Source organism: Phalacrocorax carbo, chromosome 2 (genome assembly GCF_963921805.1).
Source record: "Phalacrocorax carbo chromosome 2, bPhaCar2.1, whole genome shotgun sequence".
In the NCBI taxonomy this organism is placed as follows: Eukaryota; Metazoa; Chordata; class Aves; order Suliformes; family Phalacrocoracidae; genus Phalacrocorax; species Phalacrocorax carbo.
The window spans coordinates 105,694,331-105,749,279 of record NC_087514.1 but is presented as its reverse complement, the minus strand read 5'-3'; the positions used below and the strand labels follow the sequence as shown (position 1 = coordinate 105,749,279).

Here is a 54,949-nt window from a genome sequence, read left to right as displayed (position 1 = left end):
AATTTTCCTCCTAGTAGCTGGAACAGTGCTGTGTTTTGGATTTAGTATGAGAATAATGTTGATAACACACTGATGTTTTACTTGCTGCTGAGCAGTGCTCACACTAGTCAGGGACTTTTCTAGCCTCCCATGGTCTGCCAAGTGCACAAGAACCCAGGAAGGGAGGGGGCACAGCCAAGACAGCTGATCCAAACTGGACAAAGGGATATGCCATACCATGTGACATCATGCGCAGTATATTGACTGAGGGGAATTGGCTGGGGGGAGCAATTGCTGTTTGGGGATGGGCTGGGCATTGGTTTGCAGGTGGCAAGCAATTGTACCATGCATCACTTGCTTTGTACGTTACTACTACTATTTTACTTTATTGTATTTCATTTACTAAACTGTTCTTATCTCAGGCCACGAGTTTTCTGTCTTCTACTCTTCTGATTGTCCCCTGATCCCAGCAGGGGGGAGTGAGTGAGCAGCTGTGTGGTGCTGAGTTGCGGGCTGCTGTTAAACCATGATGCCAGGCCACCCAGAAAAGGCTGGGCAACCAAAAGTGTTTTCAGAAAAGAGCTCTGTGTCAGAGCAGGCACCTCATGCAGACAGGCTCTGTTTGCCCAGGGCTATTTCAGCTTAGTGCATGTTGTGCAGGGGTTTATGCTGAGACTGGAATAGTTCCAGGAAGTACAAAGTGAGGGAAAATCTCACTTTACCTGTCCCTGTCTGCGTGCGGCATGCTTGTTTCCTGCAGGAGACTTGATCTTTTGCCTCTATGGTGTTCTTGGTTCCTTGCAGTCCTTGAAAAGTGCAGCATTTGCAGAGGCAGTTTTCTAGTGCTGTCCTCTTCGGTTCCTTGGGATTGTCTGGTATGTGTTTGTCACACTGCATGTTCCCTAGACCAGCTAAATTGTCTTTATTTCATTTGATTTTGAAATACTTTTGGGATTCTGCTCACAGTCTTAATGCTGTCTTTCGATAGTCACTATTGTTATGTTCTTCTGTGATGAAATGGAATAGTGCAGGAGTTTTTAGTAGTTAAGAAAGGATCTCAGGAGTGGAAACTAACACCTGAGAATTTTAGAATATTCAAGATAATAAATAATGCTTAGGCCAGATAGGAGAGTATTAGCAATGAATGCCTCATTAACAAGAACCTCCTAAAAGAATACAGATCAGTAGAACTTCAAGGGCTGACAGTGGAAACATCCTGCTACAAAGAAGGTTATGACAATAAGGGAAGGCCACAGATCAGTCAGCAGTGATAAAAGATAGCACCTTGGCCCAGAAGGCACTGAAAAACTGGACGATTGACAAAGTACAGTAACTGGGGGAAAGGTAATTCCAGCAGCGGTAGATTGTGACCACCAACTCAACTGAGGGACAAAGGACTACCACCCCACACTCTTTTTGAGCATGTGCAGTGATTTAAAATCACACTGTGGCTTTAAAACTAAGCGGAAAAGGTACAGACCAATGGAAGAAGGGGATGCTCAGTCAGGTCAATGATTATGTATTAGATAGGTGTGGTGTGTTAACTCTCATGTACAAGTGTCAAAATGAACTCCAGTAGGTGTGCTTGATTTGTGGAAATATTGCACCTTGCACCCTGCACCCAATAAAGTAATGCCTGCTCTTTAATTTGCCCAGTGTTAAGGAGTTTTATTCCCGGTTTTCAGTGATGTTATGAAGAAAATTAAAGAACAAAAGAAACAACCTTGGGTCTACATACTGACAGAAAGATCAGTAGTTTCTGGAGAGGTTATTCTCTGGCTGTGTTGCTGCCAGGCCCTGTGCACTTTGCAGAAATCAGCTGAAGATTTTCCTAGAGAAACCATTCCAGTACAGCAGGGCTTGGCAGAATCAGTCCCGATTCAAATCTTCAACCAATAACTCAGCACTTCAGTTTGATATACGCTGTATTTTTCAAAGTAGTTTTTCCCAGATAAAAGTCATCCTAACAAGATGATAGTTCACTGTCAAATCTCTTATACAATGTCTGTGAATATGTTACAACCTTGTCTTTTGTGAGTTCCCCTTTCTGTTGGCTGCTGCTGTCGAATTGTTCTGAGAGGCATCATGGGGCCTATTGGTCCCCAGGGACACAGAAATGGTTCTTTATCACTCCAGGCGCTACTTTAATTGGTAGGCTCCTGGCTGAGGGTATGGCTACACTGGAGAATGGGGGATCACTGATAGGTTGTCGTGGTTTAACCCCATCCAGCAACTAAGCATCATGCAGCCGCTCGCCGACTCCCCACCACGGTGGGAAGGGGGAGAGAATTGGAACAGTAAAAGTGAGAAAACTCATGGGTTGAGATAAAGACAGTCTAATAAGTAAGGCAAAAGCTGTGTGCACAAGCAAAGCAAAACAAGGAATTCATTCACTACTTCCCATGGTCAGGCAGGTGTTCAGCCATCTCCAGGAAAGCAGGGCTCCATCATGCATAATGGTTACTTGGGAAGACAAATGCCATAACTCCAAATGTCCCCCCTTCCTCCTCCTTCTCAGCTTTATATGCCGAGCATGATGTCATATGGTATGGAATATCCCTTTGGTCAGTTGGGGTCAGCTGTCCCAGCCGTGTCCCCTCCCAGCTCTTGTGCACCCCCAGCCTGCTCACTGGGGTGGGGTGAGAAACAGAAAAGGCCTTGGCTCTGTGTAAGCACTGTTCAGCAGTAACTAAAATATCCCTGTGTCTTATCAACACAATTTTCAGCACAAATACAAAGTACAGCCTCACTCTAGCTACTATGAACAAAATTAACTCTATCCCAGCCAAACCCAGCACATAGGTGTAGCAGGAAAATGGGAGGTGAAGTGGGAAAGTAGCAAGTGCAAAGGAGGAAAAAAATTAGAGGGGTGATTTGGAAATTCTTGATAAATCAGGGATGAATAAGGAGGAACTAGGTAGTCAGCCCACTGATGTTTTACTTGCCCACAGTGCAAGAATACTTAGGAAGAACTGTAACAGCAACAATTTTATAGTCTTCATCTTGAGAGATAACTGGTAGATCACCTACTAGGTTAACCCCCTTCCTGCATTAACCTTTATTCACATTTAACATCTTGATTTCTTTCAGGGTCTCAAGTTCCAATTTAAGTCAAGTCGAGGTATTCAAAGCTAACTGTTCCTTTCTCTCATTTCCTTGCCTAACAATTCTTTTTACTCTACATTCCACTGTCATTTCTGCTAGTGGTGTATCCCAACATTTCGCACAGCAGTCCCCACCATCTGACAGCCAGTGAATGCAACGCTATGACCTTTGGTGATATTTCTTTGTTATGTCAGCTCTTACAAGAGTAAACATAACTTTGGGAACTAAATAGTTTCCAAGTTCTCGGCAGATACTACTTCCTTTTTTATATAAACACTCTACAAAGCCTTCTACTTTTTATTTTCAGAATCCAATTATGGCACTCCAGTGCTCAAAGCTGTTGCTTGAGATCAGGGTGACTTCTCAACAGGGCACACTGAGATGGCGTTAAATGGCCTGGGCTTTTCTACACTACTACAAGTACACGTTTTTTTTTCAGACCTTTTAGATTAATTCATTTTTAACAGAAATGAGTTATAAATACGTGCAAAACGGTCATGGTTTAGTCTTGCCTGCTTGTCAATCCTGTCTACCTCCTCTGTGCTCTACCAGATGGATGGCAACAGAGCATTTCTTTTGGGATGGTGAGCATTTCCCCTCTGGAGTGCTTACAGTGGGAGGATGATGTAGGCTGTTTCCCTAACTCTACCATCTTAGCTCTTAGCCACCAAGCTTAGAAATATTCTTAAAGCAGCCAAGCCTGAAGTTCTGATGGCTTCACAAAAAGGTGAATAGAATGAGATGTTTTTCCAACCCTGTTACCAGTCAGAGGGATAGAAGTTAATAGTGCAAAACTTTGTTTTAGATTTGCCTAGTTAGTTAGGCTGTGGATCTTCATTGCATTTGACAGTGGAACTTCTTCAGCATTTCTTAAGAGCTTCTAAGAAACTAATCTGCTGAATCATATTATCTATATTTGTCATCCATTTAGAAACAGCTATTTGATGCTTAAGCACTGTGGTAGAGCATACATACTATACATACCTAATTAAAAGGCCTAGGTAACCAGGGAAGAGACATGATACAAGAATTTGTATGACTGTACTTTTAAAAATTTGGTTAGGCAATGTATTGGAAGCAGGCAAAAGAACATGTATGTTCAGGTAATATCTACACTCTGTTCATGCTTCATATTCCAATGAGTCATTTATATGCAGACAATTGCAAAATAAGAAATAAGTCAAGCATTATGAACTTGCTATTACATTAAAACCAGGTAGGAAAATAAATGGAAAGTACCTCAGTAATGTGGCATTTCTAGTGAATTTTCAAATGTTTCATTTCCATTTGAAGGTTAGCCCCTCTTCTCAGACCATTCATTGCTCTCATTTTTTGATGTTACTTATATAGGTCTTTTCTAGATGGATAGCACAAACTCTGATCAGTCATTTCCTCTCTGGATTAATCTTTTTTTTTTTCCCTTTTTTTTTTTTTCCTGGGAAGGGGCAATTCCCAATGAGGTCAAATAACCACAACCTGTGTTTTTGTGTTTCAAAAGCAATGATTTTACATGTTTTCCTCTAACCTTAACACTAACCCTAACCCCTGTTCTTCAGCCAAACCCTAACCCTCCTAACCCTAATCCCTAACACAAACTCAAACCATAAAAGAGAACATAGAATCATAGAATGATCTGGACTGGAAGAGACTTTTAAAGATCATCTAGTCCAACCCCCCCTGCCATGGGCAGGGACATCTTTCACTAGGTCAGGTCCTCAAAGCCTCATCCAACCTGACCTTGAAAACTCCTAATGACAGGCCATCCACAACTTTTCTGGGCAACCTGTTCCAGTGTCTCACCACCCTTATCACAAAGAATTCTTCCTTCTATCCATTCTATATCTACCCTCTTTCAGTTTAAAACTGTTGCCCCTTGACCTGTCACTACAGGTCCTAGCAAAAAGTTTCTCTTCATCTTTCTTATAAACCTCCTTTATATACTGAAATGCAGCAAAAAGGTGTCCCTGGAGCCTTCTCTTCTCCAGGCTAACCAATGCCAACTGTCTCAGCCTTTCTTCGTAGGAGAGGTGCTCCAGCCCTCTGACCATTTTCATTGCACTCCTCTGGACCTGCTCTAACAGGTCCGTGTCTTTCCTGTGCTGAGGGCTCCAGAGCTGGGCACAGCACTCCAGGTGGGGTCTCACCAGAGCAGAGGGGGACCTCCCTTGACCTGCTGGCCACACTTCTTTTTATGTAGCCCAGGATGTGACTGGATTTTTGGGCTGCAAGCGCACATTGCCAGCTCATATGCAATTTGTCACCCACCAGAATCCCTGAGTCCTTCCCCACAGGTCTGCGCTCAATCTAGTCATTCCCCAGTGTGTGTTGATGTTGGGGATAGCCCACACCCCAGCACAGGACCTTGCAGTTTGCCTTGTTGAACTTCATAAGGTTCACACGGGCCCACCTCTTCAGCTGGTCAAGGTCCCTCTGGAGGCATCTCCTCCCTCTAGTGAATCAGCTGCATTGCTCAGCTTGGTGTCATCTGCAAACATGCTGAGGCTACTCAATCCCACTGCCTATGTCACTGATGAAGATATTAAATAGTATTGGTCCCAGTACAGACCCATGTGGGACACCACTCATTACTGGTTGCCACTTGGACATTGAGCCTTTTACTACAGCTCTTTGGACTACGTCATCCAGCCAGTTCCTTCTTCATCTAACAGTCCATCTGTCCAACCCATACGTCATCAGTTTAGTGGCAAGAACGTTGTGGAGGCCCATATCAAATGCCTTACAGAAGTCAAGGTAGATGACATCTGTAGTTCCTCTCTCTATTGATGCACAAATTTGCCTTTGGTGAAGCCATGTTGGCTGTTTCTAATCACCTCCCTGTCTTCCATATGTTTCAATTTGTCTTCCAGGAAGATCTGCTCCTTCATTTTACCAGGCATAGAAGTGAGGCTGACTAGTTGGTAGTTCTCAGGGTCCTCCTTTTCACCCTTTTTAATAATAGGGGTGATGTTTCCCTCTTCCCCGTCACTGGGGGCTTCACCTGACTGCTATAACTTTTCAAATATCATGGAAAGTGGTTTGGCAACTACATCAGCTGATTCCCTCAGGACCATGAGATGTATCTCATCAGGTCCCATGGACTTATTTATGTTCAGGTTCCTGAGGTAGTCTTGAACATGATCTTCTCAGCCTTGAGAAAAGGAGGCTTAGAGGGGATCTCATTACCATGTACCAGTAATTAAGGGGTAGCTACAAAGAAGATGCAGACTCCCTTTTTACACGGAGTCACATGGAGAGGACAAGGTGGAACGGACACAAGTTGCTCTTGGGGAGATTCCGATTGGACACCAGAGGAAAATTTTTCACAGTGAGAACAGTCAACCATTGGAATAATCTCCCCAGGCAAGTGGTTGACTCGGCCACGTTGGACACCTTCAAGAGTCATCTGTACAGGGTCCTGGGCCATCTTGTCTAGACTGTGTTCTTCCTAGAAAGGTTGGACTAGATGATCCCTGAGATCCCTTCCAACCTGGGATTCTGTGATTCTGTGATTCTCCTATGATGGGAAGGACATCAATCCCCCAGTCCCTGCTTTGAAGTTCAGGGGCTTGAGAGATGTCAGAAGAGGGATTACCACTGAGAAATGAGGCAAAAAAAATGTTGAGTACCTCAGGCTTCTCCATGTTGGTTGTCACCAGCTCTCCTGTTTATTTACCAGGGTGGGTACATTTTCTTTAATCTTCCTTTTCTGGCCAACATACCTGTAAGAGTGCTCATTATTCTTCGCACCCCTTGCCAAATTCAGCTCCAACTGTGTCTTAGCTTTCCTGATCCCATCCTTACACATCCAGGCAGTGTCCCTGTATATTCCCGAGGATACATGTCCTGGTTCAACTGCCTGGGCATTTCCTTCTTACACTTTTGTTTGACCAGGGGGTCCATACTCAGCCATGCTGGTCTCCAGCTTTGCTTGGCTGATTTCTTACAAGGGGGAATTAAGAGCTCTTGTGCTTTAAGAAAAACATCCTTTAAAAATGCCAGCTTTGTCCAGGAAGGCAGTTTCCCAGGGCGTCCCATCCAATAATTCCTTAAATGACTGAAAGTTTGCTTTCCTAAAATTCAGGGTTGTGACGCTACTCTTCACTTGGCCCATATCCCTCAAGATTGTGAGTTCCACCAGGGCATGATCACTGCATCCCAGGCTGCCACCAGTTTCGACATCTCTAATTAGTTCTTCTGCATTGGTGAGCAACAGGTCCAGTAATGCTTCTCCTCTGGTTGGGCTGTCTATCACCTGCATTAAGAAATTATCCTCAACATACTCAGTTTAAGGCACTACTTTCATTCTTGTCTGGCTTTTGTGCTTAAAAGTTGAGAAAACCCCCTCACATATTTCTAGGCCATCTGAAATAGGCTATATCTGTATGCTTTCTCACCTCAACCTGCTTCCTCCTCATTGATTTCCAGCTAAAGTTTGAAAGTTGGAAAGATTTAAGTTCATGTTACAAAATACTCTTCCAACTCTGTCCATGGGGGCTGGAGAGGTGGTCTTGGGTCCTGATGCACAGTAGCAGAGTTTCTTCCTGAACGAGTGTTTCAGGTATACTGCATTACCCGCAAAGTGTCCAGAGCATCTACTGAGTTTTAGGACTCAGTAGAGAATGCTTCACTGGTGATTAGTCTGCTCAGATTGCACTGTTGTTTTCTGTGACCCTTTTTGGCACTCACAATCTGCTTGTTCCAGACACTTCTGGACATGTTCATACCTCTTGATGACTAACTGGTTGTTTGCACAGTTCAGCTAACTCTTTTCCTGAACACATTTCTTGTTGTTTGAGACAAGAGATTGGTTACATTTTACCTACTTCCTCTAAAGCAAAGTCATTAAAGGTCACAGCCTTATGCTAACAGCTATGCTAACTAGGCTTAACTCATGCTAGCTGCTACACAATGTGATAGAGAAAAAATCTGTCATAAGACCTAAAGAAATGAAACTTTACAAATGTTCAAAGATTTTTTTTCTTTAAAATCACAGGCTGTTTAGTTTTTACTACTTCTATTACCCTTCAGGATATAAAAAATGTAGACATAGACTGTGTGATTTTTGTTAATGTTCAGATCCTATAGCATCCCAAGATGATATTCATGACACTCATCTGCCACTCAAGTTATTGAGCCCACCACAGACAAGTCAACAAGTCAACAGCCTTGTTGTGACTGGCTTTGTAATGAAAGAAACGGGCATAAAGGCCAAGGGTAGGTAGGTTGAACATTAGATGACTTGTCTGGAAAATGTAGTGATATAACTTGGTCAGTGTGATTACAAATATTTGATAATATTCTTAGAAATTTACATTTTTTCCTGCAGCTTTAGTGGTACAACTAGACTTACACAGAGATGGTACCTAGTCTGTCAATGCCTTATTTGTATCTGTATCAAAAAACGGCTTGAGATTTTTTTCAAATATATTAGATGTGGCAAAAATAATGGTTGTGAATAGAATGAAGCCTGTATGTGTGTTTCTTTGAAAGACAGACCTCTTTTTATTATTATTATTAAATACTGCTCAATTAGCTTTTTGCTTTGTAAAACAAATGTGGCTGCAGAAGATACAGCCCTGATGGACTCAAATGCCACACATCCAGATAGGTTTGCTGCATCTTTCATACTTCCATCACACTTTGCAGTTCAACACACTTTCCATCTTTCACACGCATAGTTGCAGACTGCTTTTAGTGAAATGCTTGCTATATGAAGGTCAAGTGGGATTTGTGGAAGGAAGGTTGATCTTATCCCTTTAAAGTTGTGACATCCTGATACATATGATCGCAAAAGGTTTAACAGAACCACATTGCTTGCCTTTTCTGCCTTTGACTATTTATCATAATGAATGATTTATACATCCATATGAAATCACAAGTTCTATGTTTTTCTGCCGATATAAATATGGTACACTCATTCAGGGAAGAAGGCATTCACGCTGCTTAACTGTAGGAATCTGACTTAGGTTGCTTGATGGAGAGGCAAAGAAAGTGAAAGAAAAATCTGAGAATGTCAGCCCTGAGAATGAGCGGTACACTGGAAGGGTGAGCATAACACCACAGAGAAGGGACAGATACTAGGAAGGGCTCTTTGTGTAACAACTTTAACTGTACCGATGAGGCGTTTCCACATTAATTTGAACTAAAAGTGAGTATTACTGTAACTGATCTATTATGCTAACTAAACTAACAGTTCCATACACATGCCCATACAGTTAGTTGCATATGTATCGCCTTTGTCCCAACAAGAATTTAAGAGAAAGGAGAACAGAGAGCTTTAACTCACCAGTCATTCCCACTGCAGCTCCCACAAGCAGGCAACCATTTGGCTGAAAAGTCTGTGAGATCTGATCCCAGCCTGCTGAAGCTCAGCTCTGAACATGTCTGTATCACTGGACTGAGGAGGTGGTAAGATAGCTTTAAGCTTTTTTTTGCCATTACGGAAAAATACAGTATTTTTTACATAAATGAGTTGAAGCTGACCACTGCTTTTATCTAGATGTTAAGGTTAATCAGTGTTTCCAATCTGAAATTGGACACTGAATGGAACACACCCATCTCATACACTTTGTTGCAAAGTTATTAGTGAAAACCCCTATGTTAAGTGGTGCTTTGAGCAAGAAATTGGTAAGTACAATATAAGCCTACACAGGCCATGAACCAATGCTTAGATTCCCATGCAGTCTTTAACGCATTTTTAATGTGTTAAATGGTTAATGGATCCATTGTGATGCATAACAAATTTAAAAAATGGATAGTAATTTAAATATGGAAAAACATTAGAACTGGAAAAGAAATAAAGAATAAAAGACAACCTGCAGTTTCTTATTGATGAAGTAAAAGAACTTTAAGCTTTATTTTCTATTATCTTCTACACAAAACTGAAATTGAAGTAGTTTTGAATATATGGACAATCACATGAAACTGTTTTGAGTTAAATAATTTTACCTAAAACAAGTTATGTGTGTTTTATTACAATAATATTACCTTCAGAATCCTCAGGGAGGCAGTGCTTGCTCCTCTTTGTACTTTCACAGCTACATCGTTCCCATTCATTTTCAATTCAGGGACCTTGTCTATATGCTGCCTACATGCTGTTTTACTTTTAGGTTTTAATATCAGGTGAATCACATAAAACCTCTGATGGGAAATCCTGCCAGCTTGCAGAGAAAACCTGCCAAATCAGAAAATAATATGCCAGATCTACAAACAGGCTGATAGCCTAAGAGGCATCTGTCTCCATATTTGTGCTCATGTTTGCTAGAAAGAAGGGGTATATGGAGGTCCAAAGAGACTAAGAACCTTATTAACATATGTAGGGTCTTGTCTTCAGGCAGAGATCTGCTGTTGGGTCAATATTCCAGCAGTCTAATGAAGCTGCCTACTAATATCACGCTACCGTTGAAGGAATGAACAATTCCAAAATCTCAGAAGAGCCCTAATCGAACACTATGTGTTTGTCCATAGCATGTTGAGATTTAAAAAAAAACCCAAAACCAGGGCAAACAGGTTATTGCCTGTATAGAGAATCCACCATCAACAGCTATCTGGAGCCAGGCTTATGGCTATATGTTAAGCCCAAGGAGACAGGTTGTGCCAAGTGCTGAGCTGTTTCTTACCTGATGCTTAAACCACGTCAGAATTTATTCTGTCCAAGCCAAAGAATGCCAACAAAATCCAGGTTTTATTTAGAAAGCCCAGGTCATTTCCAGCAGCAAACATTTAGACATCTCCAGGGTGATCTGGCAGCTCAAGGAATTTGAGCCATCTAAGACTAAAATTAAAAAAAATAAAAAACCAGTCCATTTGCATAAATATCTCCCTTATTTTCTTTCTAACTCCAATGAAATACCTATTTGCTTTATTAAGCTCCAGAATGGTTTTTAAAAAAATTAAATTTAAAAAGTGCAAAAAGTAATTTCATAAAGTTGCACTGAGTGCAATAGATGGACTCAGAACACCCAAAAGCATTAACATTTCATGGATCTATAAAATATTGAACAATTAAACAAGGTTCCAAAGTTTGGAGATGGAGAACTCAGCCTGCTTGGTCCAATAACAGTGTAATTACAAAGCCTGTCTCTGAAGAAACCCTTTCTCATCTGACAGTCTTTTGATAGCAGTCTCTAACTTTTCTTAAAGAGAAAAGCTAGGTAGGATGGGAAGAATGTGAAGCTGTACGGTGATACTCCAAACTGATTTAACCACCTAATTTCAGCTCCTTGAAAAGAAATCTTCAGGTTCTCTGGCTGGTTTACATCCATTCATGCAATTTCATCAGTTAAAACTGAGGGCAGAGCACGTAATTTCATCAGTCATTTCAAACTGGAAAACTTGTGACTGCTTTTGCCTTTTTGAAGTGTCTGTTTCAGCAATTATTTTTGTTCAAAACAGGCAGGTGAAAGCAGATGCTAGGAAAGACAATACATCAGTTTTAGAGGGTTTGATAAAATAACTACAGCTTAATTTTAAACAATCCAGAGTCCAGACCTATCTCTTTTATGAAGACAAACCAAGAACTAATTCACACCAGAAAAGATTTGCTACTATACCTACACAGGCAGAATCATCCCAGAAAATACCCTGATGGTGTAACAGGCCAACAAAAAAGAGTAGCACAGCTAAAGTTGCTACTTTTTGTAGAAACAGTGTAAAAAAAGGTATATATGTCCAAAATCAGTATTCCAGCAAGGTGTGACTGTATGACTGAACACACAGTGGGATACTTCTGCCAATACAGCATGCTAGGATACAGACAGGCAGAAAAGTACTTTAAGTATACAGGCAGCTATAAAGTGAAATAAGTAAATGTAATTTTTCCTAGAATAACTTATTCCAGCATCCTGTTCATCTACACACACAGAGACATAAACTGCTCTCCAATATTTATAACAGGTTTCTTTTCCTGGAGTAAATACGTGTCTGTCAGGGATTTTTTAAATACCTGATAATACAGCTATGAAGTCAGAAGCCTGGAGTACAGAGTTGTCCTAATAAAAAAACTATTGCACGTATTTACTGTCTCCAATATTTGGAGAGGGGGAAGTGCTAGAGCTGAGTATTTTGAACTGAGATCAATTCTGATGGCTAGCATTTTGTCTCAAAGGGTGCCACATTGCTGACATTAATTTCTTAGCAGCTGAGGTGCCTTTCAATGTCTTAGTTTAGGAATATGAGAAGGGATGGAGGAAGTGGAAACCTGAACATCCTCTGATACAGTTTGGGATAGGCTACATGGGCAATGCTTGTGTGAGAACACAAGAAAGCAAAAATCTGCAAATGATGATAGAAATCTGAAAACCTGTTTTAATGGACTAAGTATTTTACACAAAATAGGTTTTTAGCATTTGGAACAGATATCTGGATGAGAAATTCACTTATGTAATTTCTGATTAAGGAGAATTATACAGATAAAAGTTTTCCATATGGTGAAAATCGCTATACTTTCTGCACCTATTTATGGACATTGACAGCTCTTTAAATACTGTAATTTGACAGTGTGTGTGGGAGGTACAAGTATTATTTTTATATGAGTGATTAGTATTTAACAGAAGCAGAAGATTTTTCATGTAAATGGCTTTGTGAGTTTTTTGGGTTTTGGTGTGTGTTTTGTGGGGTTTTTTTTTTGTTTCCAAATAAGTATAGCTGTAGATTTTTGGTCTTGGAAAGCTCTGATTTTTCCCCTGTGAATTTCATGTACTTCAAATGTCAGTGTTCTATAAAAATTCTCAAGGTAACAGTATCATCTGTTTGCTGTGAAGATTTTTGGGTTAGAATGTTTTTGCACTGAAACATCTAGGATCCTTTTCTCGCATTCTTTGTTTTCTTTCATTTAATCTATTTCCCATTAATTTTCTTTACCAGATTTATTATCAATACTTTCATTGTCAGCTTTGCTTACTTTTGTCCTTCCACTGCAGATATTCTGTGCTTATTTTAATGCAAGAGAGATAAGTAAAGGCTATACATAAAATCCCCATAGCCCTCACAATCACCAAAATGCCCAGTGACCCAGACATCAGACAGCTTCAACCTGAGACAAATTAATTTCTATGAATCCTTATTGGAAGCCTTCACAACAGACATATATGTAGCAGTGCCTGTTGTGCACAGGTGTACCAAATCTACTAGACATTTTTCAGGGACCTAGTTGGCTGTGTTAAATTCTCTTACGTCAATTTGATGTCCAGAATGCTAGCGGCCATATCTGCAACTGAAATCAATGCACACTCTGCTCTGCATGGTTTCACTTCAGAGGAAAGAACCTCTCAGAGGGCTAGGAGGCTGCATTGGTAGTCAGGCTCTGAAGAGGCACAAAAATCACAATGCATACAAACACCAGCTCTTTGCAGCAGAGCTGACCATGCCAGCAGCACTGGCAGCAGAAACGAAGAGAGAGTTGAATGCCCCAGACTACAGTACTAGCAAAAAGCTGGAAGTGGCTAAGGGCCAAGGCAGCACCAAAGACAGAACAACACTAATGCAACCAAAGCCACCACATCACTGGTGCTGGCAGAAATCAGTCTCACAAGGTTTCACCTCAGGTGTGGCTGGAAGGAACAGTTGTCAGCAGTGATTTTCTTGGTGCTGAAGGATGGCACGAATAGGCATCAGTCTGTAGCAATCACCACAGCCTCCAGAGACGCCATGTGTTGGAATCCAGAAAAAGCAGGTAAGAAGGCTAGATGGCTCGTAAGGCACTTCTCATGTGGTCTTTCTTAAGCTAGTAGCTTTCAAAAATACCAAGGGCAAGGCAGAATGATGTGGCACAGATAAAATGACCCAGCCTCTGGGATCTGAGAACTTAATCCTTCTGGCATGAAGCCCCAAAACTTGGAAGCTGCTATGCTTCATCTGTGATGTAGAAGAGCAGTGGAATTTCTCAGGCACATTGCTCTAAGCTGCGACAATACAAATATGTCTGGAATGAAAGTCGTATGATGAAAGATGACTAGCACAAGTGGTACAGAAAGATGCTTCTAAAATCAAAATATAATCAAAAGGAGTGAGACAAAGTATTGCAGTTCACTGAGGAAACAAGAACTGAAGGTTCGGTATACGTGTTACCCCTTATGTCATACACACAGCATAAAGAACATGACGGCAGACTAACTCTGGTGGCAGAACTGAAGAACTTGCTTCTATAGATAAGCAATAGAGTGTAAAACAATTTGATCAGAAACAAAATATTTATACAATATTTTTCATAAAATGTGTAGGTACACAAAATATACAATTTATATTTTATAAAACACATGGTTTTGCTATAAATTTTGAACTGTCAGTACCAGCTATTCCAACCCACAATTTTACATTTCCAGTGCATATTTAGAAACATTAGTGAATTGATTTTACTTCTTAAGTGACATTATCACAGAGTCTACAATAGGAGGCATAAGATATAAGATAGGTTCTTATAAAATTCCATTCATACCAAAAACAGCCAGCAGGGTTTACTTACATCTGAAGTAGATGTAAAAACAAACTGGCAAGGCAGAATAAACTAAAACTTGGTTATAAATTAAATTTAAAGTATGATGCTACAGGCATTGATAAAACATGCAACACCAAAAGCAGCATGTGTCCTTGCCTGCTAAAGACAGCAGTGCCTAATCAAGCAGAACTGCAGGAAGGGGATGACTTTTCTTTCTTTAATGAGCAACTCGGCATGCTGCAGAACAGAACTTCCAGGCAACACGGGATCTGTCAACAAGAGCTGAGAGCCTGCAGCTCATGCAGCAACTCAGAAACTGTTGAGAGGACCAAGAAACAGAACTTGGTCCTCATGTGCCAAAAAACTTTAGAAGAACGAGAAGAAATTGTAAAGTGCTTGCTGCAACTGAAAGATGCTGAACTGACTGAAGACAAGCCTGAAAGCATAGATGTGCCTGCAAGGACACAACATGTAGGAGAAAGAATTAGGTGTAAACTGTATGTTGTCCAATTCACTCTGAGTTAAAGGTTTTGTTATCCAAGCTCACAGCTGGCTTCAGCAGACTAAAAGCCTTTTGACCTTTTTATAATCAAAAGAAAAAGGAAAAAACACTAACACCACCTCAAAGCTCTGTCAGAGTCCGAGTCCCACTACAAATGAGAGTCTGGTTTAGCAAAGCTCACCCCTTCATATGGTTATAATCAGGGGGTGAAAAACGGAAGTTTTCAACTGATTTTTAAAACTATGCCCCGAGGCATACCAGGAAATTCTGGAGAGATGCAATATACCTTCTTTCCAGTGGTGAGAACTGCAGTGTTACGGGCGGTTCATTCAGTGAAATTACCTCATAGGAATTTCCTCCTGCCCCCACAAAGTAGTACTTATATAAGCTATAAACAACAGTTCATTCTGTGCTATTTAAAAAGACCAACAAGAACATAATGGTGTTTGCTTCTTTTATTATGAAAGATACAAAACCACAGAGTGTAGTGAAGCTATCATTAGAAACATGAAACATGAGTTTTGAACCAACTTTCTATTTACATATGCATAATTCCCCAAGTGGAACAATATAAAATGTGAGACACATTATCAGAATATACCATATATACAAGTTCAGAGATTTAGTATCTCTGTTACTCTATACATGATTGTTACCCAAAAAGTCAATTCCTACCTGTCTTACACAAGTATTTTAAATTAAGTTTATGAGACTACTCAAGCAAAATAAAGCAGAACCTGGGCAAAGTTCTGCTATCTGAACAGTTACTTTATAAATATAGTACAAAATAATAGAGCCAGGTTTTCAACCAGGCTCAATCTTCTGTTGTGTCAAATGTGCCCATGCTCTACATTGATGGAAATAAAATAATGGGAACTATTACTGATTTGTATTGATGTCAGAGCAGAAATATCTCAAGAGTCAAAGATGCATTGGTTTTCAGATCACTGATCAATTATTGGGAAAAGCAAGTCTTTTTATTTATTTTTTTAAAACTCTTCCATCAAACAGAAAAACCCAATAAAATACTTGAGCTTGCTTTGTGTGATCAGACATTGTTAAAAAAAAAATAAATAAAAAAGGACACACCACTTTGTATTGTTTTTAACTGGAACCAACTACTGCTTAGTAAAATAAGGCACTTCTTCCTTTAGATCAGTCCACTTCCCTAGATTTTAGTTTACCTCCATTTTACACAGAGAAGTGATTTCATCTATACCACTTGTGACAGCAAAAGGGATGTTGTTAGGAACTGTTGCTCTCCAAGCATGGATGGCCTCAACAATACCTTCCGGATTGCTTGAACCCAAGTCAAACAGTGAATATACGGCTGCCAGCTGCACACCCCAGGGAACGCCTGAAAAAAGTTAACACAAATCAGCTTATAGAAACTTTGATACGCAATAACAGTTTTGGGAAACCTAAATCTAAAGAAACTGTTAGTTCAAGAATTGGAATTTAAACACATCAACAATTGGGATGCCTAAAACCAGAAAGTAGCAAGATGACAACCTGCACACAAATTCCGTAACAATCTGTACTAGCATTTTCCAGTTTTCTGAATTCAGCATGTTTTCAGTATTCAAAGGGCATAAAAGATTTGAGCATCTAGTGATTTTACTCTAGGTAAGGGTGACCAGACCTTTATGAAAACAGTCAGGTTTACAGAGAGTCTGAAACAGACACAGACATATACCACTCACTTGGAAGAACTTGAGATTGCAAAGAACAGAAGCCATACAAGTGGTTCAAAACAGCCCTCTAACACAAACCAATGCTTCACTGCAAAATGCACTTAACATCCAGAATAACTTAGCAATATAGATCTCTGCTGCCCCAATTGCCTTGCTTTGTCTCAGTCAGGAATTTGGACTTCCTTGCAACCCTCTCCCAGTACAACAGTCTCGCTAGTAGCAAGCCTCAGGATGAGCTGCTCAGGTAACAAATTAGCTATTACTGCTAAGATCAGCCTTTAGGTTCGCTGAGGCAGCTGATACGCTGTTATATGAAGCATTCCACGGAGGCTGAAACTATCTCAGAGTTTTCTCTGTCTCAAACAGAAGGTAATATACATGCTTCATTAACTTCAGAAGAGAAAGGGACTCAAACGGAAAACTGTGCTATTATGCACTAACATAAAACTGCACAAGCTGGCTGTTTTGGCACGTGTGTCTCAATTTGTGTGTGTTCTGTTTACATTGGCAAACCTTCACATTGCAGATGTTACACTAAAGTTCCTCTAAATAAAACATTACCTTCCTCTTTTGCATGCTGTACAAACAGTCCAATTACAGAGCTAATATTCTTCACTGCAGCCAGATATCCTTCCTTCAAACCTATCTGGCCCAATCGACCTGAAAGAAAAAAAGTTTACTATGTATCTGACATTTAGTCAACTTCCTCATTTTTAGACTTCATGATTGTCTGTTGAAGTATCCACAGAAAATGCAAATTTCAGTTACAAAAATTAGTCATTCTTGTTACCATGTTGTCTTGGGAACCACAGTTGTTCTATTCTTTTTGTGACTAAAGACACCAAGGCATTTTTCATCATCAGATTGATCCAACCTCCAACAGATTTACAATTTGTAAGTGTAAAACTCTCAAAGAATGCAATTTCTGTTTAACAAACAATATTATACAGCCTATGTACTGAAAAGGTCTATTGAAATCCAAAGTTTATCTATTTACCTTGAACACCATCTAGATCCCAAATAAAAGAATCTAACTTAAAATTGCAGGAAGAGGTATTAGGTTGCATATAAAACCTCATTTTATAGGCTTGTGATAAAGCGTATGTATGATGATTTAATTTTAAATAAATGAAACATGTTGGTGTTTGTTATCTTGAAACCAGAGTAATGTCTCTCAAAACTTAAGTACATGATTTCCACACGCTGACAATCAGAAAATATCTGCATAGGATTGTAAAAGTTTGGCTTTTAAGGTGAAAATTTTTGAAGAAAGTTGGGAGAAAAAATCAAGATCCAAAAAAAAGCTAAAATACTTCAGTTCACTTTCCAGGCAGGCTGACACTTTCAAAGAACATACTCACACAAAGCAGAAGTTCAATGAAGAATTTAGATTACTTACCTATTAGCCTGAGTGTCAATGCTATAACACTGTCGGGAATGGATTGAGCAGTTCCATGCCCCTTTCTATTCTTTACCCATTTATCCATAGAAGGCCAAAGCACTTTACTGTGAAAGACAAATGAATTTGAAAATCTGATACTGCATGAAGGGGTGGTACAATATTTATATTATAATGAATGCAAACAGTTCTTCTGTTTACCATGTATTCCCATAGCTCCGCTTGCATCTTTAATTCACCTTCTACGGAAACTCACAATATTCCAAGCATCCACAAATCTGAGTAATGTAAAGAAGGTTTTAAACCCAAACAGTCAAAGCTAACTTTCTGGAGGAATCATTCCTGTTCATCTTCCATTTTTTTCCTGCAACATTCTGCATCTCTACCTAAAGTCAAACTTACTCCACTGACTTCACAGACATATATGAAATTACGCTACTTTCAGATGTCATGCTGAGATGTTATGCAAGCTTCTTAATTGAGTGAAAATTCATGGTTTCCATGTTACAAGTAGGATCTGATGCTTGTTTTTAAACCTGAAAGGACCTGAGATAGACTTTTTTCATCCTTAAAATGATGCTAATAGACCTAGTTACCTATTATTTGCACAACTCCACACAGACAATCAACTCTGTATGGCTTTAGTTAAAATGACATACCTTTCACTGAAGTAATGTGTATTAATTTTAAAAGTATTTAGCCAAAAACAACTTATTTAGTATTTGAAAGCATGGAACTTGTATGAAAGACTTGATGATGATTGCAAGTTATTTGCATTTACTTTACACTCAATGATTATGTCATGTCATAGTTAAACAAATGCCATATTTTTGGAGATTCTGCTAGGTTATGTAACCTCTACATAGAAAATAGGGGCTGTAAGATCAGCACAGGTATCAAAATGAAGTCTGTCAAACCAAGTTAATTATGGTAGCAGTCCATGCACTGGATTATAGGGTTCAAAGAAAATTTAAGACATTGAATCTATGTATTATAATGATTTTAGAATTAAAATCAGGCTGAAATCAGGATAGTACACTAATGACTATGGTTACATTTCACTCTCAGCACTGAAGGAGTGCTGTTTACACATCAAAAGTTCCCAAGTTCCACCCTCATTTTTCGGGGGGGGGTGGGGGGTGGGGGGTGGGGGGTGGGGGTGGGGGTGGGCCAGGGGGAAGGGGGGCAGAATTCAATAATTAAATTCAAAGGGAGATAATCAATCATTTTGCTTAAATGACAAACAATCCATCTCAAAATCTTTCACAGTTGTCACATATAGCTATTTTAAAATCAATTGTTTATTAGAATGGTTCAAACAGGTTTAATTTCTTGGACCGGTACCATAAAATCCTACATTTCCTCATTGATCACTTATTCCGTCTTAAAATAAGGCTCACACACACACAGTAGTCTAGGTGTCATCAGGTTAAAATGCCCTTATTTCTAAGTATTATGCTATGTTTTATTATGTTGAAAGCTAAGTCATAATGTCTCAAATTTGGAAAAAAAACCCAACACCAAAACAAGCCATGAAAAAAATCACATGGGGAAACTTTTGAAAAAACTGCTTGCCACAATACCTTATAACATTGTCATGTGTCCAATCCCACTTCAGGTGAGAGCAGAGTAGATCAATAGCAAATATGTACTGCCAAGCATCTTCACTCAGATCTTCTCCATATTGCTCACTCAGTTGAAATTCTACTTTTGGACATGACTGCATTTCTAAAAGCAGGTTTGAGACCATAGTACCAGCATCTAAAGAGGAGCTCTGGAATTTCAGAAGGTGATTATCTTAATGCATGAAAAGTTACCAACCCAGAATCAAGCTCTTTACATGTATTTGATTCTGACTGTCCACAGCATCTTACACCATAAATTCAACTTCGGGTTTGACTTAACACAAATAAAAAGAGTACAAAACCTAAAATCTTCAAGTACTCAGTATTTGTCTTGATGCTTTTACTAAAAGGAGAGTTTAGGAAAAAAACCCAACAATGACAAAACCCACAAACCCTACACTCACTCTCTTCTTTCCTCCTACAATCTCTCTCAATTAAGCTTTAAGGTCAGAAGAGTATTTCCAATGCAAGAAGGTTAGACTAATCCTGCTTACTTTCTAAGTTTGGGATTTTTTTTTCAATTATTTTCTGATGCTGAAATTTGTTACTGTTTATTGTTCATTAGGGGCTAATTTCCAAGAAAGCACTTGCAATGGTTGAGGTAGTAATAACTAAAAACATGTCATGTGAAACAATTCTGCTAATTAAATAGCTAGGGCAAGCAAGAAAATATAAAAACAAACATCCTTTGAATATCTGAAGTGTTAAGAAAAAAGTCTAGGCTTATCACATAAAGACAGTGGGTGCTCAGCATATCTTCTCAGTACAAAAGCTCATGTAATTGGCAAGTTCTGCAATGGTGCAAGTCACTAAAATTGAGTACTTTGACCAACAACTAAATGCCCGTTCTATGTAGGCTTTACTTGCATAAGTAGAATGATCTTCTTGTAAAATTATAACTTGACTACAATCCACTTGAAATTTGTCCCTGTATTTCTAGCTAAGTAAAAAAATCTTATGATTAGCATGATGTCATTTGCTATCTATCTTTTGATAGGTATGTATGATATCTATTGATCGACCTGTCTATTGATATAGAAATTCATGAGGTCCTTCTCCCCAGCTGCAGCAGCTCTCATATTTCATAGAGATCCATAAAGAAAGTAGGTAGTGTGAGTGTACAGAACAAATACTTCCAAGAACATTTACTGAGACATTACTTATGTGCACCTCTATTGGCATGAAACTGAAAGCTGTGTCCTAATAGAAGGGAGAATACAAATCCTTTGCTGAACAGGGATTGCAGTACAGCATAATTCTGAATACAAGAGCTTAATGCTACATCACAACTGTGATTTAATAAAAAAAGAGACATATACAAATCCATGCCCTCTTAATTCACTCCACTCAGATCTTAAAAAAACCCACAACAAACCCAGAAAAAAATACAGAATTCCCTAGTCCAAGAAACTTCCGGTCAAAGTTTAAAAACAATGCTTACATTTAATGTTTAGTAGAGTTTAGGATTTAATAGGGAAAACAAGGAAAGTGTTATGTCTAGTAGGGTCTAGACAACCACAAGAAAAAGGCCTAAAGCAGCATTAGTTGTGCAATTGTAGAGATTCCATGGGAGATTCACAGGGTATCTTCACACCCTTCATCAGAATTAAGCTGCTTGATTTCATGCAGCCAGCAAAGCAACCAATGCAGACAAAAGCTGATACTGACAATGAAAGCAGACTGTTACCTTTTCCCAGTTGAGATAAGCACTCAAACAGGCCAGCATCTCATTGCTTGCACTCTGCCTGACAACTAATTGCATAGCTTTGTTAATTGCACCTTGGAAGACAAATATGTCAGACCATACATTTGTAATAAATAAAATCAATTTTTCTGAGTCTGGAAAGTCTAAGGAAAAAAACAGAGAACAAAGTAATTTAGAACATTTAAAAACAAAACAAATATACTCAGGCATTAAAAGCTACTACAGTATTCAGTAAGATAACTAGGAAAGAAGGCATAGAAGTCACGTAACAACTGCAGCCCAGGGAATGGGAGTCATACTAGTACATCTCAGTCCTGAGATTAAATAATAAAAAAAGACCCAAGAAAAAAAATATCACCCCCTAGGCCACCTCCCCCATTGTAATTTCACTCTCTTTTTTAAGGGGAAAAAAAGGCTTTACTGGACTTCGCTGTGTAACAACAGTGCAAAAGGACCTTTCCTTTTGCATTTTGAGGTTAGCCTCCCCTCATCCTTCTGATTGCTCTTTAGTTCACAAAGGAGAGTGGTCTCGGAGCATTGAAACTGGATTCTTTTAGGATTAAATTAAACTGGAAGATGAACTCCAGCAGCATTCCTAATATACTCCAGCCACAAATGAGCACTCTGATCACTGGATCAAACTAGAACTGGTTCAAAAGAAAAAAAATAATCCTGAGATGTGTAATAATGTGTAAATCTGGTCTTCAGTACAAATCCACTGTACTTGCTAACACCTTGCATCCATACACCTATGAAATCCACATGAAAAAAATAACTTTGCAAAGAACTTTCATACTCCTCACGGAAGTTATACAAGTTGTAAGTGGGCATATATGAATGATGGATACATGTCAAAATTTGTATTTCCATAGACAGAAAAAAGTATGCTACTGATATAATTGAAGAAACCTCATTCATTAAATTAATTCAGAGCAAGTACCTGACAACTATATATCCAGAACTATATAAGTAAGAGAGGACAGAGTTCCAGGCCATCAAAGGGGAGCTAACAGAACTTTGTGAACACCAAAGCAGAGATCTTCAAGGATATTAACATAAAACATGAGTGTGTAGACTACAAGTAATAAAAAGTACACTGGAATAAGCAAGAAGTAGGTATTACTTTCACATATGAAATGCAATATTGCAATACATATGCCTGAAACACTATTGTCACTATAAAAAGCTGCAAAAACTAATGAAAACCAAAAAGCTAAATGTGTCTTCCCGCCTCATGTCAGCATAACATCTACATTTTTAGAAAGATCTAAAGAACTACAGAGCATATGAAAATACATAAAATCAAGATGCTTTAATGGATTCACTGAGCAGAAAGAATTTACAGAGTTTCATCCAGTGTCTTGGATAGACATTCTCTACTCTGAAGCCCCTCACCACATAATAATTAACTTTTTTTTTGTCAGAACAAGGGCTGTTGCTAAACTAGAATTATCTACATGCTGCAACTTGAATTGCCTGCCCATGAATTTGGGACAGTTAGAAGGCTCGGTGATGAGTAAGAGGTAAAGGGGTATCAAAAGAAGAAAAAAAAGAAGGAGGGGAACAGAGGAGGTATAAAAGCAAAAATAAATACAGAAAGGTAACATTTAATTCACAGTCTTTTAAGGCAGAATACCAGAACGGAGAACAGAACAAAAAAGGGGGGACAAGAAGCCAAGAGAACAGATGATGCAAGTCTAATGAGGTAGTACTGACTGTTTATAGTCAATTTGGCAACTTTGTAGCCAGCACATAGCTCACACTTGTGTTGCCATAATTCTGATGGGAATTAATAAGTGAAACTACATGAAAGAGAAAACCCTAAAATGAATGCATTGTAATAAAATAAAAGTAAACAAATGAAAAAAACCCAAATAACCCTTAAGATGTGTTTACAGCTGTTCACTCGGAAGATAACAATAAAACCACAGAACAACCACAAGAGAAATTTATGCAATTCAAAGTATAGAATAGAATAGAAAATAATTCAACAAAAATACGCATTTAGCTACTGAAGTTTGGATCTTACCAAGAAAAAGAAAGGAAACAAGGGGAATGTTTAATATTTGCAAGAACCCACAAAAAGACAAAGTACCAAGGTACTGCAAAACAAAAGGCTTACTTGTTAATTTAGACTAACAAAAGATAATCCGACAAGTAATAGTTCCTGACATGGTGCAGTATTAAAACTATTAATGTGAGAAAAGTGAAAGGAGAGTTATGGTGGACTGCATGCAGGACAGAAAAACACACAAGAAGACAGGAATTCCAAAAGCAACCCAAACGAAAAACCCCAAACAAAAATTTCTCAACCCAACAAAAAAAGATAATTAACAACAAAATAAAATTACAATCCTTATAAGATTAAAAAAAAGAAACAAGAAAAAAAGACAGGGATATTGTATGGAAGATCACCACCAACAGAAGCAATCAAAAGTTGTAGCATTTTGTTGCTCAGTGGTCTCAAAGTTGACTTTATTTTAATTTGAAACACAGATACCAGTATACTCTTTTGAGCCCTGGATGGCTCAGTATTTTCAAACTAAACTAAGTCCTTTCAGAACTAAGACAGTACCTTAATTTAGTACAGTGACAGTATTTATGTATTACTGTTGTTACTGGGAACAAAAGGAAGGGGGAGAGAGGAAGGAATCAAAATGAAAGAAACTCTCAACCAAGTGAGACTTCAGATAATGGGAAGTAATAAAACTTTAAGGAGGACATGTACAAATGCACGGTTTGATCAAGGTATTGTCCAACTCCTGACACTATTTCAAGCCAATACATATTTTTAAATCACACTTGCTTTATGAATCAGTGCTTACTCAGTTAAAATAAGAAAATACTAATAAGCAAAAAGTACAAAATTCCCTGGAATCACACTATCATTTTGGAGATGATGCGGCAAAAAGGAGAGCACAGAGGATCCTAAATAAAATATTTATTTGGGAAAATGAGTTGACTACTAAGAGCCCAGGTCATCACCAAACTGAGACACAAATGTGGAGGAACTGTGAGAAGGCAAATTTCTTCTATTTTGTGCAAATACTTCTGCACATAAAAAAAAGTTCTAAGGAAAATGTCCCTTTCACAGGATTTCTGTTTGTTTGTTTTTACTAACATAATCATTGTGTAACACTCAGCAGAGACACACAGCATATTTAAGATACAAGACCGCTAAGCCATACTATACCTTCTTTAAGTAGGCTATAGCAGAAAAGGCGGGCTCTTTCCAAATCTCCCAACTGTCGACAAATTCCTGTATAGACTCGACACAGAGCCTGATTGAAATTGTAATTTGCGGCATTCTTCTGAGCCTTGAGTTTATTGAGAATAACATCCAGCAAGGACTCTGCTAAATGCTGTAGGGCACAAAAATTACTGTTAAGAGCATTCCATACTTGAGAACATTTGTTAACTTTATAGTAGTATGACAAGTAAAAAGAACTACTCTTATTTGCAAGAATACTGTTTGCATACATATAAAAATGCAGATAAGTAAATCAGAGGCAATCTGCAAAAGATAAGAGTGAGGAGCAACTTCCCAGAATAAACATGCCTTAAACAGATGCAGAATAGCACTACTATTCTAAATATAAATTGTTTAATTATGTGATTAAAAACAACCTTCCTTAAACAAAAAGTGAGGAGAGGAATAATGACAGAGGAACCTTAATAACCTCATCAGAGCGAATGGAACACCCTGACCCAGCTACTCCCAGAGCTGTCACAGGAGGACAAACAGCCCATTGTCCAGGTGTGAGACTTACTAGATTAGTCAACAGCAGCCTTCACCTTACACACTGCCAGAGGTGGGGAGTGGGTGTTATTTCTATATTAAGATGGGACTCAGAATGAGATGCAAGGAAGGAGAATATTGGGATTGTGCAAGACTTACTATAGAATATTTAGAGGCAGGGCTTGAAGTGGGGAGTAGAATGAGAGGCTTAGGAGTCAGGTGCTGGAGAAGCCACAGGTTTAGACTGGGTACCTGCAGACACCAGGAAGTCTGAGTGTTTGCTTTGTGAGGACTAGAATGTCCCAGACAGCTACCTGAAAAAACAGGCTTCTGAGGTCAGATGCAGGTCAGGCCATAGGTCTGGACCAGCTACTGGAGGGATGTATGTGTGCTTATGTGTCAGTAAGTGTTAGTGCGTGAGACAAGTGGGGAGGAGTCACCTACTGGATATACTGAGTGTATAATGTTAGCTACTGGAGGGATCCATACTGTCTGTATATATATGTACATATTTTCCACTACCAGGCTTTCACCCTGATCAGCCAGAGAAGGGAACAAGATTAGGCTGATATTGTGTGTATACGTGCCTATTAGGAGAATATACTTGGCCTTGCTACTGGCCGGATGTGGAAATATAAAGCTGCTGCAGCCTTGCTCCTGTGAAGTTACCAGATTTGGCAACTCCTAAGAAAGATGACCCGAGAACTTGGCAGCAGCTTCTGTGGAAAACTTAATTATGTTTAAGAACTGAAACAGGGCAAAATGCTGCCATGCATCACTTGGTGAATTGCTCTGCTGTGGACTACAAATTACCTATGAGAAAGATGGTAATTAAAAGTGAATTTTTCCAACACTGATACTAAGCAAGTTCTGAGAAACAAACTAATGAAAAATTTTTCCAATAAAATCCATTTGAACAACCTGAAGTAGAATAATAAAGGTTAATGGGGAATGAAAGGGTATGTCACTATTGTATATACAATGCAGTTTATCTCATTTAATTGAAAAAATAAAAAAAGGAAATCAAACATCACACTTTTAAAGGAACTCCTACAGTTTTAATGCTATCCACTACAAAAAAAAGCTGCAAAAATAAGGTGTTTTATGCATACATCAGGAAAGCAAATGTATTTACAAATGCAGTTTTGCCTCTTGGACACCACTGAACAGTAATTTCTTGAAAAGTTCTATGTTTTCTTAAGTAATACAAGTTTAGGTGTCTGATAACCTTTCAAGACTACACTTTGGCACTGCAGATTGCCCAAACAATTGAGAATTCAAATACTACATGCTTATAGTCTTTTCATCTGCACAGAAGTCATCATTAAAGCACAAAATTAAAAATTATGCTACTTACCTTGTTTTTTATACCAAATTCATAGACAACTTCTTTCTCTTCATCTCTCATTATTGGAATCTTTGAGATATTGCCAACATACATGTGACCTTTAATAACTGGTAACAAATCAAAACAGGATTCAGCAATTTTCTTCAATGCCAAAGAAACTTTCTGGCAGCCAAGATCAGCAACATTCTTTACTGGTAGTGATGCTTCTAAACTGGAACTGTGTGCTGAATCACTGACTTCACAGCTTTTGTCATGGAAAGCCTCCTGCACTTCAGAGATTGTATTTTTAGTATTTCTGATAGTAGTGATATTATTGGGCTCCAGCTTTGGTGGTTCACTGTCCAACCGCAGTCTCTTTGCACTTCTTGGCATAGATACGGGCAACAGTGTCCGTTTTTCAAGATGATTTGATGAGCTTGAAAACAATTGCTGATTTTGCACACCTTTGTCTTGATCTTTGCTACTATCAGATTTCAAATTGCTCCCAGTTTTAACAAAAGCAGTTGATGTAGATGCAATTGCTTTGAACCCACCTATTTGAGCCACAGGTCCTGGCAAACTTTGGCTGTCTGAAAAAGCACATCGGTTAAGCTGAATATTGCCTTTCAGAATGTTTAGTGTCCTTGCCCTTGCAGACAGCTCTGGATACATTGTGTCCAGTATTTTCACAGAGTTCTCCTGAGGAGCACCTGGAGTAGAGCTGTCAGGGGCAAAGAGAGGAAATCTTCCTGGGACGGGAAGCGCATGCTTTGGAATGGAAGTACAAAATTTCAAAGGTGAGGAGCGAATCCTTCTACCTACTGCCATTTCTGAGGGTGAGGGAGGAGAGAACAAAAGAGCAGACTTTACTGTTGGCGTATCTGTTAATGGAGACACGAGAGGAGGAATAGGAGTTTCATGTAGTGGGGATATCAGGTCATCAAGAGGGGATAGCAAAGTGGATCGACCAGTAGAAGACATTTCTGGGGACATGGTACATGCAGCTTTTGGAGGGGAAGCAATCAAAGGCAGTAGCAAGGGGGGCAGAGGAGGACCCATCTCTTCCCTGATTTTATTTATAGTCTCGGATGAGCATTTTGTTGGCATAGACGTGTCAGCATTTGCAAGAACTGGCTGAGTTAGTTTAACTTTGAGAGTCTTTGTTTTTCTTTTACCTTGAACCAGCCTCTTTGATAGCTTGGCACGCATTACTTGGGCAGCTGTCTTGGTTGAAACAGTCAATATTTCAGATGGTTCTTGCTCTCTGCCCTTCAATTTACTGCTCTCTTTGAGACTAACATCTACACAAGACTCTGACTCCGACATACATGGCTTCTCAAATACTGTCTTTTGTGGCTCAGAAGGCTGCCTAACTGTCTGACAATTGCACTCTACATCAGACAGGGCTGGATTTGGAGGATACTTGACACAATCTTTTTTTCTACTGATACCATCCAGGATAACATCAGCGTTGTCTTCTCCTATGTTGCAAGCAGTGCAAGTTTGATTATGATTATATTCTTCAAACACTGAGACCCCCATATCAACACCGTGTAGTAGGCTTCGCTCCACATTTGACTTAGGTTTTCCAGAATCATTTTCTTCTAAGAACTTGCCACGTGCTAACATTCTTGTATTTAATTTACTGTTTTTTACAGCCAGTTTGCAAGTTTCTGGGAATTTGGTTAACATCTGGCATAGCGGTAATCTATTTTTTGAAGCATTTGGCATCACAGGGCTTTCTTTTGATGCCCCAGTTTTTAACAGGTTTTCCTCACTGTCACTGATGCATCCAGCTCTGTTAGAATCTACCACGCATTCATTAGCACCCTCAGTATTTTCCGAGGTTACTAATATACACTCTCTTTTCCAAGAGGCTAAGGCTTTAGAAGAACCGTCCCCAACCACACTCGACAACTCATTTGCAGTATCTGGAGAGGTGTTTGCTTCACAGTCTGTATCCGTATCTGCCATAGTGTCTGCTTTTACATGACTAACCGTCAAAGTATTTCCTGGGTGTGTTGTTGAATGAATTTCACATACTTCATAATCAGCATCAACAACTGCACCAGTTTCCAGAGCACCAACTGCAGTTCTGGAAGCTCTCAGTTCCTTTCTGAACATGGGAACACATTCAGAACATTTCACATATCTAACTTTTTCTATAGAACAGTCTTTCTCTTCAGATTCATTGCTCTGCTCTGGCATATCAAAAACATTTTTAGACCTTTTTATGGCATTTTCCCCAGACACCTCAAAAGTATTCAATTCTTTGCTTTCTCCCCCATCTGTTAGTGAAACAGTTCTAGAAGGTTCTGTTCTAACCTCACACATAGAAGTCCTGCATGCTGATTCCTGATAATCAAACTTTTGGAGAAGAAAAGTATTCTTATCGTAAGAGTTTGCATCCAGGATCTGTGACTTAACAGATGCCTGAGGTCCTTTATCTACTGGCTGCTCCTTCTCATCTGGAATTTTTACTTCATTTTTATGTATGCATTCCCTCTCAGGGCAGTCCAGTTCTTTGCACATGTTGTCTTTTACAGCAGATGGGACCTCAGCACCCTCTTCCAAGCTTTCCGAAGAACAGTTAAATGCACTACCTGTAGCACAAGTTTTATCTCCTTTGTTGTCCCATGTATGGGAAAAAGGAGCCTTTTCTGTGAAGTAAGTTTCAACAGAACCAACAACTTTCTGAACACTGAAATGTAGATCAGGGGGCATTGTGGATTCCAAGCCAATTCCCACTTGCATAGGAGAATCTGTTTCTTCAGTATTTACACAGTGCATCTCCAAGTCCGCTTGAGTAGAAAAAGACAACCCACTATTAAAATCCATTTCCGAAGTCGGCTGGCAGATGATCTCTGAAATACTATCTTTCTTCACAACATTCTCCTCCCAGTTTAATGAATTGGAACAAGTGTCAGTCACCAATTCCTTGCTTTGTTTATTTAATTCCCCTTTCATTTCATCACATTTAACATTTTCAGGTATCAAGAACTGATTCAGAGGTTTTACAAACTGTGCCTGAGAAGTAAGATTACTTTCTACTAAGACAGATTCAATGGTATCCACTCTTTCTAACAGCTCACTGCTTTCCCCTCCAAAATCTTCTGGATTAACTTTGAATTCAGACTCCTGAGATTCAAACTCTCTCAAGTTTTGAGTTTTGGACAACCCACATTCTAGTGTACTACACAAGTTTTCAGGTTGTTTCATTTCACCTTTTATTTCTGTAAAATCTAACACAGAGGATTCACACTTAGCTACGCTGCTTTCTGCATCAGTAATGCATGCCACCTTTGATAGTGCGAGTATAGTTTCCAAGTCTGACTTCCCTTGCGATAAATTACTACCATTTTCTTCCTGGTGTGGTTTGCCTTTTAAATATCCCCCTTCCTTTATATCTACTGATTTTCCATTTTCTGCACTATGGAGTAGCTCTGATGATTCAACTATTTCTAGAACACTTTCTCTGTTACATTTCACGGCTAGTTCAGGAGTCTCGGGTCTGGTTGTATACACGTCTTCAATTTTAAGCTGTTCTTTTGGAAAAGCTGACAAAGCAGTCCCCTCCATACCTACATTTTTGTCTATGTCATCCCTAGACAATGAATTTCCAATTCCTTCAATAGCAGATACAGGTAAGTAATGTCTAGAGATTTTAATAGTCCCTGGTTCGCATTCGCTGTCTGCTTCACCTTTTATTGTTTGCACACATTGTTGCTCCAGAATCTCTTTACTGTCATGTTTTATTTCAGAGCACCGAGAGTGTGCAGAGATCTCAACAGCTCCAGTGTCTGCCTTAGTCTCCATAATTATATCTTCCCCATCATGCTGTATCATTAGGTCTGTAGGACACTCTGCTTCACAGGATTTTGTACTACTGAAGTCAAACGTGTTTTCAGAGTGCTCTCTCTCATTACTTGCCTCTGCACAGAGTCCTTCCATCTGTATTTCAGCTGTTATTTCCTCTCCCGTTATCACTTGATTTATGTTTTTCCCTACATCACTTGCCATATTGATTACTTTGATTACATTTTTTGATTCATTTTCAACCACTTCATTCTGTGTCACCGCGTCAGACTTCTCAGAATCTTCACTTGGAAGCACAATGCACTGCTTAGGTGGCAAATGAGTAACAGTTTGGGGAACCGATACTGCCCTATGAGTTTCTCTCTTTCCTGATAATCCATCCCTTTCTGCTTTCATTAATTCACTGTGCTTTTCATGTGAACCCTCATAATCAACAGCTCTGATTAAGACTACATTCTCCTCTGTTTGCTCTGTCTCACTACAGTTTTCCATCTGATTCTGAGGCTTGGAACTGTGTAACATAAAATCAGCTGAAGAACCTCCCTCTTCACTGTGCATGTCCTCACTATCTCCTTTCTGTTCTTCCGTGGCTTCCAATTCGTGTGCTGTTGCTTCAGTTAGTTCTCTCTGCTCAGTTTCCATATTCTCAGCCTTCTCCTCCAAACATTCTTTGTTAGTTTCCATGTTTGTAATTAAAGTAGCAGCTTCAGCTTTCTTTGTTTCAGCATCTTTGTCTTCCTTGCTTGACATCTTTGGACTCTTTTCATTCCAACTCAGGTTACATGAGATTTCTGCATCAAGACCATGCTCATGTGATTTGCTCTGTCTGTTACACTCCTCACTGAGGCTGAATACATTACAACTCTGAGGCTGAACTTGGTCATCTTGTAAAATATACTCCACTGCGGAAGCACTGCAATCAACTTCTTCATCACTGGAACCTGTGACTTCTCCAAACAACATATCCTTTAACAAAAAATACAAAGTTAATATTCCAAAGCCTGGTATCAGTTTTAAGAACAATTTCTCTAGAGAAATACATTGGTAGCCCTGACAAGCAGTGGTTTTGAGAGATTAAGGCTGTTCAACAGAATTACATCCTTCTCCATCGTTGTTCTTTATAGCAAATGGAAGGTACCCCTGTGAAAAGTCAGAGACTTCTTTACCTACCTACTTGCATTCTAAGATTACTGGAAAACAACATATGGGTAGGTTCCCCTTGACTTTCAAGCTGTGGAATTTTGCTATGAAAGCCACGCTTATACCCAACAGGAGTTGGGACTGTAAGTCTGCAACATTGGGAAAAGAAATCATGACAGCAGGTGAAACACGGGTAACTTTGTTTTTAATATACTTCTGAAATTCCTGTTTTGCCCCCTTCCACAGACAGTATGCTGGAAGGTAAAAAAGTATCCATACAGATCTAAACATTTACACAGAGACCCTTTCAGCGCATAAGTCACTGATACTGATACTCAAAAGAATATAAAAGCCCAGGAATATCAAGTCATTATTTTTGCATATGACCAAATTAGTGCCAAGTCAGACACATCCTGAAACTCACCTGTGTGGTTCGTGGTGAAAGCTGTACTGGAGAAAGTAGAGCAGGGAGAGGCCTGGCCCAGTTCAATATATCCATCACATTTCCACCTGGGCCCTTTTGCTCCTGATCGGAGAAGTCTGAACTGCTGTTTGCCCCATCTGTCTGTAGCATCATATCTACAGTTTTATCCTCGCCGCCGTGCAGACATTCTTCAGTAGTCCTGTTCTCAACACAGTCATCTCCAAAAGGCTCAGTACTCACTTGAAGTTGCATGGCTGTTACAGAATTCTGCTCTCCAGCACTTTCTAGTGAAGAATACCGAGGCAGTGTTTTCCTATCACACTTCCTAATCTTTTGGTGGATTTGTACGGTTTCTAAGACACAAAAATACTGTTAAGAATTCTTTTCTTCTCCCATTTTTCTTTATAGATATAATTCATAATTATATAGATATATACATTATACATATACAGATATAATACATCATCATAATAAGAATGCATTACCATCTCTTCAACTGATGTTCCAATAGACTAGTAATAAGAAGCACTTAATGTCACTTTTAGAAACATTTTCCTTACGGAGATCAGATGTTAAAGATAGGCTGAGAGAACTGGGTTTGTTCAGCCTTGAGAAAAGGAGGCTCAGAGGGGATCTCATCACCGTGTACCAGTAATTAAGGGGTAGCTACAAAGAAGATGCAGACTCCCTTTTTACACGGAGTCACATGGAGAGGACAAGGTGGAACGGACACAAGTTGCTCTTGGGGAGATTCCGATTGGACACCAGAGGAAAATTTTTCACACTGCGGACAGCCAACCATTGGAATAATCTCCCCAGGCAAGTGGTTGACTCGGCTGGACACCTTCAAGAGTCGTCTGGACAGGGTGCTGGGCCATCTTGTTTAGACTCTGCTCTTCCTAGAAAGGTTGGACTAGATGATCCCTGAGGTCCCTTCTAACCTGTGATTCTGTGATTATCTTTGTTCATGAAAAAGGTATGTGTATGTGCAAAGAGCTCCCCCCAGCCACTTTCTGACTTGGATCATTAAGACTATTCCCAATTTTTCTTATCAGGAAGGAAGGGCCATACCAGGTAGGACTGAAGGTCCTTACAGCTCAATGATTTATTTCAGATTTAGCCCAGTAACTTATGTTCAAGAAAAGCAGGACAAGCATGCAGTGACATTCCCCACTCAGGCTTAATTCTCAGCTTAAAGGAACCTGCAGCTTTGAGCTAGCAGCTGCACTTGCAAGCCAGTTACAGTTACACCCTGCCATAAACACAGTAAGGGAGTCCTTGGCTGTATTCCTAGGTTTATGATTTAATATGCATGTGCTTTTGAAGTGTTTGTTCTTTAAATTTCAATGTTGAGTCTAATCGTACAAGACTTTGGCTTCAGTGATGTGACTTAGTTAAAGCTAAACCCTTTAAAAAAATCTTTCTTAGAAGTGAGGTTTTCCCTGCAACATACCCAAAGGAGTGTGAACCACTAAGACAATGAAAGACACTGAGCAGCTGACAACCCTTTAAAGACAGTACCAACTATACCAGTTTTACAGTTACTCTAGCAGGAAGAAAGCATGTCTAAATGTCCTGTGTGATTCTTCGCATTGTACTTTTGTTTTATTCCTTTTCAAAACACACTTTTTACTACTACACAGTAACCCATTTCTTATGGATGTAAACAAAACACATTGCCCCACGGAAGTCTAAACAGTAGAGACAAAGAATTTAAATATTGATGATAATTGTGCTAGATGCTTTTAACAGTGAAAGGATGGCCCAGTTTCTGAAATTTAAATTCTATGATTTTATAAAAAGAAAAGATGACCTCCAATAAAACAGCAGAAATCAACAGTCCCAAATTCCAGTGTGCCGCATGGAACTAAAACCTACTCTGTAGTATTTGCAATTCTTATATGACATTTGTATGTGTGATCTTGTTTATAGTGCTCACAAACACTATTGGACACAGAATCAGCAGTATTCAAGCAACAGATTAAACCTGGTCTGTGTACGTACAAGTACCATACCACAGAACAAAGAACACCACATGCACAAAATGGTTTTGAACAGAGGATGTATTGATTTAATTGGCACAACCTGCATTCTGCTGGCAAAATAAAAAATAATAGTGTGTTTCATTATTGCTGTGGGTGTTTATCCACTACTAAAACTTGCAGAGATATTCCCAAAGCATCATTAATGATAGTATCAGATTTGAAAATACTAATTTAATTCGATAGGTGAAAATGACCTCCCAGAGATCTGCATCCCAATAACTTTTAAGCACATTCTGATATGTTGGCTCCACCAAAGGAGTTAGTGGGAAAACTGATCAAAAACCCTGATATCCAAGATCCATGTCAGTCACTTCATGTAGCAGCTCCATGTCAGAATTTCAGTTGCTGCAATGGACAGTATGAGGACAGAGAAACTGTTCAGCCTAAAGGGCCTTACCACTTCATTTTCCCCAAAGGTAAGTTAGTTCTGATATCTCCTTTGGTCAAAGCAGCATCTTACAAGTTTTAAGATCACTCATTGTTTTATAAAGCTATTTATAAGCTACAGTCACACAGGGCTTCCAGGATGTTCTACATCTTGTCATGAAAAAGCAAGATTCCTTTTACAATTCTAGTCCCATTAGACCATCCAAGGGAAAAGGAGATCCTTCACAAGCAGGAACAAAGAAAAGAAGGAAAATTGAGGTGGTTCTTTCTAAGATATAATCTTAGACTGTATCTTAGATTTCTTTCACACGCCTTTGTGCCAACCAGTTCTAAGCTCAGAACTTTCTCCACACTGAAGCAGGCAGAAACACACAGTTTTGTATTTTGCTCCTAGAAGAATTTCAGTTAGACAACTTTGCACAGTGAACTACACAACAGTACTAAGTTATCAGGAACTTTACATCCTACCTATACTCAAGATCAGCCATGAGCCTATATGGAGCCCAAGAATATTTATACACACCAGCCACTGAAAAGTTCCCTCTGAGAAATGGATCAAAGGTATAACTTCTGAATAACTAAGAGATTCTCCATCCTCTCCTCATCCCTTTCCAATCCAGTCCCTGATAACTTTGAATTTCTTCAGGGATGAGACGCTTTTCTCATGGTTTCCCCTTTATATATAGGAAGAGTTGTCATAGCAGTTTTAAAAGGTTCAGGATACAGTAAACTTCTCTATAGGAAACAGTCAGGTCTTTGGCACCTTGGCCTGAACTTCAGGTTCAGGAAAAGCCCTACTGGTACCAAGCCCTTCTGATTGGAAGGATCCTCTCAAAGATCATATTTCACAGACATTCTTTTTCATTATGGCAGTTATGGAAACGATTAAGATTTGTCCTCAAATCTACAACCTGGAATCTAGTCCACATAGCTTCAAACCCTTACACTGTTATCTTCTCCCACTTCTGAGAGAAGGTTAAGATGACTCTGATCTTGAAAACACCATCAAAATCTACCACACACTACTGTGAAATACTTCCTTAATGAATGGAGAAAGGAGAGCAGAGATGAAATAAGCAATGCTAGCATCAGTTGCCTTGGTACTAAACAAATTGAATTTTACAGCTCAAATCTTTGGTCCTGATTATCCACAATGCAGGGCAGTTCACTGTTGCAAAACAATGTCCTCTTCTCTCCCCACCCTAAACAACAAAGCAACTTTCTGAACCAAGTCTTGGGTTTTTTTCTCAAAAAGAAGGCCCAGATTAAGATGCTGATATTTTAACAAAATAAGTCATCTAGCCATAGAATCTCTTCTGGTTTACAGCAAAAGCTTACCTCTCTCAGCACAGTGACTGCAAACGTCTGGCAGTAGCTTCTGCACACTTCTCAAGGACAAACAGCATTATTTCTCTGATGAAAAGTCCCTCTACAGAAAGTTTCTAATGCCCTGCTGACAACCCTCGATTTTTCAACCTGTTTCCAATTATGTGAATTTCAGGATGTTTTATACACTAGCTATTCTTTAGAGCTACAGACAGTATTCTGTTTTTCGAGACAGCACATCCATACATCCCATCATATGAAACAAATAAGTAGGGTGAACACTGCATACCTGAAACTAAATGCGCAATGCTACACTATCTAAAAAGATGTTATCTTGAGAGATTTTCATATGGTCTTAGGGACAGAAAAGAGGTCTGCTTCCTAAATCACTCACATCCTATGGACTTTAATCTCAGGACCATAAAACATGCACAAATTATACGGGAAACAGTTTTCTGAAGTCTAAAAAACCAGCAATGTCTTATTAACCTTAGATTATGATCTAAGGCTATTGGTCTGATAGTCAACTGCAGGTACAGTCTACTTTATTACTGGCAGATTTGTAACAATATTACTAAGACCAAGCAAAAACGCTTCTAAACTAATTCAATTTAAATTAAGTTTGGAAAAACCTCATTGTCCTATGAGGCTTTCACAATGGCACATTTCTTGGAAAAAGCATGAATGCAAAGCCTGATGTGTCTCCTAGTTTTCATACATGAACATGTTCTTCAAGAAAGCCATTCAAAGTGGTGTCAACCTTGGTGGAACACAGAAGGCACTGACTGTAATGTGAAGCTTTGGATATTTTGCAGCACACTTGAGTGTACTAAGAAATCAGCCAAAGAGGTATCTTTCTGAAAGGCTAGATCCAGGCAGACAGATGAACTGACATTCTCTGGAAAAGATGCTTCACCAATATTACCATCAAGCTCATTTGCTCTCTAAGAGGAAACCGTTATAATATGGGACAAGAAGTTACGGCAAACTCATTAAGATCCCTTTTTTGCTAGAAGATTGCATCTGTAAGCATATGCATTTTGCTATTACAAAGCCAAGGTAATGGCCACTTTCATGAGAGGCAGAACAAGATGGCTGTCCTAGGCTTAAAGATGGAAAAAAACACAGCCAAAGCAACAGAAAGTAAGATGTATTTGTACGACATCTAGACGCTCCAACAAATGCAAAAGAGAGACTGACTGGAAGGAACTGTTATGGACAATTGTTTCCTTTTGTAAAAGTACTGTAGTTTCCTTGAGAAGATGTGACTAGGAAATCCAGGACAGGACTCCTGGAATATAGAGTTCCCTTTGTGGCAGATGGGATGACCCTAGAACGTGATACCCCTCTGAAATCACGCGTATTTCAAACTATTCACTTTCTTGTGCTTGTTCTTGTCATTTGATTGACCCTCAATCAAGAAATCAAATTCAGAATCTCAGGGAACAACTGTCTAGCTCAGTTTTGGAGCTGAAGCCACGAATCTGCTGCATTAAAATGGCGGGACCGAGGTTGATTAACTGGCTTATAAGCCAGTCCTTATATTTTGGCACCTCTTAAGTGGGTTCCACTGGAAACAATCTGAAACTAGATCCATTGGGATCCACATTGCTAGCAAACTGCCAGACTTAACAGGGTGGGGAGACAGGCTAGCAGTTTACCTTCAGAGCTCTTAATATGGCAGGGTAGTTATCCCAGACAGTATTTCTACAGCCTGAGTTACAGAAAACCAAAGTAGTAGAGAAAATAAAAGAAAAATGAAAGATTAATAAGCATACTCTGAAGAGACAACTACAGAAATACTAATGCAGTTTCAAGGCACCTATTATTCTTGAGGGCAGAAGGAAAATGATATCTGTTATGTGAAGTTAAAGCAGTTCAAGTTTGCTGTGAATGTGCATGTGGATAACTACTCAGATTATTTTTTATTATTATACTGAATATCAGATTACAAAATTAAAGCTATCACCAAATTATATATTTTGTTTCTCTGTATCATGAATACGAAAATTAATGCACCATTATCCATTATTCAAGCAGATATGAATGAAGAAAATGGTGGTAACAGCTTCTTAAATTTTACAGTCCAGCTATGTTACCATGTGTTTGTTTCAGACTAAAAAGAGCACTTGCATCCCGTAATTCACATTATATACTGCAGAGTTTATAATGAAATAATAATTAAGGTATCAACATGAAAGGTGAGTTTTGACTACTTAGAAATAGTCAAAGCAGCTGATGGTAAAATAATTCAATTTCTCAATTGCTGGAGCAGATTATAACAACTTTTGTTTAGATGGGCATTCCAGTTTACTTGGCTGTTCAAATGAATATTTGCAATTATTTCCAAGTACTCTAATCACATATGTACTTGATCAGGAATCACCAAGGAAAGTATTTAAGTCTGTCAAAAAGTGTTATGCAAACAGTACCCAACTTGATGGTATCCCAGTAGCACTAAGCTAATGCACTTGCAGATTAATAAATTCACATTTACTGGACCCTACCTTCTTTAACAGTCAGTCTTCTTTTTTCCGGCCATGCCGTATCCTGAACAGAAGCTAAAAAAAAAAAATATACCAATATTTATTTTTGGTCAGAAAAAAGAGACAGCTTCGAGAAAATGTCAAGACTTTGCATGCCATCTCACCCAAGACAGGATCATTTTCCTGATTCTCTCTTCTTCCAGTTGCACTGTTAATGCACGTCCAGAGTTCTTCTAGCAAGAGCTTTATTTTTTCTGTTAAAATAAATATTTTTATAAATTGAGGAAAACCTCAATTGCTCAGAGAGCTAAGAATTTATGTTTCTTTATTACTACAGAATAAAGACATGCCTACAACAAAATACAAAATAACTGCAACAAAAATTAAGTCCAAGGACAGAGAGCATTTTAGCTTCAGAGAGAGAAATGCCAGATGCCACTGAGGGAATGGATCCTGTATCAGCCATAGCCACACAGCAGACCGAAGGACAGCTGCAGAATGCTTTAGCTTTTCCTTTCCATAGTGAGGGTGGCAAAAAGTTGTAGCAGCTCCCAGAGTAAAATGTAAAAGCATATCAGAATGTAGCATTAGTGAAATTAAACAGCTTTCTAAAACAACTCAGGTGACATGAACGTAAATGGAGGAGAAAATCTTTTAGGAAGAAAGTATTTATATCACATCCTTTCTTTATCCCACTCAGTAGTGACTCATCTCATTCTTACCATGGACATTAAATTTATCTGAATTAATCACCACAACATTAATAGGCATTGTCTGGAGTCCTAACAGCACCATTGCTAGGTGATGCCAAACAACCCAGAACCAGAAGGGCAGGCGGAGAGGGAGAAACAGACCAAAAACTCGACAAAATACACAAGCACCTCACCTACTTATGCCAAAACTATCATCAGATTCAACAATCCGGAACTGAGACAATTGGGTTTGTGCCAATTCTGTAAGTCAAAGACCATGGCAAACTGCTAGTATTTTATGAAAAGACACATTAAAAAAACTCAACACATAGGAGGAAAACCTGCCAAATTTTGCATGACAGCTATTAACAACACTAACAATTTCTCATCAGTAATAAGACCTTGATGCTATTTGAAGCTCAAATTAGAGCTCAGATCTTAATTCTCCTGTTTTGCCATTAATTAAAAATTAAAGGATTAAATTGGGTATCAATTTAGTACAATCGAAAAGGCAGTAAAATATGCCAAGACACACAACAACTGACAAGGTCTACCTTTTTCAGGAAGTTTAATATTGGCAACAAACTTTATATAGAAATATTGCAAAGCAAGAAATAGAACAGGGAAGTTCTTCTTTTGCCTGAAAATTGCCTTCAGAATTTCTAAACAATTCAAGAATTATTTTAAAAGACTGCAAAAATCCAAAAAATAAATTTGCTTAAAGTTTGACCCTAGTACTTTAGAGAAGGTTTAGGAGTTTGCTCCATTACACAGTTAGATTCAGATAATTTGTAGCAGGTATTTTAGATCATTAAGGGGAAAAAGTCAACAGGATAAGGAACAACTATACATCCTAGATTTCCACTTGATTTACAGAGCCTGACACAGAAATTGGAGAAGACTAGACTCCTATGTTGTGTCTTATGCTTTGCACGTTTCATTTATGGTTTCATTGAGCTTCACAATGAGACTGTATTTTTCTCAGTGTTTGCATTTTGCTTTATAGTTGCACATCAACTGACTTCACACATGGATGGGGTAGACGAGTAATTTTAATGAATCGAGTATTTTCATTACTGCAAAACTGAAAATAGCAATCTACTACATTAATGTGGTACTACATTACTACAGCATAACATATTTGTATCAACCACATCTTCTCTTAGAGCATTTCTGTCAGTATCCTCTGTTTCCAAAAACACAACTCCAGTTGCAATAAATTCATACTGGTTGGTTCCACACAGAGAACGGTCTTGAAAAAAATCTTACCTTTGTCTATATCTGTTGTAAGATCTTCACTTGAACTCTGAGTCTCCGCATGCTTAACTATTAAAAAGAGGAGAGGGGGGAAAGGAAATGTTCAAATGGAACAATATCACATGTAAATCTGAAGGCAATCAAAGGTGAACCCTTACCTTTTCTGCACTTCTCTTTAAGTACACCATCAAGTTTTCCCTGTTAAAATTAAACAATATTAATTTTTCATGCCATACATAGTTTGAAAATCATCTACTCTCAATTAGCAAGAAATCTAAATCGATGTTTCAAAAGTCATGCTACAGCTGGAAAACCTCTACCTCATAAGGTGAACTGCTATGTTTAGTTACTCAATACCCATAACGTGTAATTTTACTATTTCAGTATCTCTGTTATTAGTAGCTTCCTTTTTTCCCCCAGGAATATATCTAAAAGACAAGGAAAGTCTTACTTGTGCCTTCTTTAGCTCCTTTTCAAGCTTTTTCTTCTCAGTTTTCAGTTGTCTGAAGTCCTGTGTATGCTTTGTTGCAGCCTCTTCATGAAAGAAAACCAATATTCAAGTTAAAAACTACAATATAAGAGACAAGTATTTTAAGTAGTATTGGTCACCAGTTTGCAAATCGAATTACAGAAAAAAAATCTACTGAAGTTATATTTTGGCTCACTAATACAGCTCATGCATGCAAGTATTTCATCTTCCACTGCACAATTACTGTTCTGAACTACTGAAATACATTTATTACTTTTCTCACTTACATGCAAGAATGAAGAGTGGCTGATATCGTAACGATACTGTACTGTAGAACAATATATACCAAGTGAAAAGGCGAATAAGAATGAGGTGCAATCGTTTTTACTGTGTTTCATTCTCTTACTTAAGAGAGGACTCAAGTTCAAAGGTGAAAACACCATAATGAACTGCATTAGAAAGATGTAGATAGCACTCAAGACTCATGAACAAAGAAGAGTACCTTATACTTTAACGTCTAACAGACACCAGGGAAGAGTGCAGATGGGTGGGAATAAAAAATACAGGGCAGGTAAGTGAGGACTGAATGTGAGGTTCCTTGGGAAATACTCAAGCAAGAGAGATACTTGAGAGAACTCCTGAGAGATCAGCTTGGTGACATACACAGACAACAGAGAAAAGATAGATGGAACTTGCCTGCTGATCAGATTAAGTCACAGAAGAGAGCATATGAAAAAAAAAAGAGCTTTAAAGGCACCTCAGATGGTAGGCTGACAAAAAACAATCATGGGAAAATTTCAGATTGACAAAAGATACCAGGCTAAAATACAGGGTCTGGGATATTTAAAGAACAGAGAAAATAATGTAACAGATAAACCAGTCACTCGAATTGGACCTAATGCAAACTATCTCACAGTATTTTGTTCTAGCTCTACCAGATTTCGAGTTTTTGGGGGCAAGAGGGTATAAAAACCTTGCTGCTACATAATGGAACTCCAAAATGCTCATCAAAATAAACATCCTGTACCTTACAGCAGGATTTGGGGGGTTTCTAACACTAAGATAAAAGTCACTCAGTTCACTGTACTTTAAACTGTGGTAAACACAGCTGTTAGTGTGCCATAAATGAAAATACCTGCCTTGCCAACTAACAGTACAGCTAGTTAAGTATCAGAATGCTTTATGCATATCCACCCTCTACTAGCAAAACATGAAAAACACAGTGCCATGAGGCAAGCACTTTAACTCTACTTAAAACCAAACCAAACCAAACCAACCAACCAAATGAAAAACCAATTGCCAGAATATTTAAAAATAAAAAAACATGTCAGGATTACTACATATTTAAATATGATTATGAACATGACTAGAAGACTCTTGCCAAGATTATTAGAATGCAGGAGCACGTGCCTATGAAAACAGGCTCATTGAAGTAGACTTAATTAGTGTGAGAGGAAAAAAAACAAAACAAAAAAAAAACTTCAGAAGGGAGCCAAGAGCAGCTTTCCTGTACCTACACGGAGGTATTAAGAAGATGGAGTAAGACTGTTCAGTGGTGTATGGTGGGAAGAAAAGACACATCAGGCATAAGTTGAAACAAAAGAGTTTCCAACTGGCTGTAACGAAAAGCTTTTTCACCAGGAAGACAGTCATGCAGTGAATCAAGTTGCCTGGACAGGCTGGGCAGACTCCATCCTTTGAGGTTTTCATAACCAGAAATTCCCTTCCAACTTCATTTATGCCATCTACCTAAGTTACTCAACAGAAAATATTGTGCAGGATGTAATTCAGAGACTAAGCACCACACATACTGCTGCCCTGCCTTGCTCCTTGGGGCCTCAGAGTTAGAAAGCTGCAATTACTTCTTTGGGTAAAAAAGGAATCAAAAGATGGAGTAGGATAACAGCACAGTAACACAATGTAGAAAGTTACCTTCAAGTTTCTTCACTTTTGTTTCCAGTTTCTTTCTCCTGTTAAAAAGAAGGCATTAATACATCATTTTTGTATAGAATTACATTGCATGAAAAGCTAGGAAAAAAAAATTCTAGCCATTTCAGAGAAAACACACCTCCTAGACCCAGCACCTGTGAGACCAATGTGTCCCTGAAGTTGAAAACTTAGATCAGTGGCATGTTGCTGACATTCTCATACAAACAGCTCTATCTGTTACAGAAGTAGAGTTTGCTCTTAAGAGACTCAGTCCGCTATTCCAGGTACATAAATACACCTACAGCTATAACCTGGAGTTACAAACAACGCAAGAAAACTGGCTTCCAGTTTTTGCATTTCTATGATGTAATGCAGACATGTTCGTTTTACTCTTAAAAAAAAAAATTAAGCCTTGCTTACAATCAGTAAGACCTAAGCAATGAGATAATCAGGAATAGCCTTCAGGATCACTTACGTCCCACAGCTTTTTGTTCAGATTATCCAGGTGTTTACTAAAACCAAACCAAAACCAAAAAAATTATGCATCCTGAACAATTTTGACTTCAGCATTTCCAACCCTACCTTATATGTAAAACATACACAGAACTGGAAAATCACAGAATCATTAAGGTTGGAAAAGGCCTCTAGGATCATCAAGTCCAACCGTCAGCCCAACAATACCATGTCTCCAAAACCATGTCCTGAAGTGCCACGTCTACACATCTTTTAAATACCTCCAACGACGGTGACTCCACCACCTCTTAGGGCAGCCTGTTCCAATGCCTGACCACTCTTTCAGTAAAGAAATTTTTCCTAATATCCAATCTGAACCTCCCCTAATGCAGCTTGAAGTAATTTCTTCTCGTTTTATGACTAGTAACTTGGGAGAAGAAACCGACAGCCACTTCACTACAACCTCCTTAAAAAAAATAAACACTTCTACTGTTTCCTTCTGTTAAATCCCAATATCCCAGAAATGAGAGGATGGTGAGGCAGGGGAGTGGCATTGTATGTAGTAAAGGAGCTGGAATGCACGGAGCTTGCAGTTGGCGATGGCACAGTTGACGGCTTCTGGATAACGATTACGGGACAGACAAATAAAGTGGATGTTGTCATGGCAGTCTATCGTAGACCACGCAGCCAGGATGATAACACTGACGAGTTACTATATAAGGAACTAAGGGATGCCTCTAAGTCACCTGCCCTTGTTCTTATGGGGGACTTCAACTTGCCAGATGTCAACTGGGAATACCACATGTCTGGGACAAACAGGTCCAGAAGGTTCCTAAACCATCTGTAGGACAACTTCTTGCTCAGGTACTAAGGCACCAACCAGGAATGATGCCTTCCTTGACTTGCTGTTTATTAACTGAGAGGGCCTTGTGGGTGAAGCAGCGATTGGTGGCTGCCTTGGCCACTGCGACCATGACGCAGCAAGTTTAAAATCTATGGTGACAGGAAGAAAGCTTCCAGCAAGACCTCAGCTCTGGACATGAGGAGAGCAGACTTCAGGTTGCTCAGGGAACTTCGTAAGGCCCCCTGGGAAAAAGTTTTTGAATGTCCTGGGGTCCATCAGTGCTAGTCACTTCTTAAGTACCACCTCCAAAAAACACAGGACCAAGCAATTCAAAAATGCAGGAAGTCAAACAGGTGAGGCAGAAGGTCATCTTCGCTGAGCAGGGATATTCTAGAAATAAGGCAAAACCAGAAAGTATATGGCCAGTGGAAGCAAGGTCAGGCGACATGGCAGGACTACAGAGATGCTGTTTGCCACTGCAGGGAGGAAATCCATGCGGCCAAAGCTCAATTGCAGCTGAAGCTGGCCATTACTGTGAGGGACAATAAAAAGGGCTTTTAAAAATATGTTAACTGAAAAACACAGGCCAGAAATAACATTGGCCTGTTACTTGATGAGCATGGTCACCACACAAACAGGGACATAGCTAAAGCAGAGATGTTTAATGCTTTCTTCGCCTCAGTCTTCAACACTGATGGTGGGCTCAGGGGCCCCTCTGGGCTACAGAACCATAAATGTGGGAATGGTAAACTCCCAATCAATGCTGAACTTGTGCAGGACTTGCTGTTCCAGCTGGATCCCTATAAGTCAATGGGGCCTGATGAAATTCATCCGAGGGTGCTTAAAGAGCTCACTGATGTCATAGTGAGACCTCTCTTAATGAGTTTTCAATGCTCTTGGGAATCTGGAGATGTCCCAGTTGACTGGAAGCTGGCAAATGTTGTCCCAGTCTTCAAGAAGGGCAACAGGGATGACCCCAATAACTACAGGGCTATCAGTCTCACTTCTGTGCCTGGTAAAATCATGGAGAAGATTATTCTGGGAGTTACTGTAAAACACCTGAAAGACAATGCAGTCACTGGTCCCAGCCTGCACAGGTTCACAAGGGGAAAGTCCTGCTTAACAAACTTAATTTCCTTCTATGACACGGTTAGCCACCTAGCTGACCAAGGGAAGCCAGTCAATGTAATCTTTTTGGATTTCAGTAAAGCTTTCCATACTGTCTCTCACAGTCTCCTCCTGGACAAAATGTCCAGCATGCAGCTGGATAAACACGTAATGCAGTGGGTGAGCTACTGGCTGATGGGTTGAACTCAGAGGGTCATAGTAAGTGGGGTTACATCAGGCTGGCAGCCAGTCACTAGTGGGGTTCCTCAGGGATCCATCTTGGGGCCAATGTCTTTAATGTCTTCATAAATGACTTAGATGCAGGACTGGAAGGAATACTAATTAAGTTTGCTGATGACACAAAATTGGAAGGAGCTGTTGACACTCTCAAGGGCAGAGACACTCTGCAGAGGGATCTAGACAAATTTGAGAGCTGGGCAATCACCAACCATATGAAGTTTAACAAGGGCAAGTGCCAGATTTTGCACCTGGGGCACGGCCACCTTGGATGCACATGCAGACTGGGGAATGAGAGGCTGGAGAGCAGTTCCGGGGAGAGGGACCTGGGAGTTCTGGTCAATGACGAGTTGAACATAAGCCAACAGCAATGCCCTGACAGTCAAGAGGGTCAACCGTGTCCTGGGCTGCAACAAGCGCTGCATTGCAGCCAGTCAAGGGAGATGATTGTCCCGCTCTGCGCTGGTGCAGCCTCACCTTGAGTACTGTGTGCACTTTTGGGCACTACAGCATATTAAGAATATAAAGCTACCAAAGAGTGTCTGGAGTAGGGCCATGAAGTTGGTGAAGGGTTTAGAGGGGAAGCCTTGTAGGAACAGCTAACATAACTTGGTTTATTCAGCCTGGAGGAGACTGAAGGGAGACCTCATTGCGGTCTACAGCTTCCTCAGAAGAGGAAGAGGGGGGCAGGCACTGATCCCTTCTTTCTTGTGCCCAGTGATAGGACACGAGGAAATGGAATGAAGCTGCATCAGAGAAGTTCCAACTGGGCATTAGGAAAAGGTTCTTCACTGAGAAGATGGTCAGTCTGAACAGGCTCTTCAGGGAAGACAGGCACCAAGCCGGCCAGAGTTCAAGGAGCATCTTAACAGTGCTCTTAGTCATATGGTTTAGTTTTAGGTAGTCCTATGAGGAGCAGGGAGTTGGACTTGATAAGCCTTACAGGTCCCTTTCATCTCAAGAAAGAATTTCTATGATACAAACAACTAAGAATCTGAATAACCAGACAGCCACTAAATGGCAACATTTATCATTGCAATATTTACAGACAAAATAGTTACTGTTACAGGTGCAGTAGTACGCTAATTTAATCAACACATGCAATTACATGAAGAAAATAGGTAGGCATTAAAATCTAGTAATTCACAAAAAGCAAGGTTTCTAGATGATGCATTTGGACAGAACTCTTATGCTATGCGAGTCAAGTTCCCAGCTAATCTTTGAGATGCATGCACAACTGTCACAACACAGCTGACAGAAAGCTATGCTAACAGAAGTTGCATTCGGAAGCAAAATACGTACAGTATTACAATCTACCCAAACTACAAAAACCATAACATGGTTATATTTGTAATACTCAAAAGTTGAAAAATATAACTACAATACAATATAAATACAATACAATAAATACAAAATTTTGAGTGCTTCTTTCAAAGCTTGACTGTAGATTTCATACCTACAACCTTCTCCACAGTGGACATGCGTGTGTGTCTCAAGTTATCACACTTCTTATAAGCTCAGAATTTGGTAACTGCTATCCTTGTAAATATTCAAAACTCAACTAGACAAGGCCCTGAGCAACCTAACTTTGATGCTAGCTCTGAATGGCAGATTGGACCAAAGGACTTGACAGATAATTTTTGACCTAAATTATTTTACAGTAACTGTAGATTAACATTCATTTTTATGAACAATTCACTAGAATTCTGCTTCTGAGGAAGCTCAGCTCTCAAATTACTGAACTCATGTGACCTACTGCTTAAAATGGCCTCAACATCAAAGGTATGTAAAATAGCTACAACATCACAGAACGGTTGAGGTTGGAAGGAACCTCTGGAAGTTATCTTGTTCAACCCACCCTGCTCAAGCAGGGCCACCTGGAGCTCACTGCCCATGACCATGTCTAGATGGATGCCAAATATCTCCAAGGACAGAGAGGCCACCACCTCCCTGAGCAACCTGTGCCAGTGCTCAGTCACCCTCACAGTAAAAAAAGAGTGTGTTTCCTGATGTTCAGAGAAACCTCCTGTGCTTCAGTTTGTGCCCACTGCCTCCAGCCCTGTCACTGGGCACCATGGAAAAGAGCTGGCTCTGTCCTCTTTGCACCATTCAGGTATTTATAGCCACTAATGAGATCTCCCTGAGCCTTCTCATCTCCAGACTGAACAGTCCCAGCTCTCTCAGGCTTTCCTCAACGGAGGGATGCTCCAGTCCCTTCATCATCTTCATAGCCCTTCACTGGACTCTCTCCATTATGTCCGTGTCTCTCTTGTATTGGGGAGCCCAGAACTAGACCCAGTACTCCAGGGGTGGCCTCACCAGTGCTGAGTAGAGGGAAAGGAGCACCAGCCCACCAGCAATACTTTGCTTAATGCAGACCAGGATACTGGTAGCCTTCTTTGCACAAGGGTACATCACTGGCTCATGTCCAGCTTGGTGTCCACCAGGACCCCCAGGTCCTTTTCTGCCAAGCTGCTTTCCAGCTGGGTGGCCCCCAGCATATACTGGTGAGTGGGGTTATTCCTCACCAGCTGCAGGACTTTGCACCTATACATGAAATACATGCAGTCTGGTGGAAGAAGTGACAACCACCAGCAACAGCAATGCTAGTGGGCTTCTACAGTCTAATGGATGATAGTGTCTTGCTGCTGTGCTTTGAGTACTGGATGTTTCACAAGCCATGTAAAGATACTAAGATATTTGAGAGATGCTCCAGTCCCTTGATCACCTCCGTTGCCTTCTGTTGGACTCTCTCGTACTGACGAGCCCAGAACTGGACACAGTACTCCAGCAGTGGCCTCACCAGTGCCGAGTAGGGGGGAACAACCACCTCCCTCGACCTGCTGGTAACATCAAAATAGCTTAGGAACACCAAAGTTTAAAATGATAACCAGTTTACAAGTGTGATGGTTTTGGCTGGGATAGAGTTCATCATCTTCACTGTAGCTAGTATGGCGCTATGTTTTAGATTTGTGCTAAAACCAGTGTTGATAAGGCAGGGATGTTTTAGTTCTTGCTAAGTGGTGCTTACACTAGCCAAGGACTTTTTCAGCTCCCCATGCTCTGCTGGGTGCACAAGAAGCCAGGAGGGGAGGGGACACAGCCAGGACAGCTGACCCCAACTAACCTACGGGATATCCCACACCATATGACATCATGCTCAGCATATAAAGCTGGGGGAAGGAGGAAGGGGGGACATTCAAAGTGATGGTGTTTCTCTTCCTAAGTAACTGTTACGCATGATGGAGGCCTGCTTTCTTGGAGATGGCTGAACACCTGCCTGCCCATGGGAAGTGGTGAATGAAATCCTTGGTTTGCTTTACTTGCATGTGTGGTTTTTGCTTTATGTATTAAACTGTCTTTATCTCAACCCACAAGTTCTCACTTTTACTCTTCCAAACCTCTCCCCATCCCACTGGGCGGAGTGAGTGAGAGGCTGTGCGGTGCTTAGCTGCTGGCTGGGGTTAAACCATGACAAGGAAGGACATAAGGAGTCACCAGCGGGAGTCCCATTGGGATGTGTGTTAGAACACATCAGAAACAAAAGCTTACTACAAAAAGCAGCAGAAGGGTCTTAGAATTCCAAGCAACTAGAGAGCAACCATTGGTGTTGATAAATGCAAAATGATGCACACAGAGAAATATAACCACAACTACAAACTCACAACTCCCAGTTGTATATTAACTGGTTCCCTTTTGAGACCATAAGTACCTTTCCATACAATACTGAGAAGTCACAGTTCTCTGATACAGGTGATTTAGAGGCTAGGAGTATAACAGGGTTAAAAAGCCTCTCTTCATTAGAAAGTCCATCAAGATCAGTAAAGCATGATAACACACACATATGCTCGAGGCAAGGAAGTCTTTGAGTGACTGGTTACTGAAAGAACGAACTTTGGGAATTATCAAGGCACAGCTTCACAATATTCTGTACTATGGGAGCAAAAATGGCTTCTGCTTTTCTGGTGCCAAATTCTTCCCGATCATTTCCAAGCACAGTGGACAGTTCAGGGCTTGCTGAGCCATTTCTTTAAAACCAATTATTTTAAGGACTGATTTTAAGTGAAGGTCACTTTGACAATATCATTTATACATTAGCCACAGAGACTTATCAGCACAACAGATATGGACAGCAATAGCAAAGCCAAGACTAAGAATCACTAAAAACTGGAGAAACTACAGCTTCTTCTCTAATCTTATCCTGTTCTTAAAAACCTTCACTAAGCCACCAAAAGCCATTTCGAGACAGGATAATAATTAAAATAATTCTACCTTTCAGAGTGCTTGTTACAAAATTTAAGACCATCCTTCCATCAAGTCCCTGTTCTCAGAACATATAAGCATAAAAATTTTAGCAACATGGGAAGCATAACTAGGTAATGTACAAGTCCAAGTTCTGGAAGAGAAAGACGGGGAAAGAAAGTTTGTGAAACAAAGAAGCATCACTCACGCAGCATCACTGTTTACTATTTCTTCTTTAATTTTAACATACTCCAGTTGACTCTCCCGATAAATCTTGAGAGAACTCTGTGGAGAAGGAAAGCACAGTTCAAATATATCCTTACTGAGGGGGGGGAAATAAAATAGATGACAGACACTTTACCTATTCTAATGAAAACAGTGTATAGCCAAAAAAGTATATTCAGTGAGAAAGCAAGTTTGAAAAGTCAGGTTATTCTTTTTCTTTAAAGGCAAAAATTGTAACAAACAAACAAATTAATAAATCACTAGCTATCTATCTTTTGAGGATGTGCCTCCAACACATATCTGGACAGGAACCCAAGGCTGAAGTCAAGAGCACAACTATTATATACGATACATACAATCCCGCTTCTTCCGAAAAAGTGCCATCATGACATCAGCTACTAATGCTTTCTGAGGGAAGAAGTTTTAAAAAAATGAGTCGTAACATAGAAGAAAAACTTGGTACGGTGCCAAGACACATGTTAATATCTTGTACCTGCATGAAAAAACTACAAGAAAGAAGGTGGGGTATTTTTTGCAGAAATAATAGTTAATGTCTAGAAAATACGTATATTTAGGCCATTTGAACAGTCAAAAAGCTTTTCTTCTGTAGACTACTTGTCAGCTAAGAGATGGGAGACAAATTAGGAATAAACTCAAGTAGTTAATAATGAACAAGCATAGGTTCAAAATGGTAACAGAAGCAAAATCCTATTCTGTACAGACCCTCTTTATAACTTGTACTACTAAAAAGGTACAGCGAGTTCAGTGATCTAATAAGATCAGAACAGAAAACCAAAGGAATTTGAATATATCTTCCTTCCTTCCTAAATAAGGAAATAAAACCCAAGTAATCTGATCAAAAATCATGGGAACTACAAAAGCCTGAACTTTTTGCCTATCTGAAACCTGCTGCCTTTGAATTAAGTTCACCTAAATCAAAGATGCCTGTCCCAATGAGCTGGAAACAACTGGGCTCATTAAAGCCTGCTTCAGTAAGATGAACATTAAATATATAAATTTCGAACAGAAGAAGTGCAAGTTATTTAAAGCGTACAAGCACACCTTTTTCTCCTCCAGCTCTGCTTTCAAGGAACCCAACTCTTCCTGGCACTTTTCCAGAGGCAGGATTTTCTGCAGCATCTGCTCCACTTGGCAACGAAGTGCAGAGATCTCTCTGAAACAGGAAGTGTAATTAAAGAAAAAGTTGCCAAAAAACCATGGATACTTTCAAACTCAATGTTCTGATTGTTCAGGCAAGTGTCTGAGAATTTTGCTTTCCCCTATGGAAAAGTGCTGAGAGACATACCCAAAAAGCTTTTGAGAGTCTAAGTGTTCTCATTTTTCCATCCAACATTTTACATTCAAAGAAAATTCGAGATCTGACTTAAAAACATTAAGCTGAGCCTAAAGCTAGATGCAAGCAGATGGCATGTGCCACACAGGAGCACTGCCCAGCTGCCTACACTGAAGTGCCAGGAATAAGTGTCTCACATAGGTAGAGCCTTGAAATAAGAGCAGAGTCCAACTGTGGGATTTTTCAGCAGGCAGGATGGAGTCTTTAAAGATTATATGCTGCCTCTTCCTCTATAATCAAGCAGAGTAAGCAAGGGCACACAGCCACAACTCTTCACACAAATAGGGCTGCCCCAAATATGTTTACATTTAACCACCACCAAAACATGAGCTCTGCACCTCCACTTGGTCACCTTAGACTCTTACATAACACAGGGCCAGGAAAGAACTTCAGATGAGTATCATAGAAGTAGGACAGATTTTCCTCCTCATCAAGGGTATCTTTGCTAACTATGGCTTAGGAAGCATGGTAAAAGAAAGGACCATATTAAAAGCTCAGCCTAGACCCAGGGCTGTTGCTATTACAACATCAGACTCCTAAAACTGTCCAAGACACAAAGAACGTAGCATCTTCAGTAAATAGCTTAAATCAAACTTACCGTTCTGCAAATTGAAGCTGTACTCTCTCGTTAAGGCAGAAATTAAACAGTTTATCAAACGTCCTTAAGTATATTTCAATCCAATCACCACTTGCAACGAAACATCCAGTGAAGACTTGCGCACAGAAAACATCAGACTTGCAGAACTAAGCGTTTAATTGAAACATTTCAATATTTGAAGTGAATTAGCAGAGCTTCTTCTGTTACATGAAAAAACTTGAGTCATTCTCAGCAACACAGATTTAAAATAGTCCATATTAAGCATATATTAGACACAGTCAGATCTTGAGTGGATAGGTTTAATTCCAAACCCTATTTTCTTTACAAAGCCTAACCAGTCTGTTCTTTATTAGAGGCATCATCTCTTAACTTAAACCTTAAATAAAAAGTGTCAAGCCCTCTTATAAGAAATATTGATATACTAATTCTCTAAGAATACTGAGAGAAAAGTAAAGGATATCAGTGCATTTTTGTTGATACTCTGTCAGCAAACGACTGCAAGAAAAAAACCAAAAAGACATTAATCATTTTCTCACCCGGTTTTGAGAATCATGTCTTAGGATACCTTTCCTTTTGTTTTATAGATAAATACAGAAAGTGTAAGATCGGTTTGCATTTTCTGATAGTAGTCAATATAACCCTTTTGTTTCATTAAGCCATTCAAACCTCAAATCAGGCTGCTTTAAAATATAAAAGAAATCCCAACTAGCAATTACATGAATTTGTAGCCATTAACTATTTGCAGCTTAAAAAAACCAAACCAAAATCATTATTTACATAAAGAACGTAATATACATATAATAAAAAAGATACATAAAATCACAAAATCCTAGTTCCCAAACTTAAAAGGTTTCCCTAGGAGAGAACAAAGAAATGCAAGAAAAACAGTTCAAAAGACTCTAAAAGGCTTTCATCTTTATACTGTTCTCCCAACAGCCATAAGAGGGTAACACTTACTCTGATCCAAGGTGTACAGTGGACCATGGGACATCACCGAGGAAAGCTATTCTCCTTTCCTCAAATATTATGGTTTTTAAGAATGGAGAGAAGAAGGGACAGAAAGAAATACCATGGCAGTTCCTCCAATACAGACAGAGCTGCATTACTTTCTCTTGCAATAGTTAAGAGTAATCAAGTAAGGCAAAAAAGAAAGGAGCTGAGCTGCAAGTAGTTAAAGGAGAGGTAACTCCAATGAGAAATGTACGCACTGGCAGAGAGAAGGAGGACATGGAGTTTGGAGGTAGGAAAAGGAATCTATGGACACAGAGCAAATGAGCTTTGAAGAAAAGTATTCCAGTCAAGACACTGAGGGCTCTCTTAAGTACTTTTTGGAAACCAAAATGCAGAATTGGAATCCAGATTCACTAAAGCCAGACTGACATGCATCTGGGAAAGGGTACGTGAGAAATAAACCACTACAGTTAGGAGACATAGCAAGGATATTAGGCCACAGTGTGGAGGTAAATATAACGTCTCAATACCTTATTCCATACAACCATATGTTGATGGTTATTGAGAAGAAGGGGAAGCAATCACAGAAGAGAAAGCAAACTATGAGAACCATTTTAGAACCTTACTGTCCTGACTGACGTTCAGCCTCACTTTTCCTATTCTGATAGTTAATCCCAACAGCACTTCACACCTTAAAGCTCGATTAAGTTCTGTTGAAAAGGTTCGTATGCACCTGTGCTCAACTTTTAGTTCTCATACTATATTCTTCACAACAGATAAAATGAAATCTCCTCAAAGAGCTGTTTATGCTAGTATTTGTAATAACATATCAGCTATTATAGCTACACAAAATAGCCCTGCTTTACTACCATTACACACAGATGTTCCAGGGCATAAATTAAACAAGTCTTACAGTCTAGATTTAGGAACTGTTCGTGAAAACTTTGCTCTCACTTTGAGGAGAATTTAGTTTTGTGCAATAACAAATACCTACATTCCATAAAATGCATTTGCTTCAAGAACTTAAATGCAATAAAAAACAAACCATAAAAAAAACACTTGTACAATTGTACTTACTCTCCATCAATCATTTTTTGCTTCAGTGCAATTAATGCGGCTACATATTCATTTATATTCTGTAAGGAAGAGTCTCAAGTTGGTAAAGAAGTTTCACCCCAAAAGCCAGCACTACAATAAGCCCAAAACTGATTGCTAGTGTTCTACACAATACAATAATCTGTCTTCTTTTTTTCAGTTCTCTTAGTGACCAGGTTACTAATTCACCAAAAATATACAAATACATACAGATAGTGCAGGCTCCACAAGACAACATGCATGCTTAGATAAGGCTTTACTGCAAAAGCTCTCCAAACTTTGCTTTACAGTAGATTACATACTAAAATCCCCGTAACTTTTTCTCTCAAAATCAAATTAAGCTTTGGCATAGTATTACACCAAGCGGCACCTGGCTCATCTGAGCCGGCAGATTTCCCCGATTCTCAGCCCAGGCTCGTTCTAATCGTGTCCCCAAACCTCCTCTGACCTCTCGGCAGGGCCCTCCCCTCATTTCAGGGGGAAACAAACACAGGCCGAAGCCCTACGCTACAAGCTGAGGCGAACTGAGACACCCCTCCCGCGGCACCGAGGCGAACTCAAAAGGATACGCCTGGGAACGCACTAGCGGATCCCGCTCGTCACGTCGCGCAAACACGACATACTTTTCCGCCTCTCGCCCGGCCAACGCTCGCCACCGATGTTCCTTTCACGGACCCCGTTTGCCCCGTTCGCATCCCGAGCTCCCGCTGCAGCGGGAGCGGCGCCGGCGCGCCCCGCCCGCCCGCCCGCGCCCCAGGGCGGCCCCGCCGCCACTTTCTGAAGCAGCCATCGCCCCGTCCCGGGCACTGCGGCGCCGCAGGGGCGGCGGCCCCTCGCTACCTGCTGGAGGACGCCGCAGTTCGCGCAGGCCGTGGCGGCGGCGGCAGTCCCGGCCGGTGGCGGCGGGGTCTCTCCTGGCATCATAGTGACCGGGGCCGCGCCGTGGGGCCCCGCACCGGCCCCGCTGCCCGGCGGCGCCCCGTGCACCCACGCGCCTCCCTCCGCCCGGCCCCGGCCCCGGCCCCGGCAGCGGCGCGGGGGCGCAGCCAACGCCCGTCAGATGCCGCGCCGCCGCCTCAGCGAGGACCCAGCTCGCCTTCACCTCCCCGAGGGTGGCCCCATTGCTGCCTGACTAGTGGCGGCGGGAAAGGCGGCAGCGAGGCGCTCCCTGCAGAGGGCAGGGGTTGAAAGCGCCCGGTAAGCACCCGCCGCCTCGGCCCGCTGGAGGGAACGACGGCTCCCGCACCTGCCACGCTCCTCCACAACTACTTTTTTTTTTTTTTTTTTTTTTTAAAAATCGCACGGGCGCTGCTGCCGTCTCGGCGCAGGCGCGGCCTCGGGCAACTCTTCCCGCCTGGTGCGC

The 54,949-nt window shown here is 40.0% G+C and overlaps 1 protein-coding gene across 2 annotated transcripts; it reads right to left on the bottom strand.

Moving 5' to 3' along the window:
• Nucleotides 1–15,457: 15,457 nt before the first annotated feature.
• On the bottom strand, nucleotides 15,458–54,624 carry ICE1 (interactor of little elongation complex ELL subunit 1). 2 transcript variants are annotated; one of them, XM_064443788.1, is made up of 20 exons: nucleotides 54,427–54,624; nucleotides 53,569–53,627; nucleotides 52,001–52,035; nucleotides 51,541–51,559; nucleotides 50,651–50,762; nucleotides 49,572–49,648; nucleotides 42,484–42,521; nucleotides 40,534–40,616; nucleotides 40,241–40,280; nucleotides 40,095–40,151; nucleotides 38,298–38,387; nucleotides 38,155–38,208; nucleotides 31,890–32,242; nucleotides 26,540–31,291; nucleotides 24,637–24,805; nucleotides 21,426–21,586; nucleotides 19,697–19,887; nucleotides 18,114–18,220; nucleotides 17,276–17,374; nucleotides 15,458–16,377 (listed from the first exon to the last, which is right to left on the bottom strand). In XM_064443788.1, exons 1-20 carry the CDS (start codon nucleotides 54,508–54,510, stop codon nucleotides 16,196–16,198), a joined length of 6,762 nt encoding a protein of 2,253 aa, XP_064299858.1. In that variant the 5' UTR covers nucleotides 54,511–54,624; the 3' UTR covers nucleotides 15,458–16,195. The 2 variants fall into 2 exon arrangements, with proteins under 2 accessions (XP_064299858.1, XP_064299856.1); XM_064443786.1 differs by lacking the exons at nucleotides 38,155–38,208; nucleotides 52,001–52,035; nucleotides 53,569–53,627; nucleotides 54,427–54,624 and having other exon boundaries at nucleotides 51,541–51,923.
• Between the last annotated feature and the right edge of the window lie 325 nt (nucleotides 54,625–54,949).

Bases quoted from the DNA above. Each gene is read 5' to 3' on its own strand.
- ICE1 (XM_064443788.1), bottom strand. From the start codon at position 54,510: ATGATGCCAGGAGAGACCCCGCCGCCACCGGCCGGGACTGCCGCCGCC. The intron at 40,617-42,483 runs GTAACTTTCTAC...TCTTTCATGAAG, and splicing joins AAAAGTGAAGAAACTTGAAG to AGGCTGCAACAAAGCATACA. The intron at 40,281-40,533 runs GTAAGACTTTCC...TAATTTTAACAG, and splicing joins AGGAGCTAAAGAAGGCACAA to GGAAAACTTGATGGTGTACT.